Source organism: Homo sapiens, chromosome 10, assembly GCF_000001405.40.
Source record: "Homo sapiens chromosome 10, GRCh38.p14 Primary Assembly".
NCBI lineage: Eukaryota > Metazoa > Chordata > Mammalia > Primates > Hominidae > Homo > Homo sapiens.
In genome coordinates, this window is record NC_000010.11 from 49,276,336 (window position 1) to 49,337,283 (window position 60,948).

Genomic DNA, 60,948 nt, shown 5'->3' on the forward strand with positions numbered 1-60,948 from the left:
CCAGCCACCTCATGCCTTCTCCAGGGCAAAGCTTACCTCCTGTTTAAGGGACAGGATTTGGGGTAGTTAATTTAGCTTCTAGCAACTCACAGGGGAATTACAAACCTATGTTTGAGGGGGGAAAGCACGTATCAAATTCTCAATTATGGACCTGATCCCGCAGCAATGGGAGTGAGCCAAGACCCTTAAGCTGGTGACCTGAGGCAAGGACAATGGCTACTGGTGAGACTGATTTTCCAAAGGAGCCAGGATGCCCAGGCTACTGGCCAGGCGACCTTAAGCAAATTATTAGACAATAATAGTACCTCACTCTTAGGATTACCGTGATGATTAAAAAGGGTCAATATGTGACAATCACTCAGGGCTGTACCTGGCACATGGGCCCAGTCACCATGTGCTAGCTGGAGAATGTGCCAGCTTCCCAAAATTTCACCAGACCATAAGTGACACCCCCACATTCACAGAGAAAGTAAGGGTTCAGCACTAGGAGTCTCACTCAAGCTCATCTTCCTCATTTCTCACAGGCAAGCCTTCGGCCAGTAATACATACTCATTGAGAAGAACTGGAAAATATGTAACAAGCCTGCACGTTGTGTACATGTACCCTAGAACTTAAAGTATAATAAAAATAAATAAAAAATAAATAAATAAAAGAAAAAATTATGTCCCAAATGACCCCTTCTCTGCCCTCCATGAGCCTCGGGGCCACCTTTCCTCCCACCAGACCCCGGCAGTGGTCCTGCTCAGTCTCATCCTACAACAGCCTGCTTTCCATTCAGGGAAGTCTTTTTAAAGTGTAGTAGTAGATCGTATTGGCCCCTGATTGGAGCCACCATTGGCATCCTGTAACCGAATGAAATGCACACCCCATGCTCTCACCTTTGAGGCTTCATGTGGCCTGGCCCTCTCTGCTCTCTGCTCTCCTCTGGAGTCCCCTGCTCCAGCCCCCAGATGTAAATGCAAGAAAGCAGGGACTCTGTCTGTCTTGTGCACTCCTGTATCCCCTATTATCTGGTTCATGGTGGTTACAAAACAAATTCTTCTAGAATAAATGGATGATTCAAATCCATGTGAACAAACTACTGCACTGCACCACTGGATAGAGGGAATGAATGCTAATAAAAATAAATCACTTCAACTCATCTCCTTTCAGTCCCTTCCCCTAACCCGGGAGCCAGTGGGCCCAGAAGAGTGAAGAAGAAGTTTGCATACACCCAGGCTGTATCTGCAAGGGACAAGTTGGCCCAAGAGGGTCCACTGCATCAGCTGCACAGACTGTGGGCTGCACAAATCCAGGATGTGCCATTGGCCCGGAAGAACACTCCTGGAGTTTTAGATGGAGCAGTAAAGTACAGTAGCCCTGGATCTCTCAACCTCTCTATCAGGGAATGCTCCCACTAAGCCCCACCCCCTCAGCCTTGCCCAGACCCAGCTGTGCATCTCTGCCTCAACTGGTTTCTTCCTTGAGAATTCTCAACCAATAGACCAGGGAACACCACAGCTGATCATCGCTTTGGAGAGGAGGCAGATGGGGAGAGGGGGAGACTGTGATACTATCAAACGTGCTTTCAGTCCCATTTACATTGACTGTGCACCCCGAGCTCACCATTTTTCTGAGTTTTGAGCTCTGAGCACATAGAGATCTCAGAACATTTTGGCTGCACTGAAATGGATCTCTGTGTGGCGGGGCTGATCATAAAGCACATGTGTGACAGACTCAGTATACACGAATTCCACCAGTGTGAGGCCCTCCAGTTCACCCACATGGACTTGGCCTCACTTCCCCTTATGCACCATAACAGCCAGTGTGAAGCTACCGCTACTCCTTCCTGCAGATGAGGCCACTGGTGGCCCAAAGAGTTTCAGCGGCTGCCCAAGATCCCAAGCTGCTGGTGGTAAGACAATGACAATGCTGGCTCTGCTGATGGGCCCAACAGCTCCCAGTGGGCAGTAGTGTTTCCCTGAGGCCCATGGGGCATAGGAGTCAGAGACTTTGATCTTCAAGACTCAGCCACATGTGGATATCGGGGACCAACACTCTCTCCATCCCCACTCCACTCCCCATCTGCCTTCCAGGCACTCTGTGGGGTCTGTCCCTTGGCCTAAAATTGGAGTGGAGGGGAGGTGGGATTCATCTTGAAAACAAAAGCCCCACCCCGTAACTGAGCTTGGCTGTCAAGCTGAAGCCTGAAACTAAGTCTGAAAACCTGGGACAGTGCTGCTGACAGCCCCGATGACAGCCTAGCTGGGAGACTGGCTATATTTAGCCATTTGCTTGACCTAAGATGCTATCTATGAGCAGCAGAACCATAGCACTGGGGAGCAGGAGGGAGGTGGCAGAGAGTCGCCGCCCTCACTCCCATGCCGCCCCAGTTGTGCAGCCTCAGTTGGCTACTCCGGGCAAGTTTCCATTTTCTGAACACATTTTTGCTTCCAATGTTAGGGAGGTTTTGTAATCTGCTTAGTGCTTTTCACCTGAGAGAAACAGGCAGCACAGCAACCTTGTTAGGAGGCAGAAGCTAAAATCAATCAGCTTTGCTTGCAGCAGGAGGAATTTGAGCACAAGGGGATTAAGAAACACATCGGCTGTGGGTGGCAAAGCCAGTTTTCCTTTAGCATCCCTGAGTAATTACGGCATTAGCAGGGAGTTTGTGTGCATTGGCATTTACAGAGTTCTTTTCTGGGAAGGGAACTTGGGCTGTTCAGCAGGACGGACTTAAATCCTAGACAATGATGCCTCTTGCCTTAGGATTTTTGGAAAAATCAAATGAAATAGAACAGGAGAAGCATGCAGCATGATAAACGCCATGACTTTTTCTCCTCTTCCCTCCATCCTCCTAATTGAAGAGTTGTAGTTTTTGTCCATTTATCCCCATTCTACAGATGAAGAAACTGAAAGCAACACTCCAAGAAGGTGGTTTGCCTAAGTTCTCAGCCAGGACTGCAGCAATATTTGAGTTACAGACGCATCAGTGTTTCCCATCTCTGGGGTTGACTTGTGCTAAGTGGTTCAAGCAAATCAAGGCAGGGAGCACTAATTTTCCAGAAGCAATCTTACCTCTGCTGTTTGAAGTGTTACAAAATTGGCCCGAGACTACTTCTGTCAGCAGCCCTGCACAAGGCTGCTGAAAGCACTTTTAGCACCTGATTAAAAAGGAGGCTTTATTTTCCTGAGCAATTACCAGCCTGCATCTCAGGATCTTATCCCAAAGATGAGGAGGAAGAATGATGGAAAGCTCACCACCTGACACTTTCCCAGATTCGAGGCCCTGTCAGAGCTGGAAAGGAAGACACAGCTGTCCCTCACCCCCCACGATGAAAACTCCTGCTTGCTGCAGAGCTCCCAGCACATAGAGACCTCAGAACATGGCACATGCAGGCAAGGCCAGGCCACCCAGTGCTTTTTAGGTCAAGCATCTAGGTGTAGGCTGTGACCTGGTTGCTGGGGGACTTGGAAACAAAGCAAAGAAAAGAGCTAGCCTGACATGCAGTGCTCCTGTGGGAATGTCACCTTTTCATTTCCCGAAATAGCTCTGCTTGGGAGCTTTTTAGCCTCACAGTAAATTAAAAAAACAGACACTCAGGAGATGACCTCCTGCCCACAATCATATGGCCAGGAGCATAGCAGAGAAGGGATTCAAACCTAGGACTATGCCCTTAGCGGCACTCCACCTTACACATCGCTGCCACAGGGCACCCTGTGCTGCCTTCTAAGAGAAGCTCAGGGTCTGTGTCCACCCAGGCTTGTTCCATTTGGTCTCCCTATCAGTAACCAGGAACCCAAGAAGGGTGCCGTGCCTTGGTGGTGACTAAAAGACCACTTCCCCCAATCCACATGCCATGTGCTCACCAGGCATCCTACTCAGCACTCTACATCTGGCCTGTGACATCACCAGGGGTGTCTCTGTGGAGCTGAGGCTCCGTACTAGCAAGAACTGGTAAAATGAAAATACCTAATGCTGCCAAAGATGGGCTCAAACAGGAAGGCTTACTCATTGCTGGTGGTGGTAGTGGAAAGTGATTTTGCAACATGTATGCATAGAGAGCTTAATAATGTGTGTCTCTCTGACCCAGTAATTACATATATGCAAACATATCTGAAGGTAATAAGTCTAAATAAGTTTTACCTATAAACATCTTCATCGTGACATTTTGTAAAGAACCACATAACATCAAAATCCCATCGCATGAATATTAAGCCATTAAAAAATAGTGTTGGCCAGGTGCTGTGGCTCACGCCTGTAATCCCAGCACTTTGGGAGGTTGAGACAGGTGGATCACGAGGTCAGGAGTTCAAGACCAGCCTGACCAATATGGTGAAACCCCATCTCTACTAAAAATACAAAAATTAGCCAGGTGTGTTGGTGTGCCCTTCTAGTCCCAGCTACTTGGGAGGCTGAGGCAGGAGAATCATTTGAACCAGGGAGAAAGAGGTTGCAGTGAGCCAATATCACACCACTGCACTACAGCCTGGGTGACAGAGCGAGACTCCATCTCAAAAAGAAAAAAAAAATGTGTTTCAGAAGAATTCATAGTAACATGATCATGCTTTTGATATAAAGTTTCATGAAAAAAAGGTTATGAAATTATCCAGATCATAACTATAGGAAAAAAGGAAGTAAAAACTATAAATGAATTGCATTTAATTGGCATACAGGACTATGGGGGAAGTTTTTGCTTGTTTTTTTATCAATAAACTTTATTTTTAGAGTAGTTTTAGATTGACAGCAAAGTTGAGCAGAGGGTTCAGAGATGTCCCCATCTATACCCCTGCCCCACACACGTTCATAGCCTTCCCCATTAGCAACATTCCTGGGTGCAGTTTTTTTTCCCCACTTTCCCTTTTTTCCCCCAAAATTGCCTATGATGAGAAAAATACATTTTTTCAGGAAAGAAGGGAGAAAGGAAATGCAAGAAGAGGACTCCTTCAACTCAGAGAAAGACACAGACAGGTTCCTGGCCCTTTTAACTTGCAGTACACATTTTTATTTCACCAGCTGTAGGAATTCCTCACCATTTGAAGTGTGTGACCCAAGCATATTCCCCCAGCGAGGGCAGGTCATGACAATGCTTTTCCAACACCCCAAACCTCCTGAACCCGCCAAATTCCAGCCCACCTCCTAGGGAAACCTCCTGGCTCCCTCTTCGGCTCCCTGAACTTTAGGCAATCTCTCCCTTGGATGCCGAGCCCTTCCCACCTGCAGCCACAGCCGGAGAAGACTGCCTTGCCCCAGTGCCCAGGCCTGCAGGGTCCCTGGTAATACAACACAACCTGCAGGGTCGGCCAGCGGCCAACAGGGGGCAGCGTGCTGAGCCTGGTGGGGGCCGCCAGTGCCTGTGCATCTCAGGGTCCCCGGTACCCAGAATCCAGGGAGCGCAGGAACACTGTCTGGATGAGTAGCTGGGTCCGCAGGCTATGTTCAGCACTCTTAGGAGCTTTAAACTGGGGAGTGGGTTTTTCTGGGCAGTGATGGAGTTCGCGTGCATTAGACAGCCCCGGAGGAAGAGTGGCCTATATCCACCTGCTTTGGTCTCTTTGTAGGTCATTCTAAGGGCCAGTCCCACTCAATTGTGCTGCAGAGAAAAAACGCCTGGCTTGCCCTCCACCTCCAGGATACATTGGATGGGACTCCTTCCTCTCAGGGCGTTGGTCTCCCTGGGTATGGAGTGACGAGACGCGATGCCCTCCTAGAGGCATCCATGAAGCTGCCTATGGCTCCATCCGAGACCCTTGTGTGTACGACCAACTCTCAGTGTTGAAGCATTTCCAAAATATGGAACATTTTAGAGGATACATTTATTTTTTATGGCATACATAATGACATCTACAGAGAATTCAGGGTAAAGGCCTTAGAAAATTAAGCCCCAATAGTAGAAATCAGCTTCGTATCTTTTTGGTAAGATGACATGAAAAGTCTAACCCACAAAACTGCCCATGTCACAGAAGTGCACGCACACACACTCTCAGACACACATGCACACACACACTTTCGCACACTCACACTTTCACACATGCACACACACACACCTGTAAGCATTTCCCTTATCACCACCACTGCTCAAATGACTGAATTGTAAGGGCACATGGAAAATTTTTAAGAATGGAATGACCCAACAGAATTTTAAAAGGAAAAGATGATGGTTGGGTCTGAATTAGGAGGAAATGACACCAGGAAAATGGAGACAACAAGCTTTGTGCTGTGACTTAAACGAGATCAAAGACCAGGCCATGTTCACCTTTCTGTGGGAGGGACGCATTGAGAGGCAGTAGTGATGGCTTTGGGTCCAGTGGACTCACTGGAGACAAAGAAGCCTCCTGGCACTGCTGTCTGTTGCTAACCCATCAGCCTGGACCCAGAGAGGCAGGGTCTGTGCAAAAAAAGCCTCTTTCAAAGAGTACAAACAAATCACTCTCCTAACTGAGCCGCCAACCTCAGATAAAGTATGGAGCTAAAAGTTCCCTACACATTGTCTATGCTTAATATAACACGACAATGCCAGGGCCATATTATGCCTGCTTCCTAGAGAAGACAACTGAGGTACAGGGTGGATAAATAACTTGCCCACACCCACACAGCTAGTAAGAGGCCAAACTGGAATTTGATGCCAGATGCCAGCTCTCTTCTCTGATTGCCTCTCCATCCCGCCATCCGGGAGGGTGGGGAGGGAGCGCAGGGGTGGCCAGCATTCCTTAGAGGAGGTGGAAAACATTCCCTGAGGTCACAGCTCTGCGTTAAGTCTTGCTCTCTTTCAAGCCCAGCCGCGCTGGAGGTTTCCTCTCCACTCCGGGCAGGCCCGGCATTTCGACAGCAATGGCTATTAAAATAGTTCCCCAAGGGTGTGGCCTGGGTTTAGTGGCTTTATCTTGCTCTACATTAAAACGACGGTCAATGGCAGTCTCATTTTCTGGCAGATGTCATTCTCCCTGATGCCCTTGGTGGTGGTGACATCACATCCATGTCTGGCCTGCCTAGCGAGGCCATCCTTTAAGAGTTCTTCCTCTTTGATGTAATTGAGACTCTTACACCCTAGTTAATTGGGGTTTTGTTTGAGGGGGAGGGGTGTCCTAGGTGGGAGGTTGTTTATATGTTTATTGGATAAATCTAGTTTATGTGAAAGGCATACCTGTATGGTATATATGTCATTGCTTTCTTTCTTGGCTCCTCATGTCCCTTGCAGTGAAGTCAGAACCAGGGATCAGACCCTTCTGGATCCCCTTGGCTCCAGGCCCTTGTCTTTACAGGCCCCCGTGATCTCCGGGGAAGGGGCTCACAGGGCATCTGATCTGGAGTCTGGACCTCAGCCTGGGTTCCAGCTGTGTCTCCCACTGGCTGTCTGACTCTGGACAAACCACGTCGCCCCCTGGACCCAGTCTCCCCACCTACGAAGTGTGACGGTGGCAGGAGGCAATGTGTGGAATTGTACTGTGAAGACCAAAGGTTATAGAAAACCCTCTTGCTGGTAAAAACATAGCTTTCTGGGCCCACCCCTAGAGTCTCTGATGCAGTGGAGCCTAAGAATCTGCATTTCTAACAAGCTGCAAGGTGCTGATGCTGTCAGCCTGGGGCCCACACTGAGAGAACCTCTTAGAACTTTTTAGAATGCAGAACTTAGAGAACTTCTGGTGAAGAGTGAAGTACCATGTGGTGAGAGGCACTTGTTATGGGGACACAGGGCAGTGGGTCACCACCCAAGGAAAGCCGAGACCACACTGCCATTCTGCACACTTCAGGGTAGTCTTTCCTGACTCCAGATAAGCTGGATGCTTGCTTAAAAACAAAAAAAACAGACTGTTGGGCCCAACCCAGATTTACCAAATTAGACATTCCTGGGAGAGACCTGGTCATCTGTTTTGTACCAAGCCTCCAGGCAAGTCCTGTCTTCAGAGGCATTTGGGAGATGCTGCAGCTTCACAACCAGTTCCAATCGAAAAAATAGTATAGGAAAGCAAATGTCCCACCCCCCCAAGTGGGGACATGGATAACAGTGACAGCTCAATTTCCATGAGGAAGAGGCACCCTGCAGCCTGGCAATAGAAACCTCATAAGGCCTGGAACTGGGGCCTCTGTTGAGGGTTTTTGATGGCATCAGGAAGCAGGATCCTAAGTGGGCTGCCCAGAGTGGCCTCATTGCCAGCACCAGGAGAAACCTGCCCACAGGCAAGGTATTCACCCGCCTCTCCACGGGGGCCTGTGTCTCCTCTTTGACCCCAAGGATCTCACACGGACCCCTGCCTGGCTGCATCTCAGACTCCCCTGGGAGGGTTTGGAACCTTCTCCCTATATGGCTGAGCACCATTCCAGCCCCATTCAGGCAGAAACACCAGGGGTGAGCACAGCCTCTACAGTGCTGGGTGTTCCACGGGTGACAGAGCACACCCTGAAGCTGGGAAGCTCCGCACTGAGTAAAAGGGAAGAGGCTACACAGTGGGTCACCCAGGCTCTCGCCCTTGGCCGTCTGTGCCCATCTTATCTACACAAAGTGAGACAAGACAGTTCCTGACCACACAGCATGTCCTAGCATGAGGACTCTCTTTTAAGTTGTGTTTAGATGCCTGTTTAAACTATTTTTTAAAAGATGCTCCACATCACTAATCATCAGGGAAATGCAAATCAAAACCTCCATGAGATACCACCTCCCACCCACTAGGATGGCCATTATCAAAAGAACAGAAAATAACAAGGGTTGGTGAGATGTGGAGAAATTGGACGCCTTGTGCACTGCTGGTGGGGATGAAAAATGGTGCAGTCACTGTGTATGGTGGTTACTAAAACAATTAAACACAGAATTACCATCTGATCCAGCAATCCCACTTCTGGGTATTTACACAAAAGAAACGAAATCAGAGACTTGAACAGACATTTGTACACTGGTGCTTGTAGCAGCATTATTCACAATAGCCAAAAGGGGAGGCAACTGCAGTGTCCATCAACAGATGAATGGAGAAACAAAATGTGGTTCGCCCATACAATAGAATACTACTCAGCCTGTAAAAGGAAGGAAGTTCTGACACATGCTACAACATGGGTGAATCTTAAGCACATTATGCAAAGAGTAAGAGGCCAACCACGAGACAAATATTGTGTAATTCCACTGATGTGAGGAACATAGAGTCATCAAAATCACAGAGACAGAAAGTAGAATGTGGTTGCAGGGCCTGGGGGAAGGAGGATGGGGAGTTGTTCACGGATACAGAGTTTCAGTTTTGCAAGGTGAAGAGTTCTGCACAGCAATGAGAATGTACCTAACACTACAGAACTGTATACTTAAAAATGGTTAAGGGCCAGGTGCAGTGGCTCACGCCTGTAATCCCAGCACTTTGGGAGGCCGAGGTGGTGGATCATGTGAGGTCAGGAGTTCAAGACCAGTCTGGCCAACATGATGAAACCCCATCTCTGCTAAAAATACAAAACTTAGCTGGGCGTGGTGGCAGGCGCCTGTAATCCCAGCTACTCGGGAGGCTGAGGCAGAAGAATCACTTGAACCTGGGAGGCAGAGGTTTCAGTGAGCAGAGATCGTGCCACTGAGCGACATGCCTGAGTGACAGAGCAAGACTCTGTCTCAAAAAATAAAAATAAAATAAATAAAAATGGTTAAGATGGTAGATTTAATGTTACATGTATTTTACCACAATTTAAAAAGAAAATCATAACATTTTTACAAAACTGATATTTTGTGGAAATGACTAAGGCACCTTTCAGGATAAAGTAGATTTTTATCAGGCCTGGTGCGATGGCTCATGCCTGTAATCCCAACATTTAGGGAGGTCCAAGCGAGAGGATCGCTTGAAGCCAGGAGTCTGAGCCCCTCCTGGGCAACAAAGTGACACCCTCCCTCTACAAAAAATAAAAATAATAAAAATAAATGAGCCAGGCATGATGATGTGCACCTGTAATCCCAGCTATCCAGGAGGCTGACGTGGGAGGATCCCTTGAGTCCAGGAGTTTGAGGCTGCAGTGAGCTATGATCATGCTAGTGCACCCCAGCCTGGGCAACAGAGTGAGATACTGTCTCCAAAAAAAAAAAAAAAAAAGAAAAGTAGATTTTATCTGAACCAAATGCTGGAGTCAGGGCTTGTGCTAAGGGAAGCATGGCATGTCTGTGTCAGTTTTCAAAACATCTCCTTCCAAAGGCACACAAGAACCTAGCGGACATTCCACTCTCTTCCCAAACACAGAAATAATCTAGGGAACAATTGTAAGCAAAGAACGTTGGTCACAGAAGTTCTTGTATCAATGCTGGGTACACATTTACGATTGTGCCTATTCATTGACTCCTCCGTGCTTCATTCATTTGTTTATTCTTCACTCTAGTGTAGAATTAAAAAAGTGTTGCCAGGCCAAGGAGAGACAGAGGGAGCAGAGTACAGGCTGTAGCCAGCAGGTCCCTTTAAGGAGAAGTGGCCCAGTGCAGAGGAATAAGCAAGAAGATAGAAAGAGAGACCAGAAAGAGGAGAGGCCAAGGAAGCCGCCACAGGCTGTGGGGGGCACCGGAGGCCTGCAAAGGGAGAAAGGAGCCTGCAGGGCATCCTGTGGGGAGCTGGTTTCAGGAGGCCCTGGGCTGTGCCTGGTTCTCCTCTGCAGCCCCAGCCCCTGGCACACAGTAGGGACCCAGCAAGTGTTAGCTTGCAACATGCCAGAACACGGCTAAGTTTGTAAGAAGCACAAAAGAGCAGCCCAATCTCAGCCTGAGGATAAATTTAAAGCTCAGACCTTCACCCAGCGGCCACCCACCTGTGTCTTGGAGGCCTCCATCTTTGGCTGGGGCACTTTGGGGAGAGCCCCTCCGCACACCCAGTCCTCTCCTAAGCCAGCGATAGATCATTTTCATTTCATTCAAATTGAACAGCAAGACTAAACTCAGATCAATTTCTGATCAGCTTCATTTCTTAGGCTTTCTCAGAGAAGACAAATCCATTAAACACCCCCCTGCTCCCCTCCACGAGGCGCTGAGCTCCCCTTGGCAGCAAGACGAGAGCTCTTGAGGATAAAGACTCATTTTATGTGGATCAGTGGCTGGCTTATTGTAGGTGCTTAATAAATATTCAATCATAACAATCTTAATTACTGGATTACATCATGTCTGTCTTAGGGTAGGATATAAATAAATAACGCGATAATAATAATGAGACTAACGGAGGGCTGCTCAGTTTGAGTTCCCACTACTTACTACACAGGCAGTCTTAATAAATTTGGGTGGATTTCATATTTCATGAAGACGTATCTGCTAACAGCAGGTAAACATTTCTGAAGATAAGCCTTATGTAGTATTAATGTGAGCAGAAGAGTTCCTGGTTTCCTGTTCTATGTCCTCTTGGAACTTAATTCAAGTCGATGTGGTATCCAGTGCTCCCCGTGTTCAGGGACAGCCACAAGCAGTGTTGGGAGGAAGACGGGACTAGTTGTCAGGGCATCTGGCACTGCAGTTGGCTTGAGGTGAGACCGGGAGGCAGGTTAGCTTTGTTGTGATCCAGCGATTGTCTCCAACACAGCCGAAGCCCAAGAATAGAGCCGCAAATACAGAAGTCTTCTGGCCTGGCAGGTTCTGTAAATGAGTGAAGGTAGCAGGTGGTTCGCAGGAAGGCACAGGCTCTGTCTGAAGGACAGCCCTGCTCAGCTCAGCCCCTGCCCCTATATGAGAATGCCACCCTGTGGTGCCTGATATCCCATTAAAATGAGCCAGAAATGGAGCAATCAACACAAAAATCTCTTGATTTTTAAATGCTGCTATCAATCCAAATTATTTTAGGACAAAACACACCTGTGGCATTTTGGGCCTCCTCTGGCCCTGGGCTATACTAGGCATGTCTGGAGCTCAGAGCCAGGGGTGTGCAAGAAAGGCATGTACAGGACCCTCCATGAAGGCCAGGAGTGGGAAACCGAGGGAAAAGCCCCTGGCCAAGGGGCTGCACGTCCAGCTCTGGGCTCTGGCACCAGCTGTTATTCACTGGACTCACCATGTGACTCTCCATAAGTCTCCAAGCCCATGCTCCCAAGGCTGGAAAGTGGAGGGTGATGAGGCTGCTGGGGCTGTGCCAAGAACCAGTGCAAGAGAGACAGTGACAGGAAGCCCTCTGCAGACCCGACAGCACCACACCGAGGAACAGCGACGAGTGGATGCCCAGAAACTTACATGGAAGCCTCAGAGCTCCCTGAATTCTGGCCTCTGGAAGCCTCTCGAAACTTCAAGAAGCAGAGCTAGTCTGGAGGAGTTGAGACCCGAATGTCAGATAGCGACCCCAGAGAGAAGACTGTGGCCTGCAAACCTGCTCATCAGAGGGCACACAGTCTGGCTCTGCCCTGACCTTGCACAGCATGCAAGGCCCATCCCACTGTGAGTATCTGTTTCCTACTCTGTGCTCTAAAAGGCTCCGGCCTGAAGAATGCAAAGGAACTTCCTCTAGTGTGTGAGGGCAGGGGTATTGCCATACTGCTTTCCCCAGCAGGAAGCCCCACAGCTCTGACAAAGTGGAAGGTGCATGAGCTGGGCCGCCCATCTGTGGACACAAGCACCTCTGCCTCCCTGCTGGGGCCGAGGTGACCCTTTGAAGCAAAGACAATGCCATAAAGGAAACTTGGGACCTGCAAGGCTCCAAGAAGCATCTCCCTGCCCCAGACACAGGTCACCAGGCCACAGCACTGGCCCCTGGGGAAAGTCCACTGACCAGCCTTTGGGAGAAAGTAGATAGCTCTGGGCTTTCTAGAGAAACTCCACCTGCACTGGGGTATTTTTATCCCCACCATCCCATACATCCATTCTAGGGGCATTAACATCACAGGTGAAATTAGCCACTCACCTTCATGTGGGTCCAGCAGGAAAAACCTCAGGGACCCTTGTGGGGTGGGGAAATGGAAAGAGTCCCTCGTCCAAAATAAGACCAGGTGTTCACTCTGCTGCAAGTCACCTCAATGAAAAATGCATTGTTTTTTAAAGAAGAAATCAACACACATACATATTCTTCTTCACTATTTGTTGTTTAGGCATTTTTTCTCTAATGCCTGGTGATACAGTATTTGAGACTATCTTAATATATAAATACATTTTTGCATGAATATTCATGTTTTTACATTAATATATGACCTCCATTTTTTACTTGGTTACTCAACAATCTATCATAAATATTTTCTCCTTTTTTAAGTTTTTAATTTATAAGGGCAGCCCCAGGCAACCAATCTGTAAAGTTGGATGTTTAATTGTTTCTGATGTTTTGTGTACTTGCCCATGTTTGTAGGGCTGTTGGCCTCCCTGAAGCCACTTTATATCAAATAACCCTAAGTGAGGTGACCAGACAGACTGGAGTCTGCAGGACGGGCCACCTCCTCTGCCATGTGGCCTGAGGGACAGTCTCAGATCTCACCCTGGCTCCCGCAGGGCCCCACCCACATTCTCTTATTCCCTGCCTGTGTCTCTCTCCTTCCCAGGAGCTCCCACCTCCTCGTCAGCTCCCTCTGACCCTCTCTGTCTTCGCTGCCCCAGGGAATTTTCCATTTTTTAAATTATGGAACATTTCAAATGTACACAAATGTAAAGAGGATAGTACTACAAATGCCCAACTTCAGAAAAATTTCTTCAACTATACCTCAAACCACTTCTCCGTACACTGCATTACTTTGAAGAGGTCCCAGGCGTTGGCTTTCATTGATAAGTATTAGTGTAGGTCTCTCTGAACGGTAAAGCCTCTTTTATCAACATAATGCTACTATCACTTCTAAACAATTAGCAGCAATTACTTAATATAATCAAATACCTAGGCAGCCTTCACATATCTCTGGTTGTCTTATAAATTTTTGCTGGAATCAGGATGCAGAGAGGGTCTATATATGACATTTGGTCAATGTGTCTCTAGCGTCTTTTAATCAATAGATCTCACCTGCCTTATATTCAACAATGTGTTTGTTATACAAATTGGCTCTTGTCCTGCAGAATTTTCCACAGATTTTTCCAATTTTCCTGGATCCTGCCAATTACTCCCTTATGGTGTCATTTATCTGTTTCCTGTGTTCCTGCTCTTCCTGTCATCTGGGAGTTAAATCAAGGTTTAGAGGCTTGTTCTGTTGAGATTTGGTGTTTTGGCAAGAACACTTCCTGTATATTTTCATAGGTAACCCAGTAGCAATTATTGTATTAAGCTGTGATTTCATCAGAGCCTTGAAAATTTATAATATTCTAGTTTGCCTTACATCTTTATCTTTACTTTTAGAGAAACCCTCCTTCATCAACCGCTTAGTGGCTTGGACTATTTGGTACAGTTCACATAGCAGAGTCAGGCTAAGTTCCCAACCCTGGCCCACTTCTCAGGAGAATGAAGCTGCTCCTTGAGTCTTGCTAAGGGACCAAGGAATGCTGTCTGAGCTGTTATTTTTCTTAGTAGTGTTATGAACTCATGAGTTAAACACATTGCATGTGTTTTCTATCCATTCCAGTTTTCATCCCTACTGATGTACACACTATTCCGTCATCTTTCCTAGTGGGAGCCTCCCAAAGTCAGCTCCTTGGCTCTCATCACATGATCCCAGGAGATTTTCACAGCCTTCTTGCCTTTCTGGTGACGCCAAAGTTCCAGACTCTTCTTACACATTTTCTGTTCTTTTTAATGAGAAATGGTATCTAGAGACAAAAATCTAGGTATAAACGATGCTCATTGCTATTGTGTTGGCTATGGCTTCTAGATCTTATCAGTTAAGAAATAATTTTTTAAGAGAAAGTAATTAAGAGTTCATACTGATATTCAAATATATGCATAGAGTGTTACTTAATATTTTGGTTTTATATTTGCATCTTCTTTCTCTAACACTAAAAATCTTGCTTTGAATGACATGAACATACTTACCAATTTAAGCTAATCCACCACATTGGCTTCTGACAAACCCCTGTTCCAGGAAGTTCTCTAAGATTTCCCATTTATCTGTTATTCCTTGAGTTAGAGCAGGAGCTGACTGTAAATCCTGCCCTTAGCTCAAATAACATTGATGTTGTCACACTTCAATTGTCTTACACGTCCCTCCTGAGCCACCCCTCCCCTGTGGTATATGAGCCCTGGGTCTGGGGGTAGGGGCACAGGGATCCATCATCTTGTCTTGTCACCACCCGAGACACAGACATGCCTTCTGTTTATAAGTCCCTATTAAATATTTCTAAGAAAAAAACCCATACTTACCTATTTGCTCTATCTGTCATCTATCAATATTTCTAAGAACAGTTTAAGATTTTATTTAAAATTCATAATTTTGTGTTCGGGTATATTCCCATTATGGGTTAAATCAAATTACTTATTTGAAAAACATTTGATATAATTTCCTTTTGTGAAATCATGCCACCTATGCATTAGGTTCATTTGTTTCATTTTGCTCTCAGTTTTTAGGTGCTTCTTTTTTAAATTTTTTGATTTAATTTAGTTTTAAAATTCTGGAAGGTATGTCATGGGTCCAAGTCAAATCTACCCAAAAAAAGTGTAGATTCAGGGAAACCTAGCTCCTTTTCCTTATCCCACCAGCCTGTTTTCTTTCTTCCCCATAATCATTTTGTAATTATTCTATGGTTTTCTTTTAATATCAGGAAATCCATATAAATAGGCATACATCTATAATCTCTCCTTCAGTGAATGGTAAACACACTGTACCCATGTTTCTCCCCCTTGTCCTGGGAATTACTTCCTGCAAGGATGGAGAGATGGTCTTCATTCCTTTCTACAGCTGCGTAATGCTGCATGGCAGGGAGGTACCCAGCTTCTTGGTCCTCCACTCACCACCTCCTCAGCCCCTAGCTCCCAAGTTCTCAATCATTTCAGACCTGCTATTGCCCTCCAACCCAACCACAAGAGAGCCAAGGCAATCACAGTTATGACAAAATGACTTCATTAGCTTATTGTACCTACCCATGCTAAGCACTTGCATCATCCCATTTAATATTTGCAACAGTCATATGACATAGGTACCAAATGGAGGTTTGGAGAAATCAAGTCATATGTCCAAGGTCACACAGCTGGTGTGAGGTAGATCTGAGAGTGCAGTGCTTAAGACCCTGTGGCCAAAATTCACAAACTTAGCAGCTCAGCTACAGACTCTCCTGGCTGTACCACCTGGAGTTCTGTGTGGCTCTGCCCAGCAGCACACAGAGAAGTGGAAATAGATGGCTGGACATACCTGGCACCTGTGAGCCATACCCAAAGGCTCCTGGGAGGCCAGACCTCAGAGAGCAATAGGGCAGGATGGGAACCCACCTAAGCCAGGTGCCAGAACCCCCTGCAACCAGCCCAAGCCCCACCTATGCCTAGTTCTGTGACCTTGAACCATTTATTCAACCTCTTAAGCCTCAGCTCTCTTGCCAGTAAATCACCTCAGAAATGTAGTGAGGAGAAAAGGAGGTTACAAATGAGAAAGCAACCAGAAGTGCCTGATCCACAGGAAGTGCTCAGTAAATATTTGTTGAGTCAAGTTAAGTAGAAAGCCACTTTTGAACAGCAGCTCCCAGGAAATCATCCACAGCAAGCGTGGAAGAGAGTCCGTGCAGCCTGTCCAGGAACAGGTGCTCTTTCTTCTCCAAGGGTGACCCCTGGACCAGCAGCATCAGCATCACCTGAGGACTTATTAGAAATGCACATACCCAGGCCCCACAGAGGACCCACTGAAGCAGGAACTCTGAGGGAGGGCCCCAGCAATCGGTGCTTCCTCCTTCGGGGGACTTGAGAACCACTGCTCACACTCATTCATTTCACATGAAGTGCACGGAAGAACATGAGGCAGGCAAAGTAGATGTCGTCTTGGAATTGCTTTCTGGAAGAAGGGAGTGCATAGACAGAGCATAGCCCAGGAACAAAGAAGTGGGATGGTTTCTGTTAGTGATCATGACCATGAAGAATAGAGTGAGGGGTGTGACAGAGGTCAGCTGGGGTCGGGGTGAGGGTCTCTAGATAGGATAGCCAGGAAAAGTCTCTCTGAGGAAGTGACACTTGAGCTGAAGCTTGAACGGTGAGAAGGAAGCACCCATGTCAGGATCAGGGCAGAGCGCTCCAAACAGAGGATCCGATAGGCAGGTGCAAAGGCCCTGGGGCAGGGTGGAGCTGCATGCAGAGAGGGGCAAGAAGCCCGTAAGGCTGGAGCTGGTGACTCTTACCTTGGTCCACCTCTGAGGCTAAAACAGTCCTGCACTAAACCCTGCAGCCACAGTGGGTGTGGGACAGGTACACAGTGGTCTTCCTCTCCCTGCTCCCTGTTCTCGTTATGGGAAAGAGAACAGGTGGCACCTGGGGTGCAGAGTAGCAACAGCACGCTTGGGCTTTGCATTCCAGCCCTGCCTTGACAGTCTCTTTCCCCTCAGCCAGGCTGCTCTACGGAATCCCTGCTCTGCTTCTGCACTGGAGGTGGAAGCACCTCTTCCAAGAAGGCCCTGCTTCCACCACCGTGTTAGTGACATGGCACCAGGGGAAAGAGTGGTCTGAGGAGAAAGGGAACCCTGACTTTGACACCAGCTCTGCTGCCAAGTACGTAATTTGGGGTGAGGGACTTCACCTCTTTGACCTCATTCTGAATCTGGAAATGGAGGTAAGAATGCCTCCCTCCCAGAATGGTTGTGAAGATCCAATCCACACTGTGTATGAGACCGCTAACCCAGCATGCAGCTTCTGGAGGTGCCTGGAAAACGGCAATGCTCACCATATTTTTCTTCATGCGCTTAAAGTCTCATTTTAAGGCCCAATAAATTTTAGAAACAATGGTGGAAGCAAATGGGAACAACAATACCCATGATCTAGGAATACACTTGCGAAAGTTTCTGCTTAACAACTGAACCCAGAGCAATCGCGGTGGAGAAATTGAAACTCTTTCACCATGAGCAGCTCAGCCCTGATCCCAAGTCAAGTCTGGCCTAATGGACATACCAGGCAATGAGGGTGAGGGTCCGTGACCAGGAGCAGAGCCCAGGACTGTCCAGTGGAAATACAGCCCACACCATATATGTCATTTCAAATCTTCTAGAGCCACATTCCAAAAGTAGAAACGTGTGAAAGTAAATTTTAACAATATATTTTATTAAACCCAGAATGTCCAAGGTATTGTCATGTCAACATGTAATCAATACAGAATATTGTTGAGATATTTTCCAAGGTTTTCTTTGTACTAAGGAAATCCAGTGTGCATTTTACACTCACAGAACATCTTGGTTCAGACCAGCCATGTTTCAAGTGCTCATTAGCCACATAGGGTTGGTGGCCACTCAAGTGGACAAAGTGGCTCTAGGGCAGAGGTCGGCAAACTGTCCATGAGCCAAATCCCTGTGCTGTCTGTTCTGGACAGCCCTGTGAGCTAAGAGTGGTTGTACACACTTCAATAATTGGAGGGAAAATGTCAAAATAAGAATATTTGTAATACATGGAATTGTATGAAAATCAACTTTCTTCTTTTAAACTCTGAAACTGAAGTTTTATTTACCGTGTTAGTCACTCCTATTTGTGTAGAGTGTCTCTAATTGCTTTCATGCTACCATGGCCTAACTGAGCTCTTTTGACAAAGACCCACTGGCCTGCAAAGCTGAAAATATTTACCATCTGGCCTTTTGCAGAAAAAGTTTGTCAACCCGTCCTCTAGGGAGTAGCTCCTCTTAACGCTGGGCTTCCAGATCTCTCTGAGTGTGGAGAGAGGAGCAACTACACCCAGATCCACCAGGAAGCCGACCTCCCAGCTGGTTGCCATGGCTTTGTTGTGAGACTTGGTAGCACTTTAATAAACTGGATTTCCTTCACAGATTCTGTTTCTTATGTCTAAGTCTTCCATCGTAAAGTCCTAAACAAAGAATCCTAAAGGAACTGCCTTGAGGAGAGGCCTCAGCCAAGGTGACCCTCAGTTGAATGTGACTATCGCCATCCCAGCACCAGGCTGGTCAGATAGGGAGAAGGGCAGCCCTATAGAAGGGGCCTCGGCAACTTGGGCTCTTTCAAGCTCTGAGCTACAAACAGGGCCCTGCCCCCATAACTCTAGCCCCTCTGAGCTACACATTAGCAGGCAACACCTCACCAACCTAGTGCTCCTGCAAGAGAGGTCCTCCGGCTCAGGCCCCTCAGCAGGCAGCCAGCCCAGCTGGGCCTAAGCCCCTGAAGTGAGGGCTCCTCCAGTGAGGCACCATCTTGCCATCAGGCTTGGAAATACACTCATGCTGTGCTCACAGTGGGCACAGAATCCCCATAACAAATCGGTAGCTAAGGAGGTGCCCTGCAGGCATTGCCCTCTCTGCAGGGAGAGGCAAGGAGAACAGCTGGCTGTGTCCTGCACTTGGGCTGGGAGAGTACTAACTGGATAGGTGGGAAGGTGAGCCCTCGTCTGCATCTTCTGTGCTGCTATTAGCTGTGGCATCCTGGGACCTCTGCAAGCCTCAGTTTCCTCATCCTTAAAAAGGAAACATTAGCTGCCATCTTACAGGGAGACTAAGTATTTTGTGGAACAAAGCACAGAAAGTGTTTTCCTGGCACATAATGAGTGCTCAGGAAATATCACTTCTCCATATCTCATCCTTCCCTAGCTCCCCAATGGATAGTGATTCATGGGGATGGGAAAAAATCATGCAGGGACCTATGATCAGGGGTGTATAGGGTGTGGGTTAATTGATGTGAGGACTTAGAACCATGTGGCACACAAAGTAAGCATTCTATGTTTGCTGGCTAGCATTTTCACTTGCTATTATTATTATTAAGCCATGGAAATGTACCACCGTCCTGAAGAACTTTACAGAAATGACTCCTAAAGGAAAGCTGGGTGATAATGAAGAAACGTTCCCCGACAGGAAGTCACATATAACCAGGACGCAAAGTTAAAAGAATCAGGTGAGTGGCTTCCTGTTATTTGCAGGGATATGAGCTTCAAATACCCAGAACCAGAAATTGGCCTGAAGGACCCATTCTGCACTGCCCTTATTACCAGCTTTTGAACATTTCTAATTAATACCAATACAGAGCAGATTAAATTTGCTGCAAAATTAAGTTAGCGATCACCACGTGCGGCAAGGCCATAGCTAGACCGTTTTTTACCCACGCTGTTGGGTGGGTGTGCTGCCCTCACAGTGTTCCAGAGGCCTTGCTGAGGGGTGCAGCCAGTGAAGCCACTGCAAGGATGGGCCACCACAGCACGCCGCCTGAGGACAGCTTTATTTATGCTCTTGCAGAATGTACAAGTGGGCCTTGTTTTTCTGGACGGCTAGGGAGCACACTGGCTCACATAGCGTCCATGGTTCCACATTTAGAGTTGTGTCTTCATTCACATTCTTTCCATGCAGCTCACAGCTCCTGGACTGGATGACAGTGGTCACTTTGCCTGGGCCAGTCCCCCGGACAGATGCCAGCTCTGGGCCATGCAGACCCTGAGCTTGGGCTCAGTTTTTGGTCTGGAGCTTGGGCTCAGTTCTGCGGCTGTGTTTCTGGCTGGGGATGGTCTGCATCAGGATACCCGCTGTAACTGACACAGACATAGAGTCTATTACACAGGGCAGGTGGGGGAACATCCAGGAGAAATTAGATTCTGCAGGTGTCAGCTATGCTCAGGCTTGCTGGTTGGAGCCTCCAGCCAAGCTCTGAGGGCTGCCTGCTCCTAGGACAGGCTCTTGCTGGGTCAACTGTGTTTTATTATTCTCTCCCTACCCCTCCTGCTGATGTCATTGACAAAGCTACCCGCCAGTGCCCGGCCCCCGGAACATTCCCCAGCCATCCCACGGTGCTCTTTCCTCAATCAGCCACTTCAAGCAAACACCATTCGCTCCTGCTGCAGAGCAAAGCTTGCTGTTTCTAGGATCCTAAACAAGACATGAGGTCATGCTCTCCACCTGTGAAGAATGAAACGTAAGCTGGGGAAGGAAGGTGCTGAGGAGGGGAGGAAAGCAAATTAGGAAGACCAGCGGCCCTGCCGAAGCTTTCAGCTCATGTTACTCACACCCCAAAGCAAACTCCTCCATAAAATGAGGTTTAGTAATGCAACATTTTCTAACATCTGGAACAAAATGATTTGGGTCAAACAGATGACATATGAACTGACTGTAAATTTGTTTCAATGTGTACTGGGAGGGAGGGAAATTAACAAATATGTCAAATCCATGATCTATTAAGTATTGTTGTTTTCCATAAAGTTCTTCTGTTCAAGAAAAAAAGCAAGTCAATTTAAATTTTCTTTAAAGGAAAATAGTAAGTAAATGTTGATACAGATGGTTGAGGTGTAGCAAAAATCATGGGAAAAAATAACAAATAAATGACTAACATTTTGGGAAGCTTTGCAATAGACGAGCATATTCATGTACATGAGCTCCCCTGACCCTGAATCCCACAGAGCACAGGCATTCTCTCCACTTTAGAGATGGGTAAACTGAGGCTCAGGAAGGGTAAGTATGTGACATGTCAACTGACCAGGAAATAATGGAGCCAGGGCTCAAAATCCTGTGTACTTTTTAAATGTTGGCTCCCATCTCAAGTTGATGGCTTTTGTCTGACCTTTTGGCATGCGTTTGTTTTGGCAAATGGGGAGGTAGGGAGGTGGGTGGGTAAAATTGAGGGGTTCACTTTGGGCCTCCCTCAAAGCATCTCTGAGTGCGGAGCAGCAAGTAATCATCCCCACAGCGAGGTTCTGAAGCTCTCAGGGCAAAAGGCAAGTCTTGAGGCTCCCAGGAGGAGGCGGGTCTGAATGCTCCTGCTGGTTGGAATCTCACACCTTAGTCTGCAGGGCAAGGAGGAGCTGTTCTTTGTGACTTGGTTTAGACAAAAGTACATAGACCTGGGTCCCTGTGGCCCTGGCTGTCAGCCGGTTCAAGGCTGGAGGTGGTGCCAGGCCCCAGCTTGGGGCTGGGACACAGGTTGCTGCCCTTGAAGAGCCCACAGGGGCAGAAGGGACAGTCTACAAATAGACCCAAAGACACAGCACACTGCAAACTTGCAGAGGCTTTGAGCGCTGCACAGAGCAGGACACCCAGCGGGGGCCAGTCATCTCCGCTTTCTCAGGCCACAGTCAGGGAAGCATAAAAAAGAACCTTGGAGAGAAAGGGGGAAAAAAACCCACTCTTGCATTAAATCCTGGTAGCAAGCAGACTATCCTAGGGCCAGCTTGGGAGAGTAAGGAAGGCACTCTGGGAGCTGGCATGGCACAAGCCAAGGAAAAGCCAGTGGAAAAAGTTGGGGGATCTGTGGGCAGTTTGGGGAGCAGGTGACCCCAGCCTGAGACAGAAAGCAGCCATTGGGAAGGCAGGCATGAGCCCACCTCAGGGTTGAAGGGAGGCCAGCCCTTCCCAGAGGTGGAGAGGGGAGCCTGGCAGAACGGGACTTGTCCACTGGTGCTTGGACTTTGCAAACAACCGGGCTTGCTGTAGCCAAGCTTACCAAGTGGACACTTACCTTGCCTCTTCCCCGATTATTTCATATCCTTCTGTAACTCTCACCCTGAGACCCAGCCTGGCCTTCCCCTAGCTGCAGATTATTCTGCTCCAAAAGCACAGCAGAGGACGGCTCCTTACTCGAGGAATGCGGGCGGCGGTCGTCCAGAGCCGATGATGAAACGGGCTATTTCTGCCCCGGGACATCAGCAGGGCTCTGGGCTCTGGCTCCAAGGCACACACTCTCCTGTTTTTAATGTTTCCCTAAACAAATGTTTTCCTTCCCACCTCGGGATATTTTTATTTGACTCTAGGTGCTGGAATAGCTTTAGCAATCATTCTGGATTGAAGTTGGAATCGTGGTTAGGGTCCGGCTAAGCGGCAAGCAATTTCTCACTCCCCAAGTGATCTGTTACTCGTGGCTGATTTGGAAGTAAAAATAGCAGCTGAGGCTGTTTGTTTAATCTGACTGTTACTTGACACCACGCGGGTGTTGCAGTGCGGACTGTTTGCCTCTTCCCCACCAAGAACACCATTTGGTTTCCCCCGGCTGGGTCTCTATTTAGGTAAGCTTCGCGGACTTCCCGTGTCTGGCCGGCTTCTGGTCACTGATCTTCCTCAGGTGGGTAGGTTTGTGAGCTAGAGGAGGCTTGGGTCCTGAATCCACTCTCCTATCACCTTTGGGCAGCCTGGATAAAGAGGAAAGAAGTCTTGGCTGCTGGGCAGAGCCGGGTTTCTCTCCCATTCCCGAGGAGGCCTGAGCAGCTGGACACGCAGAGAGCGGAAGGTACAGCCCAGACACTTGTCTGGCTCCTTAGCGTGGGCAGGGAGGCTCAAGTTCATGGCGGGAGGGATGTTCCCGCTGGGCCGATGCTGTGCTGGGGAAGTAGTTCGGTGCCAGGGTGCTGTGCAGGGTGGTATGTGTGTGCCGGGAGCCCATTGGTGTTGGGGCTAAGGTTCTTGGTGTGCTGGATGGGCCTCGGGGACCACGTACCCGGAACCGTGTACATGTGTGACTTTGTCCTTAGGTGTCATCTGTCAGGGATCTCTGCTCCCACATGGCTGAGTGCACAGATGTGCCCAGGCCACTGCGCTGTCAAATGGGTGACCCCATGGTCCCAGGTTTTCAGCATTCAGGGCTGAGGGAGGCTGGCTTTCTTAGCTCCCCCAGCGCTGGGCCAGGCAGGGTCACACCAGCTGTAACAAAGAGAAAAACTGGTGACTGAGACGTTCTGGCCTGTGGGCTCTGCGAGCATGTGTGTCCCCAAAACAAAGCCCGCCACAGGCTGCCTGTTCTTACACACCCTGGGAGGGCCCCCACCAGACTCCCACAGGGTATGCTTGACTGAGTCTAAAATTACCTCTTTTATTTTCTGGTGGAGAAGAATTGAACATTGAGAACGGCAGTGGTCAATGTGTGTGGAAAGCTAGATAGCCTTAAGAAAAATCATTGTGTAGGCCTTTCAGGTAGCTCCCTAAGTATAGGAACCTGGGAAGCAGATTAAACAGATGTGTGTAGTAAATGAGGTCCTGTTTTCCAGCATTTGAGTTCCCTTTGCAGTAGTGGCTGGTAACTCTGGTCTGTGGTCTGAGCATCTGGTTTTGTAAATAAAGTTGTATTGGCACACAGCCACCTTCATTCATTTGCATATTGTCTAAAGCTGCTTCTACACTATATCAGCAGAAACCATATGGCCTGCAAAACTGAAAACGCTTACAATGTGGCCCTTTACAGAAAAAGTTTGCTGACCACTGTGTTACAAGAACACATCTTGAGATGGGTCAATTTAATACAAAAAAAAAAAAAAAAAAAGCAGTGAAAGTTCTTGCTGTTAGAATAGTTTGTAAGCCAGACCCTTCAGGACCAGTGGCTGGCTGGCTCCTGAGCCTCCTGCACCTTCCAGGGCCCACTTTTTAGGCCTGGCTGATACAGGAAATGTCCAGTTTGCTGTCACGGTGCTGGGAGGGTTAGCTTAGCAGTAGAATCACCAGACACACAGCGTGTCCATGTGGCCTGGGCTGAGCAGGGCAGATTGTGCTTATCGGGGTGATTTATAAATAGCCTTCCCCGGGTGACCCAAGTCCAACACACATCTGCCCCTGGGTCTCTGGGAACAAGTTTGTCTGCTCTTGGATGACCAGAAGCTCACTGGGAAGGGAACAACTGTGTGCGGTGGGTAAGAAGGGGGCTGGTAGAATGCTGTGTCCTGGAGCAGAGGGGCTTAGGTCTCCTGGAACCTGGGGAGAGAAAGCTGTTGAGAGTAGACAGGAAGGCCAGAGATGGCCTTGCATCCTCCCACCTTGATTTCTTTTTGCCAGGACAGAAGTAAGTGTCTTTGTCTTTTCCTGACCCTAAGGAAGCCCTGGAGACCCTTACTGAAGAGGGGAGGCCTCATGTCTTGAAATAGCCCTATTCCTCCAGTCTCTGCCAGAAATCTCAAGAACCCAAGCCTGCTGGTGGCACCAGAACTGGGCCGTCTTCCTCATTGGCTCTTGGGATTTTACTCCATATGCCCTGGGTTACTGGAGGGAAGCAAAGGGCTTTGAGAGAAGGCCACGCTACAGGGGCACACAGGGCTGCTGCTCCCCAACAGGGTCCATCGAGGCTGGAGTGGATTTTGGTTTTATTTCCATTTGAGAGTTTAAACCTCATTTCACAAAATCCAGCCAGTCCATAGTCTTTATCTCAATCATATGCTTCATTTAGTTAATTGGAAAAATCTCAGACACCCCCTCATTTCTACTTGGTTTCCAAGGGTTGCATGGCATGAGCTAGTGGATGGGACAGAGCGGGAAGGACAAGGGATCAGTGGAGGCCTATCAAGACCCAAACATGGAGCATGTAGAGCACATGCTGATGTTCAGATGTGTCACCCCCAATTTAAGTCATTGGTATCACTCTGGAACATTCCCTGGAAGGGGCTGCCTGTGGGAAGAATACAGTGTGATTAATCCACAGCCTCCTAAAGTCAAGGGGAGGCAAGAGCAGAACTCAGCTGACCTGGGTTCTCAGGAGAAAGACTGAAGCCAGCTCAGTGCAAAGTGCATTCCCTTCTAAGCCCAGGTCAGACAGCCTGGGGAAAGTCTGACAGAAAGAAAATCCCAACAACCAATCAACCATGAATAGCTTCCTCTCCAGACTTAGGGACCTCCCTGTCTTAGATGAAGGGGAAAGGGACGTTCTTCTGGGCCATGACACATGGCAGATGGGCAGGCCTTCCTTGCGTCCTCCATTCTCTGCTTGGCCAATCCCAGGGGCTCCTTTGGCCCACCCCACTCTGGGCTGTCTTCCCTTGCCTCAGTTAGTCCCTTCTTTCACTACTAACCCCCTTCCCAGGTGGGCTTGAGCTGCTGAGGAGCTGCAAGGATGGCTGGAGGGAAGGATTTCATCTGGGATATCTCCCACCTCAAAGCCTTCACCTGAAGCTTGAGGAGGGCAGGGGGAAGGGGAGGCTCTCCAATTTGCTTGGGAAGCCTCTGAAGGAGTTTCTGAGGCTCTCTCCCTACTCCCCACTGTGTCAGGAGGTTGGTTCCAGATCTGGCACCACTGAGCCTGCCTGTGAGGGCCAGTTCATGCCAGGTCACATTGGAGCTGCCCCTTGGCTTGCCATGTCCCGGGTTGCCAAGCCACAGTAGCACCACCAGCTCATCCTCTCACCTGGCTGTGTCTGCCACCCTCAGAGGCAGATCAGCCGAAGACTGCAGAGGTCAAGGGGTTAGAGCTCAGGCCCCCTGGGCTACAACCACTAGATGCAAGCCATTTCTTGCCCTCAGTTTGCCCACCATTTCCCCTGTGGAAATCATTGGCTTCAGACCTCCAGTGAGCAAAGTTTTGGAGTATCTGGTCTCATTCTCAACCATCCAGCACGGTAGGTCTTGTGAGCCCCCTCACGGAGGCAGGCGCCGAGGCTTGAAGAGGTTAAGTAACTTGCCCAAAGATGCACAGTGAATGAGGGGCTTGTGATCTGAATGCAACTCCCATGTCTTGTACTCACTGCCTCCTGATACCCAGAGCTCCCAATAGATTCTCTAGAAAGGAGGCTATCCCATCACTAGAGTCAAAACCTCCCTTAGGAAAGCTGAGTATGCCTAGAGAGGTGCACAGGCTTCACCCCAGCTCCTCAGGACTTTGGGAAGTTGCCCAGGGTGCTGCAGGGATTCCACACTGCGCTTGGAAGCCTGTGGCTCAGAAGGGGCAACAGGACAGGCAAATCTGGGTTCATAGGTCAGCCCTGTCACTTCTCAGCAAGCCCCCTGGACCTCAGCTTTCTCCTCTGTAAAATGGGAATAATAACAGCTCCCACATTAGTCCTGTGAGCATTAACTGAGCAAATGTATGAAAAGTTCCCAGCACGTGGTAGAAATACAAGAACTGCTCTCCTCACTCCACTGTCCTATTTAGAGATTTTTTTCTTCCCACTTAAACTCCAGCTTGGGCCTATACCTTCCAGAGTCACCAAGGAGAAAGTCCTGTGCCTCAGAGTTCAGCTGGTTCATGCTCACAACTCAGTGGGAGAGCAGCTGGCACCATACAGGACTGACCCCAACCCCATGGTGACCACACATGGTGACCACCTCCCCTCTTGTGCGGAAGAGGTCATGGATCTGAGCACCTTCAGCACATGGGGTGGATGGGAGGTCAAGCCTGAGTGGGAAAATGATACTCCCACCTCTGAACCAGGCTCAGGACAAGGGCAGACATGGCACAAACCACAGCCACTGACAAGCATCAGACCCGAGTGGCCCAAGAGACTATGACTTGTTAGTACGTCCTCCCTGAAGCAGGGGCAACCTCCCATCACTCAAGACCCAGATCAGCTTTCTCCAGGTGCGGTCTCAGGGCCAGCAGATCTCCTGAGTCCTGAGCGGGATCAAGCACTGTTAAGCCAGCCCCGAGGGCATTCTGAAAAGTGTGAGGATGCTTCCTTAAGAAGGGAAAGGGGGGCAAGGGGCTGGCGCTGTTCTCAGACACAACAGGAGATGCTCCAAGGAGCCAAGTTTTTCACATCAACACAGCCATAGGTTGAAATAAACATGGTTGTTAAAGGAGCATCTTTCAGCTTTAAATTTGAAAAGGAGAACCAGGCTGGCCACATCTGAATGGTTTTCCTTGCCATGAGGAATTCCATGAAGCAGTTGGGTGCTGGTCAGCTCCTTACATTGCACTGCAGGAGCCTGTTCTCCCCTTTCCTTCCCCTGGCTGAGCCGCCTTACCCCTGCTGTGCTGGTTGGAGAAAGGACAGCAGTCATCTACCAGCTACTTTCCAGCCTCCAGCAGAGACAGGAGAAGGCCAGGCACAGCTTCAGACCTATGTGGGAGGCTTAGGAATTCCCAGGGGTGCTCTGTGTGAGGTCCCCTTCTCCTTATCCCAGATGCACACAGCTTTGTGGCTTCCAGGCCAGGGAAGATGAGCTCTGCAGGAGAGCCAGGTCCTACACATGCCTCCTCTAGCTTTACTAAAGCAAATGCTCCCTGGCGGGACCAGATGCAGAGAGAGATAACTGAGAATTTGCTAGGAGAGGGGTTGCTACCCACTCCTCGCCCTGCACAAACCTGTGGCAGATAGAAGACCATCTCATCTCTTGACTCTCTGCCTCACTGCATTCTGGAGAGACCTGGCCCTGAATCCTGGCTCTGTTGCTCTCTGGCTGTGTGACCTTAAGTGAGTTCCTTAACCTCTCTGACCTTCAATTTCTCCACCTAAAATTCCTTTTGCGTCAGCCCTACTCAATTTGCCAGTTGTTGCACCCACTGAGTGAGGCCATGGATACAGAGTGAGGGACAGGTTGCAGGAGCGCCGTCAACAGGATGGGTGCCTGGGACTACCAGGGGGCTAACATTTGGTGACAGCTCTTCCAGCTCTGCTTCTCTGCCTGTGTCACGCAACCTCATGGCACCAGTTTGCATATGGAGAACCTGGTCTATAGACAATGTGATGGACTCTGTAGAAACCCTGCCCTCCCGTAGTTCTCAGGAGTCCTGCCTGAACCTCCTCTCTCTGCCAAGGCTGGCACCCTCCGGGGCTGCTTTCAGGGGGTTCCCCTCCCCTTAGTGCCTGGCTCCCTTCCCAGGGGCTGGAGAAAGGATGGTTCCTGAGGGGATACCCCCATCCCAGCAAAAACAAATGTCTCTTCCTCCAGGAGCCCTCAAGTGGGCTTCTGTCTAGACAAGGCTCTCCAAGGTGGAATCTGGTCATAGGTTACAGTTGTCCCTTCACCACCCACTTCCTGATCCATAAGGGGTTTCCACAAGCATCAAGCTGCTGGGTCTGCCTTTCCATTTGCCCCAAGGTCACCAAAGTGAGACTGAGGCTCACACAAGTTAAGTGGCAAGTCCTAAAGCTGTCTGATTCTGAAGCTCTTAACTGGAGAGTTATGTGCCCCAGTAAGTAAGGGCCAGGGCAGGGTTTCAAGTTCTTTGCACCCCATGCTATGGAATCCCAGGTGTCATGGGGTATGGGGAATAGAAGGACATCTTATGGCCATAGGTCTCAAGATGAGCTCTAAGGAGACCTGTGGGTAAGAACCAGGAGTATGGAGGCTGCAAGGTAGCCAGGGGCAGGTGGGTCCCCAAAGTCACAGTGTGGTGCTGAGCAGAGACTTTTAACCTGTAGCTGGCATTCTAGAAGCTGCTAGAGGAGGCTCTCTAAAGACAGGTGAAAGGGACCACTTCTCTGGCAGCCCTAGGTTCCAGCCCCACACCACCAGGTATTAAATTCTGCGCTACACACGTTTCTCCTCTGTAAAGAACAAGAGTAACTCCTGTGTAATGAGGCTGTTGTGAATACTAATTAAATAATAAATATTAATAATACTAGGTTATAAAGTACCTTTATACCAGGTGCTCATTACCCACTCAGTGGATAAGAGAAATTTCTCTCACCTACTCATTCACTCACTTGTTTAGCAAATAAAAGGCCCCATGCTAGGCATAGGCACTGTGTGGAGACTGGAAACATAAGCTAGAGCAGTAAGGCAAGGCCCAGCCCATGGACCTGCCACCAGCGGGTGGGGTCTCCTCCCCTCCCCAAGTGAATCTGATCAGCCACTGTTTGGGCCTTGGGTCTCCAATTCTCCATCCAGATGAAAATCTAGCATTACCAGAAACGGGGCACCCGTAAGTTGGGCATAATTAGGGATGCCTAAAATTTCTGGTCTCAGAGAGTTTTTTTTAAATCACTATAGATCATAAGTCATTACTGAGTCCTGAAATCACTAAGTTGTGAAGAGGTTTTTTAAATGAACGAATAGATTAGATTAGGATGGAGCAGTACATATAAGAAGGGTAAGCTTTGCTTTGTCTGGTTTTCCATGATACATATGTCTCCAAGCATGTTCTGTGCCATGATGTAAATGCATTTCTTACTACATGTAGAGGAGAAACCTCTGCTCTGTGGAGACACGGAGAGGAGGATGTGTATGCCATTCACTCGCTCCCTGTCGACCTGGCAGGTGAGGCACGGGGCTGCAATGGTCAGGGCCTTCTGAACCTCCTTCTAGTCCAGGCGTCCTCCCTGCTGTGGTGGGGATCCAGGACCTGGTGGTTTGGCTGACTCCAGCATCGAGAGACTCTCAAGCAGTGCCTGCCACAGGGACCGATTCCATGAAAATTCCTGTGTCCAGCATGGGGAGCAACCTTGGGAGTGGGCAGTCCCAGGGGCGGGCACAGCCGGGCTGATTTTTATTATCCCTTTTTTCCAGGTGTAGCAGTTAAGTGACACCCATGACAACAGCACTTTAGAGCTGGGTCTCCGCTCTTCGCACTGCTGGTACTGCCTATTTGATGACTCTCATGTCAGGTCCTGCCATTTCCAGAATCCAGGGCAAGATGTTCCTAGGAAATGTGGAGGGGAAGAGCAAGTGAATACATGAATGAGTGAAGGCAGGAAGAGCCTGGTGCTGGGCTAGTGCTCCCTCCCTGATTCTCTAACAGCAGTTCTCAGCCAGGGGTGATTTTGGCCAGAGACTTGGGCAGTGCCAGTGATGTGGGGACTTAGAAAGTCTATTGGGAGCACCTGTGCCAGGTGCATGGCATGGGGTCCACTTACTTGCAGATGAGAAAGGCTCTCACATGCCATGTCCCTCAAGCACGGTTGTACTCAGCAACCATGGCTAAAGGGCACAGAGCAGCACGAGGACCTGTGCCCAGATCCCAGGGGGACCCACCATTCACATGGCCCCAGAGCTCCTGAAGGAGCCATGTGTCCCTTCTCCAGCAGCTGGCCTGGCAGTGGGGGTGGCCCTGCAGTTTGGGTTGGGTGCAACAAGGAGGTGCAAGGGTAAGAAGGATGAGCAGCAGAACCATGGCTGCCAGGCTGACCCTGCTTTCTCCCAAAATCTCTGCCTCTCAGGCAACTCCCCTCCTGGGCAGTGGAGCAGGACTGGCACTCACCCAACCCTGGGATAGGAAGACAGGGTGAACAGAGTTGTTTGGGATCACATGCTCTCCCTTCCAGATCTTTCCTGCTCCTACTTTTACCTGTGATGCCAGCATGGCTGCTCCTATAAAGCACCTCTGAGCTCACAAGGAGACGCCAAGGGCACCTCTGAGCTCGCCAGGAGAAGCCAAGGGCACCTCTGAGCTCACGAGGAGAAGCCAAGGGCTCTTTGCTTAGGGAGCATCTGGCTGCTGAGGCTGGGCCCCTTGAGGTCTGCAGAGAACACCTGAGAGAGTGTCGTGGAGCAGCTGGCAGTGCCAGGCCTGAGCTCCTTCCTAGTGGAAGGGACTGTCCAGAGACGGTGTCTGGCTGAGTCCAGCCCATCTGGCCACCAGGAGTTCCAAGGAGTGATCCTCCATAATGCTCCACCTCCAGAAGCGGTCAGAAACTGCGCAAAGAGGTGCTGCTGACAGCTCGCAGGTTAGCCTTTGTGGAGTGAGACTCTACCCAAGTTTAAGCAGTGCGAGCTCCGGAGCCTGCTGGGATGCAGAGGCGCACCAGAGCCCCCTGCACCCTGCAAGGCCCACTGAGCACACCTCGTCCCAACTCTGCCTGGGATATCAGGGAGGCAGCAAGAAATTAGCCAGTGCTACAAATCCAGTGCTTTTTGCCCCAGAGAGCTGGTTATTAAACATCGCTTGGCCTGCCCTGGTCATCAGGGAACAGGAACCAGGAGGGGACAGGTTTGTGGGAGACTGCTTGAACCCAGTCCCATTCTCCTCCTCTCTTCTTTTCTCCTGTGACTTCTCATTTCTCCTGCCATAAGGGTCCCTCCCTGGGTCTGTGATGCCAGGTATTGGTCACCCTCATGTCCTGGGTTAGACCAAGCCCGGCCTTCCCTGTGCCTTGTTCCCTGGCCTCAACTGTAGGCACAGCCCTGGGTCTGAGCAGCACTTGGAAGCTTCTGGGGAATGACCCATCCAGACATGGCAGACTGGCTACCCAGGCCAGAAGTCAGCTTCAGGCTGGGCTGAGCTCACAGAGAAAGCATCACTCCTCCAGTCTCTCCCCAGAGGGCAGCAGCCCCTGCTACCCCCTGCTCACATCCAGTTCTGTGGGTTTGACAAGCCCAGGCAAGCTGGTTTCTTCAACCACAACCCCTGGGGCATCCTGGACTTCTACCTGCTACAAGATTTAGAGGCTCCTGCACATGTAATGTGGTTGTAGAAGATTCAGACTCCCACCAGGCCAACACTGCCATCATGGCACCCAACCACATCATGTTCCTGGGGCTGGCCAAAGCCAAACTTGTTCTCTCCCAGGGCACAGTGGCCTCAGAGTCAGTTTGAGAGCCTTTGGCTTTCCCAGGCTATAACCTGAGTTTGGGTCCAGTCAAGCCAGGCCAGGCTGCAGGCTGACACCCCTCTCCCATGTGCCAAATATCAGGCTAGTGGAGCCAAAATGGCCAGACTGGATGCACAATGACCCTTATGTATATCAAATCTCTGCTTTACACACATAAGAGGCACTGCCCAGTGGAAGCCAATCTAAGGCAATCAGAGGTAATTGTGCTTTTACAAAGCAGTAACTTCCCAGGATCCATCCAGTTACGTGAGGAGAGGGCCCGGGTCAGCCCTGCACATGGCTATATCTCCAGCACCAAAACTGGTGACGTGAAGCAGGTGTTCAATAAGTAGTTGTTGAATGGATCAATACATAAATAAGCTTAAGTCACGCTTACGAGATCTTACGCTTTCTTCTAGGAGTCTAAATGAACTTATAATTTCTGATTTCCAAAAGTAAAAGGGGTTACAAAGACACAGCGAGCCCCACATGGGAGATGCTGAGGAGGCATCAACCTGGGGCCAGAGAGCAGGGCACAGAGGCCGAGGACTGGGTGAGGCCCTGCTCAGCACTCCCAGGCCTTAAGCAAGGGACCAGCGATTGACCTAGCCAGTCACAGCTCAGTTTCATCAGCTGTAAGATGATGAGGGGAGCCTATCATGCCAAGTGTTATCAAGGAATAAGTGAGCACGGGCAGGTGCAGGGGTCGACCTGCTGCTTCACAGACACTCAACACGTGTCTGCTGCCCTCACCTGAAGGACTTCAACTGAGGAAGTAAATTTTGCCATTTCACTGTTGGCTGCTATGGGCTGAATGTGTGTGCTCCAAAATTCACTGAGATTACCCCAGTGGAATGGTATTAGGAGATGGGGCCTATGGGAAGTAATTAGGTCATGAGGGTGGGTCCCCTGTGATAGGATCAGTGCCCTTATAAGAAGAGACACAAAAGGGCTTGCTAATACATGTGCACACTCACTCTCTCTCTCTCTGCTGTATGAGAATACAACAAGCAAGTGTCCATTTACAATCCAGGAAGAGGGCCCTCACCAGAAACCAGATCTGCCAGTGCCTTGATCTTGGACTTTCCAGCCTCCAGAACTGTGAGGAGTAAATGTCGATTTTAAGCCTCCTAGCCTATGATATTTTAGTTCAAGCTAAGACATTCTCCTCATAAAGCATAGACCATAGACAAGGACATTCCCCTCTAAAGCAAGAGGGCTGTTAGAATTGCACAGAGAGGTCGAGAGCTTGGCCCAAAACTGACCAGCAAGGCACCCTGTGGCGTGGGGTGGTGGAGGCTGTGTGTGCTGTGCATCTGTGGATGGAGGACCATCTGTGAGCAGGGCTCCAGGCTGTGCATAGACAGGGAGGAGTTGTCACACTTCACTCCACTGAACTGCTCGTCACACATGCCTGAGTCGATGGCTCAGAAAACCAACCCAGAAAGAAGAGCAAGAGGAATCAATTCCAATTTGTTAGAGCCTTCTGGGTGTGATAAAGCCAACCCCTGCCATCTCCACTGTCTTCCTGTTTCCCCTTCTCTAAGAAGTGAAAGCACCATTCAATTAAGGTAATTAAATTCACCCGAAGATCTTGGGCTCAAAAACCACACTACCGGCAAGTGGTCAAACCCAGCAACAAAGCAAACCCCAGTGGCTTCCTGTGGAAAGATGGGCAGGGATGAGGAGGAAAATGGAACATATCTTCAGCAGCTCAGGGGTGCACCTTGGGCCTGCAGGGGAGCCCCCAGCTCTGCAGAGCCCAGCTGCCTGAGCCTCCCGCAGCACCAGAGCCCTCCCCAAACAGGAAGGACTCATGTTTACAGGCTGAATCAAAAGTTTCACTTCTGTGGATGTCTGGGAGAACTCAGCTGAGAAGATCCTTATTACATGACGTGAAAGTGAAATGAAACCCTCGTTTTCTCCCCCAGAGACACCAATTCTCCCATGAACTCCAGCCCATGAGCCATAAGCGGGGCTGGCAACACCTCCCAGGACACGCCTAAGGAAGCCTGAATCCACAGGCCAGAGGTTCAGGGTTTCCTCCTGGAGAAAGCAGAAGGTGGTAAGGTGGTGAGCCCAGGCTGACTCGTCCCCAGTTCTTCCCTGTCTTTACATGCTGTGTGGCACTGAGCAACATCCTGCACCTCTCTGTGCCTTTGTTTCTCAACCTAGGAGATGGTGACAAGGCCACTCAACCTGCCTCAGAGGAGTCATGAGAATCAAACAAGATCACGGATGCTGAAATGTGTCATGAACTACAGGGTGATGCATACACATGAGCCGTGACTGTCACTGTGTCATCCCAGTATTGACTCACTGCATTGGCTTCCTCTGATTGTGATCCACTTTGAGTGCTAAAAGTTGGTGAGACCCTCAGGTAGCCAGATGATGATGATGATGATGATGATGGTGATGATGATGATGATGAAGAAGAAGAAGAGGAGGAAGTCGTCGTCCAGTGGAATTTGAATTTCAGATAATGAATAATTTTGTTAGTATGAGTGTATCCCACATATTGCGTGGGATACACTTACACTAAAAAAGTATTTATTGTTTATTTGAAATTCACATTTCACTCAGTGTCCTGTATTTTTAATTTGCTCAATCTAGCAGCCCGACCATGCCAGACCACCAACTGTTCCCTCTGTGCAGTGTCCCCAGGACCACCAAGACCCGGCCCCAAGCCCACTCTGTCACTCACCAGCTGTGAGACATGGAATATCTGGGTCCTCCCTCTGAGGGCACTTTGTCTCTCCTCATGGGTGATTGTGGTCCCTGAGTTGGGACCTCCAGCGTCACCCAGTGGGGCTCTGGTCCTATGGACCTGACAAGCTCCTCAGTTATGTGGGGGACACCTGCAATAGGGCTTGGCATGTAGGAGTTGTGAGTCTTCTCCCCTACACTTCCCGTCCTTACAACCTGGGACACATGAGGGTCTGGGATAGATCAGCGGAAGTTGGACTGCATGACCTTCTCAGGCCTGGGTTGGCTGCCAGCCAGGAGCCCCGAGGAAGACAAGGGCAACATGGACCTCTGTCCCTTTGCACACTGCAGTAAACCTCTGTCATTACATCCCAGGGTCCAAGAAGTACACTCAACAACCAGAGCTGAAAACATTTCCCAGTGAGCAGGGTGCACCAGGCACCCTGTAGGTAAAAGATGAACCAAGCCAGGGACCTCACACCAAGGATCTCAAAGTCTAGTGGGAGAGATAGATTCACCGCAGTGCAGGAAGAATAAAGCAATGTAAGTGATAAAAAGGGAAGAAAAGATTCTACGAGGAACAGAACAGAGGAGGAAGTTGTCAGCAGTTGTGGCTGAGGACAGAAGAGACATTCCAGGAAGAGGGACTATTACTTGAGGGATCTAGTCCAGGACACATGGGTCCTGCCCCTCCCTGGCACAGGGCACCACAGGCCTGGAGGAAGGAGGGTGTGGGAGCAGGCAGAGCTCCCCTGCCAAGAGGGACTTGAGGGTCTGCATAGGCATTTGTAAAGGATTAGGAGGGGGAGAGAATTGTATCCGCAAAAAGCAGCACATCCCAGTCAATAATAACAGCATCATGAGGCATGGCATGGAAAAAAAGCATCATGTGAGAAAACATTTTGGAAGAGTTAGAATTTAGCAATGACTGTGCAAAGGGTATTTCGGTGCTTATCTCAAGGAAAAGCTGATTCATGGGGATACATGTTCAGATTGAGTTTGTTTGATGTAGTCTGATTCAAAAAGATGACCCTACAATAAGGAGAAGAAAATACACATCCTTGAGTGTAATTCTCAGGGCTCCAAGGCTACAGGGCACTACCAGTTCACCCATGCACATATTCACAGTGGGCATGGCAGACCCTTCGCTCTTCTCCAGGGGCTCAAATGGAGAGTCCATTTTTAAATTCCTGCCCAGGGATCCTGTTTCCCCTAGTGTGCTCTGGTGTTTTGCAGAACCTTCTCCATCTGATGCAAGTTTGGCCTGGGTCAGTGGAGGAAGTGCTGGAGGTCTGCAGAACATGGCGCTGTTGAGTCCTGCACAATTGCCTGGAGGCAGAGGGCAAAGCCAGCATTTCATCCACTGACCCTATAATTTAGATAACGCATCACTTAATGACCATTCACACTGTGGCTGTAAACAGAGCCCCAGGTAATGTACTCAACAAAAGTTTGCTGGACGCTGGCCCTCCAGAAGGCATCAAAGCCACTCCCCAACTTAGAGCACTGAGAGCAGTGTGAGAGACCAACTGGGAAATGGTGAAGTCACGATGAAGTCTCTTTTCATCTCCCCCTGACAGAAACGCAATCCAGACATACACAGTACATGCCACGCTGCTGAGGGACACCTTCCCTGGAGCCAGCTTGTCAACAGTCTCTAAGAACAATCCCGTCCACCTGCTTCCATCTCTTACCATGGGGGGAATTTTACATATTTGAGGGGTTTTGAATCAAAAAGTAAATAAAATCCACTTGGATTCAAATTCACTAATTTGAAATTTGTGATAATTCTGTGATTATAGGATTATAATTGACTGTCAATAAAATAAGTTCTGCTAAGCCTGTCAAAAGTGTGAGTAATATCATGACAGGTGGAAGGGTTTTCTCATTTATTTAACAGATATTGCTTGCACTGTGCACTATGCTGCATGAAAAAGAAACAGACATGGACCCCGCCACCAATAAACACTCAGGCTAGCAGGAGGGACAAACATTTAACAACAAATCACCCAGTTAAATGCTTAATTATAATTATGGTAAGTGCTGCAAAATGATGGGTATAGCCCATGATAAAGGGATGTAACGGGCAGCCTTGGAATAGCCTGAAGAAGCTGCATCATCAAAGGGACATGTGAACTGGGCTCTGAAGCACATGTTGGAGTTAACCCAGTAATGATGAAAGGATGGAAGTAAAAAAGTCCAGGCAGAGGGAACACCATGAGCAGAGGCCCTGAGGCAGGAAGTAGGGTGGCATGAAGCTGGACAAGGACCAGGTTGGTTGGAAAGCCAAGCATGAGGGGAAAGATGGAGCAAGGTGTGTTTGGAAAGAGAGGATCTGTGTTAAGGAGATTGATCTTCATTCCTTAAAACTGGAAAGCCATCGAGAGATTCTAAGCAAAATGTTGATATGAACAAGTTTGAGTGTTGAAAGCAGCCTCTTGGTGCAGGGCAGGAATGGGCTGCTGCAGTGGCCCAAGGATTTGAGAGAGCAGCTTGGTCCACACAATGACCGTGGAGATGGAGACTGGTGTGTAAGGAAGAGACCTTCAGAGATGAAACTCATGGGAACTAGGAAATGGATGTCAAAGGGAAAGGCACTGGGAGGAGGAGGAGGAGGAAGTCGAAGGTGACGTCAGGTTTCTGAGGTCCCCAGGGAGAAAGCTGGCTTGCAGAAGGCTCATGGACTCTGCTTTAAACATGTGGGTTGGAAGGGCTGTGAGACAGGGGCACCGAGTTGCCTGGTGGGTGGGCGGAGGCGTGGACTGCAGCCAGGCAAATGGCCTGGCCTGGACGCTGCCTCAGTGCGTGGATGTTTGCGGGGACCATGGTGTGGGGACAATCGCCTGCGTGGTGACTGTAGAGTGAGAAGAGAAGAGGCTCCAGGGCTGGGAGCAGAGGAAATCCAGCAGTCAAGGAGAGGAAGAGACTAAACATCCAGACAGGGAGGGGAGAAGGAAAGGTCAAAGTGAAAGAGTATCTTAAGTAGACAATGGCCACGAGTCTAGATTGCAGCCTAGAAGTTCAGTCAGATGAGGAGCAAAAATGCCATCAGAACATCCATCAGGAAGGAGTGGGGGCCAGACATTAAAGGCCGAGTGAAATGGGTAAAGAAATAATGGAGGTAGAGGGGAGATATGAAGCATTTAAGAGAACAGTCTTTGAAGGCCACAGACTTAAATAGGAACTGACCAGGTCATAATTAAATATCGATGTTTATTTCTATGCATTCATGACCAGGTTCCAAGATCTTGTTTAAAACATGGCCCTGCCATGTGCACTGTATCCTCCTTCATGCTGCCTGAAGGGAACACACCTTTTCACTGGCAAAGTGCTCTATGAGCAAGAATTTTCACCAGTTCAGAGTGGCTTCCTTCAAATGGTTCAAAGTGGTAAGCAAGAGAGTTTTTTCACTGGCATCTGGAAAATTCATGCCAGCAGCAATGTCAGTGAGTCCATGAGGCAACTGCCTAGGGGGAAAGCCCAAGCACAGGGTGAGGGGTGCCCTAACCATTCACAAAATAAATGCCATTATGTCGTTCTGCACCTCCGTCTCATCCATGTGTGGCACCAGATGGGTTTCATCCTCATCCCTAAGTCAGATCTCAGTGGAGCTGTGGGCAGGGGAGTGGCCTTATTATTTAGAGATGCAAATGGGCTGATCTGAATTTTTTGGAAGGCCATAAGACCCAAGGCCAGGAGTCTTTCTCAACAAAATTCCTATTATCTTTTCCCTTCTTTTCTGTGCCTCAGTTTGCCCTCCAGGAAAAAAATCAGAATAAAGATAACCCAATTCAGAGCATTACCACAAACAGTGACTGAGCTTCCATTTATTGAGTTCAGTATACAAGACTCCCTTCCTTGGTTCAAGGAACTTCCTTTCTAGTGAGGAGGGAAAGCAGCGATCATCAGTTCCTGAAACATATGGGTCACGATGTATGAAGTGACAACAGAGCTGAGCTATGGAAAAGGTAAACCCAGTATGCTTTGGGAACACGAAGGAGGCCCATCTAAGCCAGCCTGGGGAGTCAGGGATGGGGCCTCGCCGTATGGTGGTAGACACAGAGCACCTCTGTGATTCTCCAAAGAAATAGACACCACCAATTCAAGCAATTATGATTATTAATATTATTAATAAACTACCTTGAACTAGATTAATATCCAGGAGCTACAAGCTGGGAAAGGTCTTATGGAAACCCCAAAGGTTTGCATTTAAAATGTGCAGAGTGGATTTATTTTAATTAGTTCACTATTCATTCTGAGCATTCTGAATATCCTCCTGGGCAGCTTTTTGGTTCTTTTAGCTGTCAGAAGACTCAAGCCTCCTGCCAACAATGAATCTAACACTGTGCTGCCACTTGCTGAGTGGACTTGACTTTCACTGCTCCAGTTCTCTTTGCTGCAAAACCCAGTTCAGTGGGAAAAGGGCCTTGAGTCAGATTTTATTTGCAAAAAAATAATTCACAACTGGGTCAATCATATTAGAAAACTGAAAGGCTTAAAAGAGGTTTCTAAAAATGTCTTGGGCCATGGACAAATTAATGCATATTAGAAGGGATATAAATTGACCTTATGGTCAAATATGCCTATTTTTGGAACTTTGTTGAGCTCAAGTATGGATTGTTTTTCATTTTTGAAGGCCAACTACATCGTTGTATAACTGACATTTAAAGATACTTTGGGTCAGGCATGACGGTTCACCCCTGTAATCCCAGAACTTTGGGAGGCCAAGGCAGGCAGATCACTTGAGGTCAGGAGTTCGAGACCAGCCTGGCCAATATGGTGAAACCCCATTACTACCAAAAATACAAAACTTAGCTGGGCATAGTGGTGCACACCTGTAATCCCAGCTACTTGGGTGGCTGAGGAAGGAGAATTGCTTGAACCCAGGAGGCAGATGTTGCAATGGGCCAAGATCACACCACTGCGCTCCAACCTGGGCAATAGAGCAAGACCCTGTCTCAAAAAATATAAAAGATACTTTTTCCAATGAACTTGCGCTTGGCCCTTTGGTCAGTTGGGTTCCACTGAAATTATTTTTCTTCTTTCCAGATGGGCAGTGATGACACCAAATATAAGCATAAAAAGACGTTTTAAAACTACAGATCCTGAAACCCAGCACGGCAGGCACCTGCAGCTTCCAGTGCTGTAACAGGTATGGAACTAATCTAAGAGTAGGCATCTAGAAACACCTTCTGTTTTTGGCCATTATGCTGAAAGGTACCATGGGGGCTGGGGGTGGGGGGAGAATGAGGTCAAGTCTCTGACTTTCCATCTGACCCCAGGTATATCAAATCAGAACTGAAGAAATTATCTGAATAAAGCTAGCAACATGGGGAGGGAGTCTCTCTTTTTCCTGAGGCAGAAGTAATGTGGTTATTTTCTGAATGCTCTGAAGATCAATGAACATCCTTCACCACTGTTTAGAATGAGGATATAAACCCAGGATCAGGTAGGGTTCTTCAGCCACAAGCAACAGAAGCAGAAACTCAACAAATGAGGCAGAAATTCATATGTATTAAAAGAAAAATGGAGGTCTTGTAGCCTCAAGGTGACAGCTAAAGTTCCAGGCCAGGAAATGTCAGGGGCCAGGCATGTCCCAGAGCGTAGTGAAAGCTCCACCACCAGCAAGGAAGCCTGAGCACACTTCCGTCCTTGTGTAGCTCCAGGAGAATTGCTACAGTCCATGGGCCTGTCCTCGGTCTCACACCTGCTCTTGGCCCTCGGGAGCCTCTGCAGGCACCTTGACTTTCAGCCCCACCAAGACTGAAAACCAAGGGGAGAGGAAATTTCCCACAAGGTATCAAGTGCTTTTTCTCAGAAGATGCAAGCTGAGTATTCAAAAAACAAATAGTGAATACCTACTAATACGAGGGTGTGTTTAATTGGGTAGAGACTGCTTGGTTGACTCTATCTAAGCTTCTAAATTTAGGTCTCCAACTAACCGATTTTCATCTTAATGAAAACTATCTTATTTTCATTCAAAGTGTAGAAACCCCCAATATTACTGAGTTCAGCCATTGCCAAGATCGGAATCCCAGCATTTAGGACATCAGGAGACTCCTCACCATTTTGACAGGATCTCAGGATACAGAAAACCTGACTCATAGTGGTCAAAGCCACTCAGGTTCCATCAAACCCCACACCAGCCTCAATAACATAAATTCAAGTGGGATGGTGCTGCCGTGGGCTCATGGCTTAGCAGTGCTGGCCAGGACCTGGGCTCCTCACCTGTCCACACTGCCATCCTCTGCAGATTGGCCTTCAGTGGCCATTGCTTGTCTCTCAGGGCTGCAAAGTGAATTCAATATTATGGTTGAATCATGCACCCTCTAAAAAAAATCGTAACTCTCATTACCTCAGAGTATGACCTTTTGGAAATAAGGCTGTTACAGACGTATTGTACTTAAAGACGAGGTTATTAAGGTGGGCCCTAATCCAGTATGACTGGTGTCCTTATGAAAAGGGAAAATTTGGGCAGAGCGCAGTGGCTTATGACTATAATCCCAACACTTTGGGAGGCAAAGGTGGACAGATTACTTGAGCCTGGGAGTTCAAGACAAGCCAGAACAACATGGTGAAACTCCATTTATACAAAAAATAGAAAAATTAGCCAGGTATGGTGTAATGCACCTGTAATCCCAGCTACTTGGTAGGCCAAGGTGGGAAGATCACTTGAGTCCAAAAGATTGAGGCTGCAGTAAGCTATGATTACGCCACTACACTCCAGCCTGGGTGACAGAATGAAAAATTTTTTTTTAATAATTGGAAAATTTTAAAAGGTTTTAAAAAGGAAAAATGTGGACAGAGAGACAAGCATAGAGGGAAGATGATGTGAAGACACAGGGAGAAGACGGGTGTCCTCAAGCCAATGAGAAAGGCTAGGATCGATTCTTCCTTACAGCCCTCATAAGGAACCAACCTTGTGACACCTCGATTTTGGACTTCTAGCCTCCAGAACTGTGCGGCAATACATTTTCAATGTTTGAGCCATCATTTGTTACGGCAGCCCCAGCAAAGAAATCAAGCAGTTTCTGGCTTCTTGTCTGCATTCAAGGCAGGAAGAAGAGCACTGACACAGCGGAGACAACAGAAATTGCTCCTTTGATTAGAAAGGCAGGAACTTTCACAGACTGCTGGCTGCTTCCATCCCTGTGACCACAGCCATGTCCTCTGGCCATGCTAGCTGCATGGGAGTCTGAAGACCGGAGCATGTGTCTTCTACTGGGGAAGGCGTGGGCTTAGCCAGCCCTCAGGGTCTCCCCAACCCATCACGTGGGCTGATGCTCTCCCCTTGTATGCAGCCTTCTAAAAAGCATATGCTGTCATGAGTGTGTACTTTCCAGGGAGCCAGCAGCCTGCCTTTCAAGGTAGGGCTGAGGAGCATGTGCAGAGAGGCCTTCCCAGAGCAGGTCAGTAGCTACTCGTCAGCTCATTCAGTCCACTAGAACTCAGGTCCCATCCTTTCTCCAGCTTAGTTCTGTCTTTCACAGAAACCAGTCAGTCTGCCAATGAATCAGCTTTGCTAACTCACCAGAGTGTTGTGGTCAAGGGACGGAAACAACAGACCCCAATGAAGCCTGGCCTCCAGGATTAAAGACAAACATTACTGACAGCCCAGCAGCTTTGAGCCTATGCCAGGATGCTACCCCTAACCTCCTGGAACCTTGCAGTGAGGACACATGATCCCCACTCTACAGAAACAAAGAATGGTTGCAATCTCACAGCACAGATACAGATGAGAGAGATGCACTGAGGCTGCTTGTGGCCAGCCCATGGTCACTCAGCAAGGGGATGTGGAGCCAGGCAGGATCTGGGGCTTCTGACATGTGGCCAGGCCTCCCTGATGGGAGTGCCTTCACCATCCATCCCCTGGAGCTCTGGCAGTGACTAAGGCCAGCCAAGCAAGGAGGGGAGAGCATAGCCTGCTCAGCTCTGCTGCTGTGAATGGGAGTTCTCTGGCAGTGTTTGATCTGCCAGCTGAACACTTAACAGCACCCTGCCAGATGTCCACTCTTCCAGACACCCCTCACTTGCATCCACTCTGGGGTCAATACTTGCTATTTTATGTAACTTTTTATGTACCCATTCTCTTATCCCCTCCCCCAGGCCAGGCAATGTTCTAGGCAATGGGAGGTATGTGTGCCAGGGGAAGCCGTAAGTATTCCAGAAGGAAGCAGCATCCTCAGACAGGATCCACAAGAGAATGTTATGTAGCACCATGCACCCACCAGGATGGGTACTTTCAAAAAGAAAAAAAAAAAGCAGAAAATAACAAGTGTTGCAAGGATGTGGAGAAACTGGAACACTTGCACAATCTTGGTTGAAATGAAAATTGGTACAGCCACTATGGAAAACAGTCTAGAAGTTCCTTAAAAATTTAAAAATAGAACAACCATATAATCCAGCAATTCCACTTCTGGGGTTATACCCAAAAGAATTGAAAGCAGGGTCTTTGAGAGATATTTGCACACCTACATTTGTGGCAACATTTTTCACAATAGCCAAAATTTGGAAACAACCCAAGTGTTCATCAATGGAGGAATGGATAAGCAAAACGTGGTGTATATATATGTACACACACACAAGCTATATATATATATATATATATATATATATATATATATATATATATATATATACACATACATATATGTGGGTGTATATGTATATGTATATCACACACACACACACATATATAGTGGAATATTATTCAGCCTTGAAAATGAAATTCTGGCACATGCTACAACACAGATAAACCTCAAGGACATTATGCTAGAGAAATAAGCCAGTCACAGAAAGATAAATACTGTATGATTGCACTTTTATGAGCTTCCTGGAGTCATCAAATTCATAAAGACAAAAAGTCAAATGGTGGCTTCCAGGGGGGAGGGGAAATGGTAAGTTGTTGCTTAATGGGTAAAGAGTTTCAGTTTTGAAAGATGAAAGAGTCCTGGAGATTGATTGCATGAACATACGAATATATTTAACACTACTGAGTTGTATCTTAAAATTAATTCAAATGAAATGTTTATATTATGTGTATTTTGCCACTTAAAAAAGGAAAGGGCTATAACAGAGGTAACAGAGAATTAGGGAGTCCCCAGGGATGTAGAGTTGGGCACAAGGGGCATGTTGCTGGAGCCCAGTCAGAGACTGGGGGAGGGGCCATAGCTATAGAGGATTGTGGTCCCCATGTCACAAGGCAGGAGGAGTGGAGAAATGCCAGGGACACTGGCTCCCCCTCCCACCAGGCTCCTGCCAGCACCTCTACTGGCCACCCCCACAGGCTGGTCCCAGAGGTAAGGGGCCCAGGTGATGCAGACTCTGGGGAGCATATCCTCTTAGGGTGGTTCTGGGATGAGGGGCAATCAGCGAACAGACAACCCAGCAGTCCCCATATGCCTGGCACTGACAGTCTAATCATGGGATAGGCCACAAAGATGTAAACTTAATCTTCGATCATGCTTGGTACCATGAAGAAAATAAACCATGCACAGTGAGAGAGATGAGCAAGGAGGGAACACCCATGGAATATCAGGGAAGGACTCTGCAAAAACACCACTGAACTTCAGGCACTGTATGGGTCTGATTCTGCAGAAGATCAGAACCAATAGGATATGTGGCTATAGAGAGGGAGTGATTTATTTTAAGGAACTGGCTGGAGTGATTGTGAAGGCTGGCAAGTCCAAAATGGGAATAGCTGGAGACCCAGGAAGAGTTGATGACACAGCTCCAATCCAAAGATGATCCAAAGGCGGAAGTTCCTCTTCCTCAAGGGACTGTCTTTTTTTAAGCCATTTTATTGAGGTATGATTGGCATACAAAAAGCCACACATATTTAATGTGTACAGTTTGATGAACTTGGAGATAAGTATGCACCCCATGAAGCCATCACCACAATCCATGCATAAAACTATCCATCACCTCCAAACATTTCCTCCCACCGCTTTTATTTATTATTTGTGTATGTGTGATAAGAGCATTTAACATAATATCTATCCTCAGCAAATTTCAAGCACATAACACAGTATTGTTAACTACAGACACCTGCTGTACATCAGATCTCCAGAACTAATTCATCCTGCATAACTGAAACGTTACTTCCTTTGACAAATAACTCCCCCCTTCCCTGCTTCCCAGCCTCTGACAACCCCCACTCTACTCTGCTTCTATGAGTTTGACTGTCTAAGCTTCCTCAAGTAAGTGACATCAATCAGTGTTTGTCTTTCTGCGACTGGGTTGTTTCTCTTAACAAAATGTCCTCCAATTTCACCCATGTTATCATAAATTTAAAAATTTCCTGCTTCTTTAAGGTTGAATAATTCCATTGTATGCATATACCACATTTTCTTTATCCATTCATCCATCAATGGAAATTTTGTTCACTTCTCTGTCTTGGCCACTGTGAGTAATGAACAGGTGGGTGCAGATACTTTAATATCCTAATTTCATTTCCTTTGGGCCTGTACCCAGATATGGGAATGTTGGATCATATAGTAGTTCTAGTCTTAATTTTTTGAAGAATCTTTATACTGTTTTCCAAAGTGACTACATCAATTTACATTTCCACCAACAGTGTACAGGGGTCCCCTTTTCTCCACATCCTTACCAACACTTGTCATCTTTTCTTTCTTTGATAATAGCCATCCTAACAGGCATGATGTGATATGTCATTGTGGCTTTGATCTGCATTTCCCTGATGGTTAGTGATGGTGAGCCCCTTTTTATATACCTGTTTGCCATTTCTATGTCTTCTTTGGAGAAATATCTGTTCAGTTTCTCTACCCATTTTTAAATCAGCGGGTTTGGGGTTTTGTTTCATTTTGTTTTGTTTGTTATTCGGTTGTAGGAGTTTCTCATGTATTTTGGAATATTAACCCTTTATCAGATACACAGTTTGAAAACATTTTCTTCCATTCCATAGAATACCTTTTCATTTTTGTGATTGTTTCCCTTGCTGTGCAGAAGCTTTTGAATTGATGTAATCCCACTTGTCTATTTTTGTTTGTGTTGCTTGCGAACTCAGTCTTTTTACTCTTAGGGCCTTCAACTAATTAAATGAGGGCCACCTGCCTTATAGAAGATAAACTGCTTTACTTAAAGTCTACTGATTTTAGTGTTAATCACATCTAAAAAATACCTTCACAGAAACAGCTAGACCGGTCTACAGTCTATACATATAGCAAGCTTGCCAAGTTTGACACATAAAATTAACCCTCACAGGCACCATTTTCCACCTGAACCAGCACATATTCTTGTGTAGAGCTGTATACTTTGTTCACGCCCTGCACCTTTTTCTTTTGCAGAGAAAAAAAAAAATCCCCACTTTGCAATTGCATCTGGTCAATGAGAGGCTCTAGTTTTGGGGAAGAGGGAAACACCTAACCTTGACAGAATCATCACCAGAGACACCTGCCGGCTGACAAGGACAGCTTTCTTGGAGCCAACAGATGATGCAAGGAAATAAGAAGTGCACAGACGCGTTCAGCGACTCCTCCAGCATCGGCAGCGTGTTGGATGATGCAGACAGGGAGGTGAGCAGCCTAACAGACCGGGCATTCCGGAGTTTGTGCATCTCCGAGGACACATCCTTCCATGACTCCTATCTGGCTGTGTCCCCGGATATCACCCGACAGGTGTTTGGGACTTTTCACCAGAGAACAGTGGGCCACACCCAGAGGAAAAGTGGCATTTGGAGCCAGTTACCGTCACAGGGCACGGAACATTCGGGCTGGGCGGCCACCTTCCAACAGCTACCCAAGTACGTTCAGGGAGAGGAAAAGTACCCCAAAACCAGCCCCCCACCAACGCCAGTCCAGAGGAGACTGGAGGTGCCAGTTTCCGGCCTAAGGAGCAGCAATAAGCCTGTCTCCAAAGTATCAACACTAATTAAATCTTTCGACAGGACCGAGAGCCAACGTTGTGAGAGCAGGCCCACTGCCAGCAAGCCTCCGGCTCTGAAAAATCCTCCCAAATTCGCTCCTCTTCCAGAAAACAGTGTCAACTTCTGCTTCGATTCTGCCTTTCTGACAGTCAGGAGGGTGCCCGCTGAAGTTTCCAACACCCATCAGAACAGCTACCAGCCAGGCAGGAAGCACGGAGAACAGGAGTCCTCCAAGAATCCAGAAATGGCCTGTCACGGCTCCAGCAGCTTCCTCCCAGCAGCCAATGACACGGCCACCTTATGTGAGTCAAAGTTCCCCTCTCCACACCACAAGCCAGTCACGGGTGAGCCTGGGAGAGGCAAAGGTACCTTTCTGCACAGTGAAAATAGTGCTTTTGAGTCATGGAATGCCCACCAACCAAAGCTGCTGGAGAGAAAGGACACAGCTGGAACCGTCCCAGAAAGCAAAGCTCCCAAGCACTATGGGGACACGACCTTGCTAAGAGAACCCTGTCCTCCTGAGCGCACAGTCTCTCCCTGCCAGGTCCAGGCCAGCTGCAGTCAGGAAGAGAACAGACTTGCAGCAGGGGCTCTGTCCACATCTATACCCTGGGGGTGCAGGGATCCAGGAGCCCAGGTATTTGCTGTGGAAGGAAAAGCTCCCAGCTCACAACCTGATTCTCAAGAGAAGCCAGCCCAGCCCCCATGGAGGAAGCCAAAGACTGGCAAAAAAGGGAAAGAAAGTCTACAAGATACTTTAGAAGAAAAGACACAGACCAACCAGAGAGGCCCACCTTTGTATACAAAACACAACCCCCAGGAACAGTTTTCAGAAAACAATGCTCTTGACCTGCCTGTGGAACCCAATGAACATTATGATCCCCCCTTTAACATCAGTAAGCTCCTGACCCCCATCATACCCAGCAAGCACGCCCTGGATTCAGCAGACAGCCAGCCAGCAGAGCGAACCCCATCACCCCCAGGACAGCTAAACGGATACCAAGAGAAGGAGCCCAGTGAATGTCAGTCTCGAGACAGCTACAAGTCCAAAGCCCCTAGCCTGCTGTTCAACCTCAAGGACGTGCGGAAGCGTGTTAAGAGCACATACAGTTCCTCACCTCTCTTGAAAGTGCTTGATGAGAAAACTAGAGGTAAGGTTGATGGAAAGCAAGAACCTGTGAGCAACGGTGTCATCCTCCCCAATGGGCTTGAGGAAAGCCCTCCAAATGAGCTTTCTAAGGAGAGACCCGCTGATGACCCCACTGCATCACACATCAATCCCCAGAAGGACCCTACAGCTGACCCCAGTGAGCCCTCTGCAGACAGCTATCTAACTCTTAGCACAGCTCCGACTATCGCCAAAGCCCCCTTCTATGTCAATGGGGAGGCTGCTGAGAGAAGCAGTTATGAGAACAAGGAGGTGGAAGGAGAGTTGGAGATGGGTCCTGCCGGATCCAGCTGGTGTCCAGACTCCAGGGAACACCGCCCCAGGAAACACCTCTCCCTGAGGCTTTGCAATAGGGATCCTGAGCCTGGAGGGGCTACAGAGAAAATGAAGACCCACCAGCTAGAGAATGGGCTCTCCAGATCTGTGTCCCAAGAGACAGAACCTGAGAGGGAAGCAGGACTTCAGAACACACATTTGAACCAGAAATTCTTCCCAGGGCCCCTCTCTCCTGAGGAGGAAGATGTGTTTTACAGTGACAGCCAATCCGATTTTATGCCAAGCCTCAAAGGTAAGGCCAAATTCAGCACCAGCTCTTCAGATCAATCCTTTGCCTCATTTGATGATCAGCAGAAGATGTGGTTTACTGAGAACCAGCGGGAAGACAGGAGGAAGGATGTGAGTGCAGGTGACAGTCAGAAGGATGAGAAGGAGAATGTGATGCGGAAGGATGAGCTGCAGTACTGTGCCTTAAGCAATGGGCACGCATGCCTGGAAAACCGCAGCCAGGGGGAAGCATTGCAAAGAGAAAGGGAAAGTGTGTCTGGAGGAAGAACCAGGAAGGCATCAGCAGAGGAAGCTAATTTCAGAGGCTCTTGGATTGGGGAAAATAAGGGCACAACCTTTTCACAGGCCAAAGACCTTACTCCCTCACCATCTTCTGCTTCAAACAGGCACATGCTGTTTACGATTAAAGACAACACCCTCAGAGCTACCCCCGTAATTAAACCTATCATGCTGCCTCTCCTGAGGACCATGTCCTTGGAGGACTCCCTCAGCAGTGGCCACAAAGAGGAGGAATTGCCAAGGCCAGAATGGGGTGAGGATCCTGGGTTTTGTGCCCCCGAAAACCAGGACATTCTTGGTACATCGACACCCACTAACACACGGGGCACACGTGTGAAGTGCATGGCCAACGAGGTCATGGAGGACCCTGGGCAGGGGTCGAGCATGGCCAGGATGGAGGCCTCTCAGCCAGCCCCAAAGGGGAATTTCCCATCTATGCCTCTGGTGGGAGAGGGGGACCGGGTGAAGGCACCACCAGATGCTGCACCTGGCCTCGTGGCAAGCAATTGCAAGAGCGGTTCTGCAGACTCAGGGAAGCTGGCAGCCCCATGGCACATCCCCACCATTGCTTTACCCGAGGGTGACATAGAAGACCAGCCACCCCCATGGCAGCCCGAAAACTGTTGGGAAGAGCAAACACCAGGTTTCAAGAGTCACTTTTTGTCCACACCCAGAGCAGGGCCCCCTGGCAGAAGACTGGTCCCCAGTGAGAGGGCGAATTCCCCCAACCCCGGCTCCCCCGGGGAGAGCAGTGCCTGCTCCCCTGCTGCCAGCAACATTTGGGAGGAGTCTTCCCAGGCCCCTGGAGGACCAGAGCTGCTTCCCGAGGAGCCTAATCAAGCCAGCCCCTGGGCCAGCTCCAGTCCTGCCAGGGTCACCCGGAGGGAGGACCTGACCCACGCCCTCGTGTGGGAGGGCGGCTCTGACCCCCTACTTGAGCTGTCGGCAGAAGACCTCCGGACCCTCTCTCCAAGAGGTTCATTGCTGGATGTGGCCACCAGCCCAGCAGGCACCTCTGGGAGACTTGAGCTTCCTGCACAGCTAGAGAGGACAGCAAGCAAGCCACCTGCAGTCCCACCCAAAACAGAGAAAGCCCTGCGGCGGGCAAAGAAGCTGGCAAGTAAGAGGAGGAAGACGGATCAGGCTCAGGAGAAGCATGGCGAGTCACAGGAGGGAAAGCCCTGCCCGGAGGACTTGGAGCAGACACAGCAAAGGCCGCTGTGCCCCAGAGAGAGGCCCCGACACAATTTCCCCGTGGTCCGTTCCCTGCCCCCTCCCGTGCACCGCCACTCCGTGTCCGGCTTCTCGGAGCCTGTCGGGAGGCGGCCCGGGGGCCCCCAGTCCCTCACACCCCTGCCCGCGTACCCCGCCACCCAGAAGGTCCTCCAGGATCCGCAGTCCGGGGAGTACTTTGTCTTCGACTTGCCACTCCAGGTGAAAATCAAGACCTTCTATGACCCAGAGACGGGCAAGTATGTCAAGGTCTCCATCCCGTCCTCCGAGGGGGCCTCCCCAGAGCCGCCCCCACCGGACGCCCTGGCCGCTCCCTATGTGCTGTACCCCGGCTTCCAGCCAGTGCCCGTGACGGCCTTGATGCCGCTGCGCTGCTCCTCTCAGCTCTCCGCGCCCACCTTCCTCAGGCAGGGCCCTCGTGCCTCCGCGGCCCGCGCCAGGACCCAGAGTGTCCACGAGTCTGGACTACAGCTGGACCCAGGGCCTCACGGTGACTGCACCCCGCACTCTGCAGGCCAGCGCCCTCATGGTCCTCCCCAGAGCCCAGGAGAGGAGGGTGTAGAAGCTCCAGGCCTGGGCATCATCTCCACTGATGACCTAGAGGACTTTGCCACAGAAGGCATTTCTTGAGTTACTGCAGGCTGTCCCCCACCCCCAGATGAACCCAGAGGAGCTTACTTCCCCCTCCCCCAAAACAAGCAACACACACACACACACACACACACACACACACACACACGATCATCAACACATACTTAGCCTTTTTAGATCCATAAAGTCCAGAAGGCAGTAGGGATCCCAAGACGACCTCACCCAAAGGGCTCCCTGGCTCTCCTCTGATGGAGGGGCACTGCTTGCTTGGCCCGGTCCCCTCCGTGCCAGTTCCCAGGCGCACTCTACTCCAGCCCTTCTCCCTCCCTCCCTTCCTCCCTCTCCTGGCCCACCCTGCTCTTCCCTCGCCCTGCAAATTAGGTGGGTGTGGCAAGGGCACCGCCTGGTCCCAAGTGTCCCTCTGTACCCACACCCACCCACTCACTTGTAAGCTCCTTGATGAGCAAACCCCTAAGGCCCCCAGCTCAGACTCAGCAGGCATTCAGGTCAACTCAGGCAGACTGGCTAAGGACCAGCCCAGGGCAATTTTGCAGAAATGATCATTTGCACAGAATGGGTTTCCTTCACAGGGAGAAACTTGCCTCTGAAAGCTATTTTCTGATCAAGAAAAGGCCCACTTTTTAAAAAGTGAAACAAGTTTGCAGATACGGTTCTCTTCCTGGACTCCTGTCTTCCTTCTGTGGGCAGTAGGGGTCAGGGCTGACAGAGCCACCTCCCTGTCTACCACAGTCTGAGTCTGGCGTCCCACCTTGTCCCTTCAACACCTGTCCATGCCTTCTCAGGGCCAGGCCCTCCAGTGGGTCCTGACTGCCCTGATTTAGTAACCAGTACCTGTGCCCTCCACTCAAAAAGAAAGTGTGTTCACACCCTCACCCCCCATCAGTTCCTGACCTTTGGGGATTTGGAGGGAAGTGTTGGGATTAACTGAAGAGTTTGAGAGTTTTACCTAATGAAACGGATCCACTGGCCCAGCACAGTAAAGCCAAAATCCACACTGAGGTTTGCAGTGGGAGAAAGGAGGGTGTTTATTTGCAGGGCACCAAGCAAGGGGAATCAGGCAGCTCACGCTTAAAACCCAACCTCCCCCGTGGCTTGCAAGCATGGATTTTTAATGGCAAGGGAAATGTTCAGGAAAGCCAAAGTTACAGGTGAAATTGTAAATCAACACATGGAGGGTACACATTGGTTCGGCCTAAAAAGGCAGGATATCTTGAACCAGGGACTTACGGGTCATAGGGTGGAGTCAAACATTTTCTGAATTGCAATTGGTTAAGGAAGAGAAGCTTTGTTTTAAAATTTGGGTTAGCAGAAAGGAATGTTAGCTCTGGCTTGTGGGTGGGACTTCCCCCAGGCCCCCCAGGAAGAAATATAGAACAAAGAGCCGTGCTCAGAGTTCAGTCCTCAGCTCCCTCTTCTCTGAGGTCTCTGTGCCAGTGGATCCGTTTGGTGGGGGTCTGGGTTTCTGAAAAACAACTCGGAGTCAGAAGTTGAGATGTTCTTTTTAATTTCCAGAGGGAACAAAACACCCCAGGACTCTGGCTTCCTTCGCTGTTGTTTTAGGTTATTATTACCTTCCTGCTTATCAAGTTGTTCATTGGCTTCTTAGGGCTAGCTAAGTGCCTGGAATTTCCCTTGAAGGAAACCAAGATTTTCCTGTATTTCCATGGTTGGGGAGGGGACCCTGCTCGATCTTCAGAACAGGTGCCCTCTTGCAGGCAGCCGGCTAGGAAGGAAACCAGCACCCAGGGTATTGATAGGTTTCCATGCCACGGCTTCTACAGAAGCCTCTTAATTCTTGTTCTACTGGAAACACAGGGGCAAAACGTGCCTCCCTCTTTGTTTAGAAACCTCAGCAGCTGCCAGGACTATGCTGCCCAGGGCCCAGGGGACCATGCAAGATGCATTGTCCTTGTCCTGTTGGCAAAGGCGCCATTTCCACACTGGGAGGATGGGGAGGCATTCAGTAAACCAAGTCCCAGACTCACACAAATACAGGGGCTTTGATTTGGATTCAAGATTTTATACCTTTTTGTTTTCCCAACAAGTGCAGCCACACCTGATTTTCATTGTGAAAATACCACACAACGCCCCCTCCTTTCCTCCCAACCAATGCCATTCAATTTGGCCACACCTGTTGCCAGCCACGCAACCAGCCAGGAGTGCAAGCAGATCACTATCCCAAAATCTGGTTCCCATGAGTCGCTCACTGGGTGCAAGCGACAAGAACAAAGCTGCATTTTGGCCTGCCTCCAAATCACCTCAAGCATCCTCTCCACTTTGTTTTCATCTCACTAAAACATGAGAAGGAATATCTCATTTTGCAATTCTCAGGGTCCAAGGAAAAGAATTGTCTAACGAAGGAAGAGTCCATCTGTTCAATAAGAACCACGGTTATAGTAACTATGTCCCCACAGGAGAAAATATTACTTTGGGGAACTTATTTTGGGGAAGCGATCTTCTTCCTTAGAACCAATATTGGCAAGGCTGTGGGTAGAACTAAACACATAAAGTCTTGCTCCCAGCAAGTCAGCTAGAAGGACGCCTCACTCCCTTACAGCACTGGGCCTGTCTTCCTGAAGCACAGAATGCCTCCAGGGAACACAAGCAGAGAGTCTCCATCCAGTGAAGCCCAACTCACTAGCCAGTGATGTTTTCCTCTTTCCATTTGCTCCTGAGGGAGGTCATGTATGCCTTCTTCCTTCCTCACGCCCTCCTTCTTTCTCCCTTCCTTGTTTCCCTCCCTCTCTCCTTCTCTCTCTTCCTTTCTTCTTTCCTCCCTCCCTTTTACAAACATTTGCACTGTGCCAGGCACTTTGATGGGCGCTGATGGTACCATGACAATAAGATCTGGTCTCTGCACTCAAGGAGTTAAAATCTAACAGAGAAGAAAGATAATTACAATCCCACATGTTACGTAATTTAATAGGTTGTTCTGAGGAACACCTAACTTGCTCTGGCTTCAGGGGTTGGCACCTGAGCCAAGTCAAGAAACACAAAGCTGTCCATTAATTTATGAAAAAATTCAGAATTTCCCCAGCTTTAATCTATCAAAGATGACATTGATTAAATACTAATAGATTTGTCTTGCTATATCAAAGCATATTAATTTAGCTAACTGTTCATCAGCATTTCTAATCAGCACAAAAGCTGAACCAGTGTAGCCTCACAGGATAGACCTTGGTTGATAGGTCTTTCAGCTTCTGAATTGATATTTCACTCACAGGGGTTGCCCAGCAAAACCACTATTTCTGCCATTGTGTTTAGTAGGACAGTGGTGAGATTTATGACAACATGTTGTTTGTGGAAATTACAGATGTTGTCTGCATCTTCTGTGTAGTACCCTGGCCCTTTTCTATGAGTATGACCCCTCTAAATGTCTCCTGGGGAGAGGACATGGAGGTGGAGCACCTCCAGGAAACAGTTGAAGGTCCCGGGTTGTTCAACTAAACATGACCAAGGGCTCACATTGTCAAACATGTACCATGCGCTGGCCCATGAGTGGGGAGCTTGAGCCTGGACTTGGTCCTCCCAGCAAGCCCTTGAGAGAGGCCCTCATTAGCCTCATTTTACTGTAAAGGAAACAAAGGTGCCAAGATGGGATGTAACTGCCCACGGTCACAGAGCCACTAAGTGAGGGGCCATGCCAGGGTCTTGGGCCCCTCTTACTTCTAGGTGGACTCTTTAATACTCAACCAGTACTTCGTAAGTGCGGTCCCTGCAGCAGCAGCCTCCACATCACCAGGGGCTTGTGAGAAGTCCAGAATCCCTATCTCCATCTTCACAAGCTTCCCTGGGTGGTTGATCCATTTGTGCATTGAATTCTAAGTGCTGTCAGTCTCTGCTTAGCCTGTATAAATTTTGGGGAGGTGCACTGGATGTCTTCATGTCTCCACAGCAATGTCTTGTGCAAAGGAAGAGAGCAGCACATCTAGGTGGGGGAGTTGCAGGGAGATGATTGACACTCAATGTGAGAAAGGCATCTCTGAGGACGAGCATCATCTTTTTTTTTTTTTTTATTTGAGACAGAGTCTCACTCTGTTGCCCAGGCTGGAGTGCAGTGGCTCGATCTCAGCTCACTGCTACCTCTGCCTCCCGGATTCAAGCAATTCTCCTGCCTCAGCTTCCTGAGTAGTTGAGATTACAAGTGCGCACTACCGCACCTGGCTAATTTTTGTATTTTTAGTAGTGACGAGGTTTTGCCATGTTGCCAGGCTGGTCTCGAACTCCTGACCTCAAGTGATCCACCCACATTGGCCACCCTAAGTGCTGGGATTACAGGCGTGAGCCACGACATCCAGCCACTAGGATCGTCTTGACATTACGTCAACTGCTAGGGATAACTGAGCTCCCTGCCACTGGAAATGTACAATGGAAGCTGATGACCCCTTTCCTAAGACAAGGATGGATTCAGGTATCAGAAGGGACCTAACTATCTTTTGGGACCCCAGGCTACTTTTGGGGCTCCAGTATGCCACCGGCAAGGATGCAAGGTCTCAACAAGGAGTGGCCATAGGCACATGATGGAAAACATTTGCATACAAAAGGGGAGCTCTGTGGCAAAACCTGAACTCTGTGCATGTAGGAAACATTTTGGCCTAGATACACCATGAAGTTGAACACACCTGTTTGTACAGGTCTTCCAAATCATTCAGATGTGAAGTCCAAAGTGAGTGGAGCAAACTCGGAGCCACATCCCTGAGCTTGTCACCACCAGAGTCTTGTTTAGGCTTCCTCAGTGTCACCTCACAGAGCCGCCTGAGCAGAGGGGTCTTCCCTTCCACCAGGTGGATGGGTGGGCTCCTCCCTTAGCTGCTGGCTTCTAGCAGAATGCTCCAGCCTGCCTGGGCCTCAGAATCATCTGTGCACTTGTTAACACTTGTTATTCATCCCAGCCCTATTTCCAATTCACCTCATCAGATTCTCCAAGTGTGGGAAAGAGTCAATGCAGAGGTGCAAATTCCCGGGAGTTTCTGGTTAAACCAGTCTCACAAATGCCACTCCAGAGCACAGTTCCACATCTGGGCCCCACATACTGGCCAGGAGCTGCCAGGCCCAGAGTTCTGCTCAGGGGAAACACCCTCCTGTGGAAGGTTATGTGGAGGTAGGACCTGGGGCAAGAAGAACTCAGAGGCACTACTTTCTTCATGTGGAAGCGGTGAATGGGGAAAGGTATGACAGCCCTTGAGGGCCACCCAGTGCAGCCTCCAGCCCTGCGCAGAGCCACCTGGCCTGCTTCCTGCTGCCACACCTTCCTCTCCTCCTCCAGGTGTGCCCCAAAGCTCTATCAGGAGGCTACTCTTCCACAGAAGGGAGGAGGGGCATTGTTAGAAATAAAGACTTCCCTTTGAAGGAAAGTTCAAACTTTCCCTCTGAAGGTTCCATAATTGAATCTGCTGAGATAAACTGACAATAGACAGATTAACCAGAGAAAAGGCCTACAAATTTATTAACATGCAAGCCCAGGGGAGTTGCACGAAGTGTGCAACTCTAAGAAGAACCAGATGGTTGAAACTTAAATATCCTCTTTGTAGAGGAGAGGGAGTTGGGGGTTGCAATTCTGAGGAAGAGTAAATGATTTTTTAGGGAAGATAAATGGGTCCAAAGAACAGACAATGGCCTAGAGCAAAGTTCCCCTGGGTCCCGGGTGTGGTATCCACTCCAGTCGTCTTTCCAAGCCTTCTTTCCTGTAAGTTCATCTCTGTTTGACAAGCTAGGGAAGGGAGTCCAAGACAACTGCATTCCTTCTGGAGGAACTTCCCTTAGTCAAGAAAGCCCCTCCTTGCCCTTCGGGAGAGGCAAAGAGGTGTGGGACAGGGTCTAGAGAAGGTCAGAGGGACCTTGGTTCTGGGGCTGCTTCTTCAGTTCAAAGTATTCAGCATGTCAACGCACCACACTTTAGGGTAACACTTTAAACTGGGTGAAGCCTGGGGCTCTGACCTACGCAAGTAGATGTCCGAGGATGAAGGTGCTCCACTAACCACTATCCCCAAACAGGGAGTTAACCTTCTTGTGCTCATCATTTGCCAAACTGTGGTTTAGTTTTTAAGTCTTTGCACTGTCTCAGAATTTTTCTCGAGCCTCAGCTTGCTCTGGGCACTGTCACATGGATGCCATTTCCCTGGGTCCTTGTCTGGCATCAGTCCTGCTCCTGGGTCCCAGCCCCAACTCCCACCGCTTGTGGCCATCCTTCCTGAGCTTCAGAGCCCTCCCTTAGGCCCCTTCATGAGAACATTGTCAGCACCTGCCTTCCTGTCATTCGTGATCATTCTTCTATTTTCCTCTGAATTTGGAAACCTTTGGCTCGTGTGGTCCTCTTTCCCATTTACAAAGGCCATATACGTCACCAGTCTCCTTTGGCATTCCCGTGCTTTTACCAGCCCATTCCTCCTCACTGATGTAGCCTGAAAAAGTCAGCAGGCCAAGTCAATAGTTAATCGAACAGTTGGCTTCTAGCAGAGACTGCCAGCCAGTGCTGACAGAAGTGGAGACCTCGTTGCTGCTTTCTTGCACTTGTAGTCTTCATGTACTTGTGTGAGGAGTGACCCCTGCACAGGGCAAGGTGATCGCAGTGCCCCCACCCCCCATCTGTCCTGACTCACACACAGTTACTACATCTCCATGCACAGGGCAAGTTGATCTCAGTGGGCGCCCCCATCTGTTCTGACCCACACACAGTTACCACATCTCCACTGTCCAATGTGCTGGTTTCCCAAAAGGCGGATACCTCTTGATTGAAACCTTTAGACCAATGCTCCACATCACTAATCATTAGGGAAATGTAAATCAAAACCACAATAAGATACCACCTTATACCCAATGGATGGCTACTATCAAAAAGAAAATGGAAAATAGCAAGTGTTGGCGAGGGTGTAGAGAAATTGTACACTGCCTGGTGGTCCAAGCCATAGTCCTGGTTGCCATCCCACCTGCTCCCAATCTCTTGCCCCCAATTCAGTTAGGCCCCAAACCTGTCAATTATACCTCCAGGTATTTATCAGTCCATCATCCATCTGCACCCACCATCATCCCTCACAGGACTGTTGCTGGCATCTCTTCACTGCTCCCACTTCTATTATGACCTCCTTCTCAACTGCTCCCACAGGGTAGCCTGAGGTCCTGATTAATGCACCTTCCTGATCCAGGAAGTACCAAAATGTTCCTGCTCACCTCAGGATAGAGCTGGGCTCCAGGGCACAGCTTGCAAGGTCATCATGCATTGGAGTCTCCATCCTCTCCAGCCTCATCGCCTGCCTGTCCCTACAGCTTCTTTACACCTCGGCTTCCCGGAGCTTCTCCGAGATGACCAAACAGACCATTTCCAGCCCTTTCCACATGCCCTTTTTTCTGCGGCTGTGTTAAACTCCCCCTGCCTCAGAAGGTGAGAAACTTTGACCCCCTCCGTCAAAGGTGGGGAAACACCATGCCACTTCTGCTGGTCCTCTGGGATACACACTCCTGAAGTCCCAGTGGCCACAGACGCAGTCTGTGTATCCTAGGTCACTCCACCATAAGGAAAGCCACATCAGCCCATATGGAGAGATGGTCTGGAGGGGCCCTGGGACCATATGTACGAGAGGGTATACTAGGCTGGTTTTGTGTGTGTGTGTTTTTTGGTTTTTTGGTTTTCTGTTTTTGTTTTTGTTTTGAGAAGGAGTCTCATTCTTTGCCCAGACTGGAGTGCAGTGGCTCAATCTTGGCTTATTGCAACCTCCGCCTCCTGGGTTCAAGCGATTCTCCTGCCTCAGCTTCCCGAGTAGCTGGGACTACAGGCAGGAGCCACGATGGCCAGGTAAGTTTTGTATTTTTAGTAGAGTTTCACCATGTTGGCCAAGCTGGTCTCGAACTCCTGATCTCAAGTGATCCACCCACTTCACCTTCCCAAATTGCTGGGATTACAGGTGTGATGATTGCTATAAAGAAATACCTGGGGCTGGGTCATTTATAAAGAAAAGAGGCTTAATTGGCTCACAGTTCTGCAGGCTGTACAGGAAGCATAGCGGTATCTGCTTCTGGACAGTGGGGTGGGGGATCTAAGGAAGTTTCCAATCATGGCAGAAGGCAAAGCAGGGGCAGGCACGTCACATGGCAAAGGCAGAAGCAAGAGAGAGAGTGGTGGGGGAGATGCCACACACATTTAAGTGACCAGATCTCACAAGACCTCACTATCATGAAGACAACACCAAGCCATGAGGGATCTGCCCCCATGACCCAAACACTTCCCACCAGGCCCCACCTCCAACACTGAGGATTACAATTCAACATGAGATTTGGGTGGGGACATATATTCAAAGCACATCAGAAGGAGAGGTGGCCAGCCAGTTAGGCATGCTCATCCATACTGTTTCAGCTCCATCCATGGGCTGACAGAGACCAGGTTCCTGACTCACAAAGCTGTGAAAAGCAATGAAGATTGTTGTTATTTTTACTCTAAGCCACTAGGTTTTGCAGTGCTTTATGACACAGCAACAGATAACCAGAGCCCTCTCTTTCTCCCAGTCTCCCTTCCCTCTCTACCCTCACACAGTCCCTGAAACCTCACCCTTTTCCAGCCTTCTCTTGTCCACTCCCTGTGGGTCCTGACCTACAGCCTTCTCTTGACTACTTCCTGTGGGTCCTGACCTACAGCCTTCTCTTGTCTGCTTCCGGTGGGTCCTGACCTGCAGCCTCCTCTTGTCTACTTCCTGTGGGTCCTGACCTACAACCTTCTCTTGACTACTTCCTGTGGGTCCTGACCTACAACATTCTCTTGACTACTTCCTGTGGGTCCTGACCTGCATAGAGCCTTCTCTTGACTATTTCCCTTGAGTCCTGACCTACATACAGCCTTCTCTTGACTACTTCCTGTGGGTCCTGACCTACAGCCTTCTCTTGACTACTTCCTGTGTATCCTGACCTACAACATTCTCTTGACTACTTCCTGTGGGTCATGACTTACAGCCTTCTTTTGTTCACTTCTTGTAGGTTCTAACATACAGCCTTCTCTTGTCTGTTCCCTGTGGATTCTAATCTACAGCCTTCTTTTTTCTAAATTATATGGATCCTAATCTTACAACTTTCTCTTATTTACTTCCTAAGGATCCTAACTTTATAGCCCTCTCTTTTCTACCTCCTGTGGATCCTAACCCTACAGCTTCCTTTTGTCTGATTTCTACACATCCTAACCTTACAGTCTTTAATGTCTTATTTCTACAGATCCTAATCTTACAGCCCTCTCTGGCCTAATTCTTACAGATCCCAACCTTATAACCTTCTCTTGTCTAATTCCTCCAGAGTTTAACCTTGCAGTCTTTTCTAATTTCTAGAGACCCAAAACAGATAGCCTTCTCTTGTATATCTATTATGTACCTTAAAGTACCCTGATTAGATGTCATGTCCCTCTAGGAGGCTGTCCCTGATGCCTTAACTCCTAACCACGCACCTCACTTTCTTAGTCCACCAGCACTGTGTACTTCTCCCATCATTGGACATATTGTCATTGCCTATTTAAGTGTTTGTCTTCCTAACTCAGGCAATGGTCAGTTTTGGAGGAAGCAATCTTGCCTATCCACATCATGTTGTATCCCTAGAGGCTAACACAGTGCCAGGTACAAGGTAGGCAACTAGTAAACATCTTTCGGCTCTTATGATGAGTTTTTATTTTCTTATTTTAAATTGTTGGGTTGAAGCCAGTAAAAAGAATTTTTTGGAAGAGCAACCAATGCCCTATTGATTGTGTTTCTTCACTTTACCCAACTAGCTGTTGGACACCATGTAGATGAGCTCCGGTTCCAAGTCACAGTGAGCGCTTTCCCCCAAACCCCCATGTGGTTTCTAGACTGAACCCCACAGATGGGATCTCAGGTATCCAAGAACAGGCATCCTGCAATGTAACCCCTATGTAAGTACTTACATCTAACTAATGTTCTTTGATGAGAAATGTCATGCCTGCCAAGAAAAGGAGGCCAAAAGTCTTGCCCAGCACTCACAACAACATCCAAAGCTCAAATTAGAAATGAAGTATTATTTGGTTTTGTTACGATGAAATGATGAAGACATTAGGCAAATTGTATTAAGTGAAAGTGGTGGATATGCCTGAATTCTGTGTTTATTACCACAGGGATAATTCAGCTTCAGACTACAGTCTTCATTGTGTTTGTTTACCAAGTGGGAGGGCCAGGTTAGTACAGATGTGCTTTTAACTTTTAAGTCACCTAAGAAAAAACAGGGGTGCTATTCTTCAGGACCAGGAGGGTAAATTAAGATAGTTATTTTATTTCTCTTCTCATTCAATCCAATGAATCTGTCTAATTTTAGTTTCATAGATGGAGAAATAAATATTATCACAGGAAAAATGACTCCAAAAGGTAAACGGCATCACTACCCAAAACATCCACACACACGTTTAAATCTGTGGGTAGAATTTGAACATTATGAAGCACAGAGGAGCTTTCAAAACTTCTAGAGCATCT

General features: G+C 48.7%; 1 protein-coding gene and 1 long non-coding RNA gene across 7 annotated transcripts, besides 3 other annotated features; one reads left to right on the forward strand and one right to left on the reverse strand.

The window, feature by feature from the left end:
* Window positions 1-19,947: 19,947 nt before the first annotated feature.
* On the reverse strand, window positions 19,948-22,558 carry C10orf71-AS1 (C10orf71 antisense RNA 1). Its single transcript, NR_108038.1, has 2 exons — window positions 22,355-22,558; window positions 19,948-20,438 (listed from the first exon to the last, which is right to left on the reverse strand). It is a non-coding gene; the product is annotated as a C10orf71 antisense RNA 1 (long non-coding RNA).
* Window positions 20,711-20,888: a silencer, noted in NCBI's record as "fragment chr10:50505091-50505268 (GRCh37/hg19 assembly coordinates)". NCBI's record gives its function as "represses an EF-1alpha promoter that drives an FKBP-Casp9 reporter gene in an ReSE screen in K562 erythroleukemia cells {active_cell/tissue: K562}" and the evidence as "EXISTENCE:reporter gene assay evidence [ECO:0000049][PMID:32094911]".
* On the forward strand, window positions 20,715-51,157 carry C10orf71 (chromosome 10 open reading frame 71). Of its 6 annotated transcripts, none has more exons than XM_047424549.1 (4): window positions 22,835-22,954; window positions 39,810-39,912; window positions 46,067-46,294; window positions 46,666-51,157. In XM_047424549.1, the coding sequence occupies exons 3-4, from the start codon at window positions 46,278-46,280 to the stop codon at window positions 50,516-50,518; spliced, it is 3,870 nt and encodes a 1,289-aa protein (XP_047280505.1). In that variant the 5' UTR covers window positions 22,835-22,954; window positions 39,810-39,912; window positions 46,067-46,277; the 3' UTR covers window positions 50,519-51,157. The 6 variants fall into 6 exon arrangements, with proteins under 6 accessions (XP_005269535.1, XP_047280505.1, XP_016871108.1 ...); XM_017015619.2 differs by having other exon boundaries at window positions 22,835-22,898; XM_005269478.5 differs by lacking the exon at window positions 22,835-22,954 and adding an exon at window positions 20,715-20,818 and having other exon boundaries at window positions 46,067-51,157.
* Window positions 31,773-31,822: a silencer, noted in NCBI's record as "silent region_2361". NCBI's record gives its function as "represses an Ori minimal core promoter by ATAC-STARR-seq in GM12878 lymphoblastoid cells {active_cell/tissue: GM12878}" and the evidence as "EXISTENCE:reporter gene assay evidence [ECO:0000049][PMID:35858748]".
* Window positions 59,147-60,346: an enhancer, noted in NCBI's record as "CDK7 strongly-dependent group 2 enhancer chr10:50543527-50544726 (GRCh37/hg19 assembly coordinates)". NCBI's record gives its function as "activates an origin of replication core promoter dependent on BRD2, BRD4, P300/CBP, MED14 and CDK7 cofactors, with strong dependence on CDK7, by STARR-seq in HCT116 cells {active_cell/tissue: HCT116}" and the evidence as "EXISTENCE:reporter gene assay evidence [ECO:0000049][PMID:35650434]".

Bases quoted from the DNA above. Each gene is read 5' to 3' on its own strand.
- C10orf71 (XM_005269478.5), top strand. From the start codon at position 46,211: ATGATGCAAGGAAATAAGAAGTGCACAGACGCGTTCAGCGACTCCTCC.